The 69,003-nt window shown below is 44.6% G+C and overlaps 6 protein-coding genes across 6 annotated transcripts; 2 read left to right on the top strand and 4 right to left on the bottom strand.

Annotated features, from left to right (window-relative positions):
- Positions 1–16,728: 16,728 nt before the first annotated feature.
- On the bottom strand, positions 16,729–36,013 carry mapk8ip3 (mitogen-activated protein kinase 8 interacting protein 3). The gene is made up of 33 exons (XM_068750441.1): positions 35,708–36,013; positions 31,903–32,023; positions 31,314–31,384; positions 31,092–31,183; positions 30,646–30,669; positions 29,929–29,980; positions 29,129–29,360; positions 28,878–28,980; positions 28,648–28,766; positions 28,185–28,196; positions 27,719–27,736; positions 26,488–26,545; positions 26,227–26,379; positions 25,637–25,694; positions 25,381–25,532; positions 25,070–25,126; positions 24,812–24,982; positions 24,037–24,163; positions 22,599–22,688; positions 22,301–22,450; positions 21,989–22,154; positions 21,574–21,771; positions 21,307–21,484; positions 21,111–21,230; positions 20,930–21,010; positions 20,758–20,825; positions 20,474–20,622; positions 20,187–20,358; positions 19,965–20,078; positions 19,298–19,336; positions 18,789–18,953; positions 18,540–18,686; positions 16,729–17,035 (listed from the first exon to the last, which is right to left on the bottom strand). The coding sequence occupies exons 1-33, from the start codon at positions 36,011–36,013 to the stop codon at positions 16,911–16,913; spliced, it is 3,888 nt and encodes a 1,295-aa protein (XP_068606542.1). The 3' UTR covers positions 16,729–16,910.
- Positions 36,014–37,806: 1,793 nt separating this feature from the next.
- jpt2 (Jupiter microtubule associated homolog 2) lies at positions 37,807–41,437 on the bottom strand. The gene is made up of 5 exons (XM_068749955.1): positions 41,298–41,437; positions 40,541–40,692; positions 39,927–40,078; positions 39,801–39,837; positions 37,807–39,341 (listed from the first exon to the last, which is right to left on the bottom strand). The coding sequence occupies exons 1-5, from the start codon at positions 41,351–41,353 to the stop codon at positions 39,097–39,099; spliced, it is 642 nt and encodes a 213-aa protein (XP_068606056.1). The 5' UTR covers positions 41,354–41,437; the 3' UTR covers positions 37,807–39,096.
- A 2,045-nt stretch (positions 41,438–43,482) lies between these two features.
- On the top strand, positions 43,483–52,999 carry cramp1 (cramped chromatin regulator homolog 1). Its single transcript, XM_068750241.1, has 20 exons — positions 43,483–43,532; positions 43,921–44,261; positions 45,595–45,797; positions 45,939–46,092; positions 46,644–46,727; positions 46,921–46,969; positions 47,122–47,207; positions 47,766–47,889; positions 48,195–48,276; positions 48,507–49,457; positions 49,558–49,735; positions 49,980–50,146; positions 50,243–50,317; positions 50,499–50,580; positions 50,833–50,943; positions 51,589–51,746; positions 51,971–52,154; positions 52,246–52,413; positions 52,620–52,765; positions 52,886–52,999. Exons 1-20 carry the CDS (start codon positions 43,483–43,485, stop codon positions 52,997–52,999), a joined length of 3,507 nt encoding a protein of 1,168 aa, XP_068606342.1.
- Positions 53,000–53,546: 547 nt separating this feature from the next.
- dhrs7b (dehydrogenase/reductase (SDR family) member 7B) lies at positions 53,547–57,843 on the bottom strand. The gene is made up of 7 exons (XM_068749945.1): positions 57,713–57,843; positions 57,062–57,223; positions 56,821–56,939; positions 56,512–56,722; positions 56,155–56,247; positions 55,886–56,038; positions 53,547–55,398 (listed from the first exon to the last, which is right to left on the bottom strand). Exons 2-7 carry the CDS (start codon positions 57,210–57,212, stop codon positions 55,193–55,195), a joined length of 933 nt encoding a protein of 310 aa, XP_068606046.1. The 5' UTR covers positions 57,213–57,223; positions 57,713–57,843; the 3' UTR covers positions 53,547–55,192.
- Positions 57,844–58,088: 245 nt separating this feature from the next.
- ccdc97 (coiled-coil domain containing 97) lies at positions 58,089–60,152 on the top strand. Its single transcript, XM_068749675.1, has 7 exons — positions 58,089–58,611; positions 58,689–58,865; positions 58,935–59,094; positions 59,242–59,330; positions 59,441–59,615; positions 59,695–59,818; positions 59,944–60,152. Exons 1-7 carry the CDS (start codon positions 58,459–58,461, stop codon positions 60,065–60,067), a joined length of 1,002 nt encoding a protein of 333 aa, XP_068605776.1. The 5' UTR covers positions 58,089–58,458; the 3' UTR covers positions 60,068–60,152.
- Positions 60,153–60,855: 703 nt separating this feature from the next.
- On the bottom strand, positions 60,856–66,672 carry znf598 (zinc finger protein 598). The gene is made up of 12 exons (XM_068749674.1): positions 66,470–66,672; positions 65,870–65,982; positions 65,546–65,675; positions 64,825–65,036; positions 64,502–64,719; positions 63,996–64,086; positions 63,421–63,596; positions 63,207–63,279; positions 62,214–63,103; positions 61,669–61,819; positions 61,413–61,560; positions 60,856–61,243 (listed from the first exon to the last, which is right to left on the bottom strand). Exons 1-12 carry the CDS (start codon positions 66,641–66,643, stop codon positions 60,875–60,877), a joined length of 2,745 nt encoding a protein of 914 aa, XP_068605775.1. The 5' UTR covers positions 66,644–66,672; the 3' UTR covers positions 60,856–60,874.
- Positions 66,673–69,003: the final 2,331 nt, after the last annotated feature.

Genomic DNA, 69,003 nt, shown 5'->3' with positions numbered 1-69,003 from the left:
TCTGTTTAAGGTACAAAACCTATCAAATATCTCGACTCAGTTACAATACTGCTCACAAGAAGCACAACTACTGCGCCAGCCTTGGCGTTACACTGTATCTTTGGTATGTTAGCATCCTAGATGCTTCCGCCTGTGTGCAGGGCAAGAGAAGAAGAGTCAGAAACAGATATCTAGCAGGGAGCTGTTTTCCAGAGATAGCAAGAACCAGCCTGTCAAATATTTCCCTGACTCCAGTCAAATGCGTCTCTGGGTCTCCAAACTGCTTACTTAAAGCTGCTGGGGTTTTATCGTACTCTACAAAACTATTTAGCGCGAGCGCCGGGTAACAGCTCGGCGATTTGCTTCGCGTCATGTTTTATTCAGCCAGTTACATGCTCCTGTTTTATTTTGTTTCTGCTTTACCTTGTTACCCACCTAATCATCTTATTTCTAGGCTCCATGCACGCAGTGTGTTCTCCTGCCGCTGAGATCAGCTAACCTGCCCCGATTGTTATCCCATGTGTCTTGTTATCCCCTCCTATCTTTGTACTTCCAAATGGCAAATTCCATTTCTCCCACTTGCCCCTACCCCTCTGTCTTCCCACACAAGGCAGGGTGTCTCGTTTTTTTATGGGCGTCGAGGGGTAGTGGGCATCTAACCCTTGAGTCAGCCTTAAAATGAAGCTTTTTCAGGTGCAGACTCAAAACTAGAAGAAAAATCCCAGAATGCACTGTGATCACTCCTGGTACATCTTGGTACTGGCTCAATCAGCTGATCCAATACAGTTGCTTGTAGTGATTTCTATGATCCATCAGGTGGCGGTATTGTGCGACACGTTACTGACTCAGTATCGATACATTTTGGTGATGTAAAATGATTTCAACCACTACCCCAAGTTGTTCAAAGGACTTGTTCATAATGTATTGCAAAGCATTTGTTCTCTGAGTGGTTTAGTTTTAACGCTGGTTGCTCTTCTTTCATTTGCCCTGAGGTTAATTTCACTGATTTAATTGGTTTGCACAAACACAGAGAACAAAAGCAACAATCTGCTTTAGCACAATTAACTTCCAGCCAGCACCGGTTTTGGCAGTTGTAATAGCTAAACCCATTGGAGGAAAGTAACTAAGTATGATTACTAAACATCATCATCAGAGGCTTGTGAGTTACGATTACCCCGGATTACCCTAAAAGCCTTAACCAAACTCATAACTAATTTATATTTCCACGGTTTAATTTAAATGACTCGTTACTTCGTTTTACTTTTTTGCAAAATAAATACATTTTGAATCTTTTTAGAATTCTGTTTGATTTCTGCCAATAAACTCATCAGTGCTGTCTGACTCCTGGGGGGGGGGGGGGGGTTTGCAACCTTCACTGACGTGCTGCACAGCTTGGAGCTACAGTACTTAAGTATTAGTCCTAATATTTACTACCCTATGACAAGTCAGAGGCAGGTGTTACACTTATTACCCCACTAAATTTAGTTGACAACATTAGCTACAGGTTATTTGCTTCACAACACAAAATGCACTCAACCAATAAATTATTATTGTCATGGATTAAAATCACACTTGACCGATCTTCTTCAGCATTTAATTAAACCATAGGTAGGTTGCTGCTGCTCTCTTATTGATTCAGAGCAAAGGCATTTTTTTTTACTGCGACGAAAAGATGTCGTCTGGAAGCAGGTTTTGCTTCCCCCCCCCCCCCCCCAGCTCCCCTCCTCCACCCACCCACACTAGATTTTGAAGGCTAAACCATTCTGGGACACTGCTCCATATCCCTGACATGTACTAAATGACCCGTTAATCACTCAATTAACTACTCAGAGCATCATCAGACAGCAGTGTTAAAGAAGTGGCCCCCTGACAAAAGGTCACGTATCTTCATGGTGGCCGCGCCGTTTGTGCGCATCACTGAGCATCGAGTGGAGCAGGGCTGAACGGCTGGATGTGGTGTCCGTCAAAATGACTTAGTGGCGGTAGAGCAACTCTGAGATGGCCTTCCTCACCAGCGTCAGCCTCTGACAGGTGACAAAACAGCTGGGGGAACGCCAGGCCGAGGGACCACGTGTGTCCGATTCTGTCAGAGGCGGCAGGATCTGATAGATGCGTGTTTGAGAGCGACCGAGCGTGTGACAGAGACGTAGAGAACGACTGCAGTGAGGAAAGAAACAGCATTCACCGTGGTCCTATCAGGGAGGTTAACTCACACACGTACAAAGCAACAAAGGGTGCACTGCCCTGTGTCTGCATGAAAGGATTCTTAACAGTCGAACATCTTTTATTTCACATCCTAATTTTATTTTCATCATGAAACAGGTTTGCCTTGTGACCTCTCCAAAAACGGAGAAGACAGGACTATCCCACGTTGTGCTTGTATGTTCAGAATAATATGATGAAGTAATTTAAAGACAATAACGGGATTCTGTATTTTAGTATCTGTCGTCTGTACAGAACATATCAAGGGGAAATCCACAAAAACTAGAGCCGCCATTTCTTAATCTGGCAAACGCAACGGGGGCAGAGCGCCTTGACCAGCCACCGTCGCCTGTCATGAGAATAATGAGGGCTGCACAATAGTCCCTGACATGAAAAACATGCCATTTTAAATATACACACACAACAGTTATCGTAAATCCACACCTCACGTGGTGCGGCACACAGTCATCTATAATTGTGATGTTGTGTGATGGGGCGACTCATGCTTGTCAACACAGATTAACTGCAAACAAGTGTGTGTGTGTGTGTGTGTGTGTGGGGGGGGGGGGGGGGGGTAACAATCGTTGCACCTGATCACACTAAATGAAAGCACCTGGATAAAATGTGATACTGTAAGGACACACTTCATTCATGCAGTAATACAAATGGATGTTTTCTCTGTCACAGATTCTTTGTGTTGGGCTAACCGCTAACCGCTATCTGGCCTTCTTTCTGCACTTATTCTATAGCCGGAGTGAAGGAAGGATCGTACACATAGGGTAAAAAAGGTACAGTTTGTTTCAGAATCATTACAAAAAAAGTCTAGCGAGCTAAAAAATTTTTTTTCAAAAACAGGATTGATGATGAGGAGGCAGGAAGAAGCCATAAATCGTGATCGATCTAACTTCAAGTGTGTTTTCATCCATTGCAGTCAAAGACAAGTGGAAAAGGAGAAGGTCGCCTGCTGCTCTTTTATAAGGGCAGGCCCATTAGGGTGCATCCTAATACATGAAACTTTGCATCAGCAGCTGTAATGACACTCAGTAGAGAGCATGTCATCACTAAGCCCCAACAGATCCCTTTAATTCAATTCAACTTCATTCAAAGTCGACTCACAGCCAGCCAACATATTTAAAACTAGAGCCAAACCGGGACAAAATGCCAACTTCTTTGGAGCCACTGGTTTTAATAAAGTCAATTTATTATTGACATATTTATTATTCAAGAAATGAATCCTGAATCCGCCATTTCTTGTGGATCCATACTGAAACGTAACGGAATCTTTATCTGAACGAAGTTCTGTGGAAATCCCTACAGCAGTTTTTGTGTAATTCTGATGAGGAATCAACAAACAAAAAACAGAAACAAGTTCTCATCACAACCCTGCATGCACATTAAAACACTTCCCGCTTCCTGCAGTCGTTCATTCTGCTCCGACTGGTTCAAATTCCTTCTAAACACGTGTCCAGTGGGAAAGAAGGATAGCAAGCACTCATCCATCAAGGTTTGTCTGAAGTTGATGTGGAGCCTATAGCAGTCACAGTTTCCAGTGGAAATCTAACATGCTTTCTATTTCCCCAGGGTTTCTGTACTGTGCTGTGTACAGAAGGAAGCCTGCTGAGCCATCATATTGAGGGGATCTTGAAACAGCCAGTATCAACAGGAGGAATGATTACAGCCATCTTTAACGTACATATGGGAACCTGAATATTATTTTAATACAGATTAGAAATGTAAATCCTGAGCCTGGTTTTTCCCTTGCCGTCTGTAAGGTTTTTGTATTTGGTACAGTGTCAGTGAAGTTTTGATTATTTTTGTATTAATATTTCTGTCTGCAATTTCTGTATTGGCAGTTCTGTTTGTCGATCATCCCAAGACATCAAATACATCCTTGAATAGTTGTACAGTTTTTAGCGCTGGGGTGCTTCTTAGTTTAGTTGTTCGGCTGTCTGTTACAGCTCTGGCTTCTAATAGTTTCCTTAATCTCACAGCAGTAAAACCTTACAGCCTTGCAGCAAAAGAAAACTCACTCTTTATAAGATGTTAATACCATTTTGTATTTCTTTTGCATGTAATTTTCCACCCAGATACACAATCATTGATTTCAGCGCCTGCGGTTTTACCTTTGGCAGTGACACACATTTCCAGGAGAAGGCAGGGAGGGCCTCATTTATGATACTCTAATCTACAAGCAGACCAATAAATTGCTTCTGAATATTGTTTCAAACTACCGGTATTACTTCTTCCAGGACTGCATATCAGTGACGTGTCAAGCTGAAAGCTGTTGAACAACCTTTTTTTGCGACGCAGCTGCGTAAGGTCAGACAATAACGACGCACATCTCTTATCTAATCAGTTTTGTCTGTCATTTTTTTTACTTTCAGACATTTTCCTTTTGCAGGTAATATTTCTCTGTCGTTGGTCTCATCTCTGTGTTTCTCTCTTCTGGCGGCTGTCCCTCCAAACGTCATATTTCCCTTTTGTTCATTTTCTATCATAGAATATCGACGGCCACCGCTGCCAAACCTCTCCCTCCCTCCTTCCCTCCCTTCGTCTGTCTGCTGGTTGCTCTCTCGCCTCCTCTTGCCTTCACAGGAGGCTCTCAGGGCTCAGTGTGTGGCTGCCCTCACCACTCGGTTGTCAAGCATAATAACCAGCAATCACTGCAGATCGGCTCCCATCCCACCTACCATCGCTTCCTTTTCTTTGTTTCAGAACCTATGTTAAGTCCCCACCCTAATCTTTCTCATCTTAGCCAGACAAAAGTTAACGTAGGAAGGGAGGGCAGCAAATATGAACGATGGGGCATCTGGAAGCAAAGGATCACTCATACAGGTCAGAGTTCACTCACAAAACATTGTCTCTTTACCTTATATTGGGCATGCCCTAGAGCATTTATTTATTATAAAGCCTCTTGGGTGACCGCAGCATTAGCAGAACATTTGGCATGGACCAAAGAAAAAAAATTGAAATGGCATGTCTATTCCTTTTCAGCACAGAGCAATGCAGGAGATATGGAGTGACTGAGTTAAAGTTAGTCTGCCCAGATAACAAATTAAATTAAAAGCATATAAAATGATTTATCCGGGTTGGAAAAAGGAAAAATAATAATAATACTGCATTATGCAGTACTTGGTTCTGCAGCATTTCTCCAGCGTACATTTTGTGCACGACACTAATGAGGTTTATATAGTGGCAAATTTCCTCATCGAGAAAATGAGGAGCGAGGCAGTGGGGCTTTCCAGTGAGATCATCACACAGATGTTTCCCCCCCACTTTGCACCAAAGTATTAGAAAATGGAGGTATTTAAAGTTAAATCTGAGCCACGGGTGAGTCTGTGATCTTTGCTTCGGTGCATCAGACGGAATTGTTCTTAATGATATATGTAAAAAGAGTCATCCAGAAACCTGGTGCGTATCAGTGCAGGGAATGTCGGTTCAGCACCATGGACAGCGTCAAAAAAAACTAAATTATAATGTGGTGTTCTGAGTAAAAACATGATTGAATTCATCCTAATCCTGATCAAATGAAGTGATATTTAACACACTCAATACAGACTACAGCTGAGACACAGCAGAAGGGGGGGGGGGGGGGGGGGGGGGGTATAGGTATAGGTGGTGTCATTTTCTGCAAGTTATTTCAACGGCAACTTGTTTTGCAGACATTCACGCTCTTCTCAGACATGCGAAGGTTAAATCCAGCGCATCTGCCTCATCTGTGCGCTTTCTTTCTTGCAGCTTGTCACAACAACGCAACTTGGAAGGAGACGACCTCTCGTGTCAACACAGCAACACACGCGATGGAGACTTAAAGGCCAAACTTACCTCGACTGACATTAAAAAAAAAAAAAGGTGTGTCCAGGGTTTACTGAGCCAAACAGCCGATTGTTCTCCCTCTCTTTGACGCCGGGCCGGTGAACACCATGGAGACTCGGTATCCACTGGTCGTTTACAGCGTCGGTGCAAACGGAGACATTTCAGCAAGAAAAGGCGACAACGTCGTGGAGGTGCTGCGGCGCAAAACCCGGTCCCTCCCGCCCCCCCCGATGGAAATTTGGGTTGTGCGCTGCAGCCTGGGTTCCTCGGTCTGGTGCGCACTGCTCTCCTCTGGACTCACATTTCCAGAAACCGAGAAACGGCAATTCTCATTCCTTTTACTCCCCGAGTTTTATTTAGGGGCTCCAAAACGACAATTACGATGCGTAAAATATCCCATGTTGTAATCAATACTTTGAGTTCCTTTGAAAGGTGCAAGCACAAAGGAATTTGGGAACACTTGTCACGTTGACTGAATCCACTGCAAATCAGGAAATAAGAGAAAATACTTCACCCACGTAGCAGTGTCATTTTTAAGATCCACAAAAAATTGGCACAAAAAAATATTTCACTTCTTAAAAATCCATTTCGACACAAATTGCAGAGCTGAACTTGTTATTCCGATGCGTGCGTGTTTTTAAGCCACACCGCAACAGTTATCCAACCACAGGCAGGGTTTTTTTTTTTTTAATGAGATTATATGAGCTTCACTTCATGACGCGCCGAGACCTTCTCCTCCTGGAATACGAGATGGAATGTAAAACCCAGCCAAAATATCCCGCAAAGATTCAGTCGAACATCACGTCGGACAAACACGGGGGTTAAAATGTCTTTACGCGTCCTCCACACGGACCAATTACAGGACCAGAAAAAAGGGGATGTTTTCCTAATTATTTCCACGCTCCGTGGGTTTATAATTGTCTCCGGCGCGTCAAGCTTTGTCTTGTGGTTGAATTCTCACCGAAGAGTTCTGAGGGGGGAGAAAAAGGAGGAGGGGGGGGGGGTGACTTGGATAAATGCGCATCAATATCCTCCTAAAGAGTAACACAGTGTTGATTATCTGAAACACACGCACTTATTTATCCCGCATTTGAAGTATATGAAAGCAGCGAATCACTCCCACGTTACTAAATCTATAACTGAATTGTGTGCGTGCGCGCGCGTGTGTGCGTGTGTGTGTGTGTGTGTGTGTGTGTGTGAGTGAAAATGGTGCGGCGGATTAAATATTTGATGAGACGTGTGTGTGCTCCTATATATAACCAGTTCACACGCTGTCATTGTGATTTGACACACGCACACACACGCACACAGCATGTACGCGCAAAACTGTGCACTCGCATCTCATGTCTTCATGAGATCGGACAAGCGGACGCACCATCTCAGCGGGAGCGAAAAAGACTCGCGCATGAACAACTTCGATTCGTACACCACGGCGCCTGCACGGCACGCGGACGGGGTGATCTGTGTTTGGTGCACGTGCACGTGTTTAGCGATATGTTGGAAATTGATGAGGTAACATATTGATAAAGTCGAGTCAACTATTGGAAGCTATAGGGAAGGTTTGAGAGTCGCTTCGTGAAGATGCGTGCTGGGAAGGAAGGTAGATCTTTAATCGGGGCATGAGCCCGAACGCGCGCGCGCACACACAAATGCACACACAAACGCACACACACTCACTGCTGTATTTTCTATTTTATTTGGGACAACTGCTTTAATTAACGTCGGGATTCCCTCCATTTATCTGCCTTAACTCTCTTTCATCAGCGCACAGAGTCACAATCTAAACTCCAAAGAGATCCTTCCTTGCGTCATGATGTTCAGTGAATCACTCGTTTTCTTTTCTCTTAATTTTTTTTTTTTTGATGAAGAGATTCAGCCGAGTGGGCATCAAAAGATCTTTGATGTGTCAGTCACACATCAAATACTTCATGAAACAATAAGTTCAGTTAGTTGATCAACGGCCTTTTATTGCTCTTCTTTACTTTACTCCTGCTTTAAAAGTCAGCAGAATGATGATGGTGATACTAAATAACCTGGTTAGCAACTGAGGCTGAAAAAGCCTCTTATTGTTTATTGGTCATCAGAAATAATGCTGAGTCATGCAAGTCAAAGTGAGGCTGCAGAGATTCACATGATGACATTCTTTCACATACCAGGCCAGTCAGATTGAAAGCAGCCAGTTGTATTAGTATTAACTTTAGACTCCTTACACATAATGACAGCAAAATAACTACACAAATGCACTTTTGTGTGCCACACAAGAAAAAGTCTGGATGCATGAAGGTTGTATGTTTTGCCATAGTGAGGTAATGACTAATTCAAGGCACCATGTGCAAAAAATACCCCCCCGCTTGCCATCTTGAGGTAAAGTGCGTTATTCATAAGTTGTGAATAATTGAGGTTTAGGGAGCACTGTTGGAACTTAGGGGGGGGGGGGGGGGGGGGTGTATTTGCTGACTGTGTGCTTTGTCTGGGTTGGTACTTATGAGGAAACACAATACTCGGGTCAGGCAATTAGGAGGCAGAACAAAGAAGCAAGGCAAAACGCTACGTTGTAAAGTAATAATCAAGTGTAAGATTCCCAACAAGGTTTTTTTTTTTAGTTTGGTTATTATTAAAACCTGAAAAGTTGCCAGCTTAGCTGCTAACGTTCAGTGACAACATGCATGTATGAGAGTTTTCCTGTCACATTGCATAGCATCACGTAATGTCACGTCATGTCATGGCATCTCATGTCACATTAAGTTCCGTCACTCCGGGTCACATCACACAAGTCAGCAGCATCACAGCGAAGCGAAGCAAAGACGGCAACACAAGACAGCTATGCATAAAGTCATGATTCCGGTTAACGCTAGTACGTTACTAATACCCGCCAAAGTAAAAGTCAAGTGATTTTATGCAATTTGTATGTTTATGGCACAAAGATTTGGCACCGAGTTATGCAGAATAGTGATTAAATAACCTCCCCGTGTCAATATATTTGCTCTCCTGACTCTCAACTCAGTTAGTGTAGACTTTAATTATTAATTTCCTGTAGCATTTTCCATTTTGCTTGTGTGCCGTGAACTTAAGCAATTTCTCTCCGCAGTGAAGGGGGGGGGGGGGGGGATTGATGACAAGAAAAACGCAGAATTGGGAAAAGGACTGCTTAAATGGCCTCTGGACTTTAAGGGGATTTTAAGGGAACAAAGAGGAAGGGAAGAATGTAGAGGAGTACAAAGAAAGAAAGGATGGGGAGCTGAGAGGTGAGGCGAGGTGAGGGAGGCAACATGGCGTCAAAGAAAACAAAGAAAAGACTGTTTGATTATTTTCAATTGCTCACATTTAACAGGCCTTGGCTGTCAAATCTAAATGCAGCGACACCAAAAGCAATTCACAGAACAACTCCGGTCGCATTCAACTCCAACATGGATTTTGCCCAGTGTGACGGATTGTTTGTTTAGCTGTGTGCTGTTAGCTTTGCGCTTTGGCAGCAAGCACAATGGTTTCAAACCGAAGTGATACAAAACGAAGCAACCTTTCTAATTGGGAAATTTTAATTGCTTCCATTTGGGTTTACACTGCTGTGAATAATTTATTTTTGCGTGTACTGTATATGATATAAACTTTCAAAGTGCTTTTCTGGTATCTTTGTTATCACTACTATTGTTCTAAATAGCAGTGTGTGAAAGTGATTATTATATTAAACATTGCGTGTTGAATGGACCAGTCAAACTCATGTGTTTACCTTTCCTGACTTACGGCTTCAGCCTTTCAGAAAGTTTCACAGAGATCTTGTCAGCGTTTTTCACGCAAACAGAGAACATGTTGAAAAATGTATTCTCTAGAAAGGTTGAAGAAAGTGGAAAGTATTCATGGCTCCATCCAATTATGTCTGTTTCTCTGCATTAAAGCTAAATAAAAAAGCGACCATTGACCAGGAGTAAAAACACAACCTCTTAGCTAAACGTGTTTCAGGGCTTTCCTTTAATGCCCTGATGCTCTGACAGATATTATTTTCGCACAAGAGACATTCTCTGAACATGCTGGGATGTTTGCAGCCAAAATCTTAGATATCCAAAAGCAGAAACTGTCTCACTCCTGCTGTCTGCACTCACACTCACCATGTAAAAATCAATCTCTCTGGCATTGAGACAACAGCAGAGGAAATTAGTCCAATTCCACTTAATTTCAAGTCTATCCTTGTTACCAGCCTTTCACTCGCACGTAAACATGCACACAAACACACGCACACACACACAGTCATGCAGATGAAAACCGTGCTCATTCATCTTATTTCACAGTCTGCTCTTTACCTACCCAGACAACCCCCCCCCCCCCCCCCACACACACACACACACACCCAGAGGGATTTTTTAAATAGAAAGCTAGTTTGTACTTTCCATTAGAGGCTAATTCTATCACACAGCCGGCTCTTATCGATCCAAACATTCAGGGAGGGAGACATGCAAGAAAAGTAGCAACTGGAGCGCTGTGGGCCGCTGTGGTTTGAGCACGGAGCTGAGGAGGGAGGGAAATGGATAGTTATCAATGTTAGCATAAAAACATTGTTTTCAACTTGTAAAAATAGATTACATAATTACATAGTAATTACATTATTATTATGGCTTTTATTGTAGAATCACCAAAATGTCACTACAGTTCAAAACTGGATTAGAAAATGTCTATAAGATATCCATCAGTTAGAAAAGTCATTGACGCATCATCATTTATTATGTACATGTTAAATACCAGTAATAATAGTACCAAAATCCTGTTATTAAATAATTACATTCACTACTGCTATAGGTACAATGTTACTTTTCATATTTTTATTATTAGCATTATTATTGTACTTTTTATTTATGTAATTATTTTCCAAATTCACATTTGCCATAGGTTAGAGGAGTAGAACACATCTACAGAAAGTGAAAATAAACCCTAAGCATGGCTGCCCTAACATTATACCGGTACACAGAGAGGTGCAAAACTGTCTGAGAAACACACTGCAGACACGAACGCGTGCACGTCTATGCACACGCTGGACTGTGAAAGTAAAGTGGCCACAGCACAGCTGGTGGGAGAACCAGGCAGATATGAAAAGGCATATCGGTGGGAGAAACCAGGTCACTGTGTGTCGTATCGTGTAGCGATTGGAGTCTGTTGTTGTTTAACACAGGCGCTGCTTGGAACAAGATATGCTGTCACACCTGAGTTGCTCTGTGTTTGGAGGCCAGTGTGGCTAAATCTGAGGGGGGGGGGGGGGGGAGGAGATCATGGGGAACATTTCAGCAGCAGCGGCATCATCGTGAGACGAACAATGAGAGAGAGGATGGCAGAGAAGAATTGAGTTCAGAGAAAGGTGCGAAGGAGTCCAAGGGGATCAAGTCAGGCACAGAGCAGGGAGAGGGGCGGAAATAATGTCAAAAAATATAATGTAGAACATGAAAAGATACAAGGTAATAATCACTGCCACCTGGAAAAAGAGTGAATTAGCTTTGTCTGTCATGTCAGAAGACACATTCTGACCGGTGCAGACTCAGTGTCCTCAAATTGTTTAAATAGAAATTAAAGTAAAAAAAAAAAAAGTCAAAAGTTGCTTGAATCACTTATTGGAAGGGAAACTTTCAGGCGACCTTTTCATCGCCTGTTTCACAGCAGCACAGGAGACTCTCTTGCTGAGCATCCGTGCTTAAAAGCACGTTAGCGAATGAAGCTCGTTGCGTTACTAAGCGCGAAATAAAAGCTCCTGCTACCGTATGCGTTCAATCTGCTGGAGAAGCCACGCCAACATGGATTACACAGACAGATGGAGACGAGGATGTCAAAAGAAAAGTCGCCTGAGGTTCCGTCTTTCTGTGTCGCTGACAGTGAGAACTACCTGGAGACATTGGCCCCTTGTGCTGATTGGACCCACACACACATTCACACTGTGTTTTTTCCTGTCGGTGTGGTTTTGTACTTTTATTCGGACCACATCTCTTACAATTTAGTCCACAATTAAGTGGTGGTGTGACGCTCTGTTCAATTCATTGATATTAAGTGAGCAGATTCAATGTATTAGCATAATAGCATAGTGACTGTGTACTTTAAGTTTATAGGGACACTAAATACAAATGTTTTAGATCGGCCTGGCATTTAAAGTAGGAGTACAAGCCCATAAAAGTAAATCAATGCCCTGTAATGGAGACTTGGTTTATTGAACCCTTGCATGTGTGCTCTGGTCTCTAACAGAGATTAGATCGGTTCCTGCGGCATTAATGGCAAACACTGTCCAAGAATCTGATAGGAAAACATGTGCATCGACTGAATGAGAGCATATCAGGGGTGTAAGACCGCATGAAGCAAATCCATACTACGTATAGTATAAACCTCCATCGACCGGGAAGAGCGGTTAGATCACTGGGAATAAAGCAGAGTGCTTCCTGACTGGTTGTCAGAGGACAGTCTGGCAGCGAGCCAGTTGGTCTAAATGTTTATGCCGGTATTTAAAAGCCAATGAAATCCCGCAAGCCTCGTTATCGGTCTGTGTCTGCGAGTTGATGAGCTTCGCAGCAGCTCAGGAGACGACTCGACTAAACATTTTGTGTTGTGATGTGAGTGCAGATAAGCTGGGAGGCTGGTGCTGTGTGGCTGTGATGCTGCTCATGGGACTCAAGCAGAGCTGACAGACAGACAGAACTTCATCTAATTCGTTGTAAAAAAAAATTAACATAAGGGTGAATACATGAAGCTTTGTCTGTGATGACAGCGAGGCTTTGTTTGTTTAAGAGCTCCAGGATTTGTAGATTTTTGAAGAAGATTGACCTTCCTCCAAAGGAGTCGTTTTCTGTTAAAGCATTAATAGCTTGTATTTATTATTCTGATTCTGATTCTGATTCTGATTCTGATTCCATTTAATCACTTGTTGCTCATAGAGAGTGTGTCCAAGACCATCACGCACAGCCTCAGACACCAGTGTGCTGCCACAGGGCCATTTTTAAAGTTCATCATCTGTTTGTTCATTTTTCCATCTGTCCTTTCCATGTGAATCAACCCTTCCTCACCAGGGACTTCATACGCAGGTAGAAAGTCTGTGAAATGTGACAATTAAGAGGAGGGAGACCTCAAAGGGGCAGAAGAACCCGAGGCACTCCCGGTGAGTAAATTAGCTATGCCATGATTAGATGAAAACAGTATGATGAAATAACTAATGCTAGTGTCTGTGAAGGAAGATGACTCCCTAAGCCCCTTTCATATTGAAAATGACATTTTAATGTCATGCGCAGTAAAGATGACCCGTCGTTATGTGATAATATGTGTGGGTTGAGAAGCTGCAGCATAAGGAGTACGGAACCCTTCTGATGGAGTCTAGACACTGGTGGTGATTGCTTGATGAAAATGTCTCTTGATCAAATGGGACTTTACTCCATCTGGACCTGGAGGTGAACTGGGCGGAGGAAATATGCACTGAAATGATATCTGACAGCAGCAGAGAGGAGAAATTAGTTAGCATCTGACAGCAGGGATAATATTGGCTGATGGAGACTGAGAGAAATTCTGTCTCCATATAACCTGGATATTTACAGTTGGATTGATTTGTTGTGTGCTAACAGGTCAGGTTTTTCATATGCATGGCTGCACAATGCACACACACACACACACACTTATAGTACGTTGGATCGATGACAGCACACTCTCCAAGTTGTCAGAGCTACTCTGCGGTTTGCCCAGGCAAAAAAAAAAGAAGGAGGAACTTCCCTTGGGCTTTGTTCTCTTTCTCCGCATACCAATGTTCTGTTTTAGTCCTCACACAAAGCAAATACAGACACCAGATGAGCATTTTTTGTATGCTCGCCTTGGCACATAGCTCTCTCCGTATTTAAGTATTTTACAGACATTATAGATTTTATATGATATTCCTCTGCGGGTCGTGATGTGGTTCAGGATCTATATAGTCTCAGTTCAATAAATGATAATTGTAACCATTACTGTCCCAGTAAAATGCTGCAATTACTGGTAAAGAGACGGCACGGATCAGTTCCTCCATCCATCAGCACTTAAAACAAAATAGTCCCATGATAATTTAACCTACCGGTAATATTACTCCTTGATAATTAAAAACTACCCCATTATCTTAAGGTCAGACTCTGATGAGTGGTTGATCTTATAATCCCATTGTGACACTTTTGTCCAAATAATATTGATACTATCCATGAATTTGGAAAATAAAAATCTAATCTCTAGACCCAGATGATAACCAAGATAGCCATCAAAATCTAATGGATTTTTTTTCTTCCTCGGGCTACACCCTGCTGCTGGAAAAAAAAATAGAGACGAGAGCCTGTTCCTAGTTCCTACACAGTTCTCCTGACTAGCCCATCTCTCCTCAATCAACCTCACGCATATTACCCTCTATTACATCAGATTGGATTGTAATACTTCTCACGAGTCTCTCTAACACAACACATGCTCTCAGAATTAATATCTGTTTCAATCAAAGCATAGATATATGTCTTGTTCTCACGTGACCTTTTCATGCCATTTCTCGCTCTCCTGTGTTAACAATTTTCAAAAGAATTATTGAGAGAGAGAGAGGGAGAGAGAGAGAGAGAGAGACTGATTAATTGAAATGGAAATTGTGACATCTACCGGCTAACATGGATGATGATGCATTTACCTTTTATTATCCCGGTCAAGTGGAATAAAAAATGTATAGAAGAAGATGAATGACGGTTAAGTATTGCTGAATCATTGCAAATTTCCAGCCAACTACGTTTAGATTTATTGCTTGATGATGCACGTTTAGTCACGAGGAAATACCTTTATATTAGGGAAATATGAAGGAAAATGCTGGTGCTGTGCATAATAAATACAGAATTATGTATTTATTATGTAATAAATAATTGATGGAGACTTTCAGTGCTGCACATTGTGGCTTTATTGTACAATCTCCACTGAGTCACTGCAGTTTAAAGATAGATTACAAACCAAATATCCATCTGGCAGAAAAAGGAAAATTACTACAATTTATTTAGTCCATCTTTAGTTGGCGTTGCGTGCAATATTAGTATCACGGCAATATTAATAATGCCTTATATTCCTTTGCAGCTGGTAACAATAGAAGAAAACAACCGAAACAGGAAATCTCCCTCGTTATGCATTAATAAATGACCAAAATGAACGGAAGGGAATATAACTCGAATAATAATTTTTATCTTACTGCTAAATAGAACGGTTCTCGCAGGAGGCGAGAACCCAACGAACACACTGCCTTTAGCCTAGAGGAGAAAACTATCATGTCCGGCTTCCCTAACTTTGATACAGCTTGTACCTAATCTAATCAATTGTAGCAATTTGTGATCGTTTCTGATTCACCCAATAACTGTATTAATAATGAACTACTGCAGCGGGAAATCAGTCGCTATGGGAAAATGTGTGTTCTGTGTATCGTGGTGTCATGTTTTAGGTGTAGCCGTGTCTATTTCTGTCTCTGTTCAGGTGTGGGAGGGTTTGGACATCGTCAAGACAGCACGAAAGATGATGGGAGAGACAAACCCTGCCGACTCCGGGCCCGGAACCATCCGAGGAGATTACTGTGTGGAAGTGGGCAGGTGAGGCAACCAGATGGTCAAGTTCTGCACCTGAAGTAAAGTGATCTCCTTACGCAGCAGGCATTATCTAACATTACTAAGAAGACTATGTTAACAATAGCTCTGTTTTGTTCAACAGACGTGCTCGGTCATGACTGTGTGTGTGTGTTTATGGTTAAAAAAAAAAGTCATCCAAAATATGCATTTCTTCTGGGAAAAAAACAAAACAATAACGTGGGTATTTAACAACGTTGCTGCCTTTGACACATTCATGTGATCTTCTGTTTCCTGTGCATTTTTTTTTTATTCAAATCGTAAAACAGATTGCTACATCACTTGGGTAGTATCACTTAAATGTAAGTGATAGTAATAAAATGTGATGCTCAGCTAAAGCATTTGAAGAGGATGTAGCTCTTGACGGGTTTTAATGTAATTCCAGCATCAGTATCTGCTTGGAAATGTGCTGAAAGTTGCTTTAGAGCCATTCAGTCTTTTCTGAAATACTGTGACGCTCAATGAAATTGTATTAAAATTAAAAAAATAAATAAATAATGAATCCCATTTGTAAAAGAGTTTATCCATGACTGTATAGTAACACATACACTTTTCTGCACACAATATGTTTAATATTTAATCCACACAGACAGAGGCCAATGCAAGAGTTTCCACAATGAGCAAAGAGGATGGGCTCCAGTGGAGATTTCCAGTAATCCCAGTACACAATAACACATCACCGTTCACCTGCTTTCGTCCCAACAGTCAGATGAGAGAAACGAGTTTCACACCGAACTGCAACAGGTTCAATAACCTTTTAAGCCTGACGGCAGCGCCGGTCGTCTGTCGCCACACACCGCGTCATTCGTTTTCTCCTCATGGAGGTTTTTTTTTTTAGAATCAGGGTTCAAAATGCCACAAATTGAGACTTCAGGTGGACGTGATGCAAGATTAGATGCTAACTATTATAGGCAACAGCAAAAAGAAAGTCTATGCTGAATTCAACATAATTGTGACCGTATCCTCACTCAATCCAAAACCTTCGTCAGAAATCCTTCTTGCACAAATAGTCTCAACCAATAAACGCAGAGGAGGGAGGTAGTTACAATGCTGGGGCACAAGGCTCATGAAGGTACAATGCCCTGGGGTGTGTGTGTGTGTGTGGGGTCGGGGGAGGGCAGAAACAGTATGACAGGCAGATTACTAGATCAGAAGAGGTAATTACACGGCATTGAAGTTAACAAGGCGACGGGGCAGGAGGGGGTATAATAGTTACAAGGGACAATATACCAGGAGGGATTTTTTTAGATTCAGGGGGAGATTTTACATGAGTGGGGGTAATTACAAAGTCAGGGTCGAAGCCAGGTGTCACTCAGGTATGTAGGACACCTGCCAGACGATGATGTGGCTCCGCTCAGCTTTGCACAGAGCCGGTTTGATCTGAGCAGCTCCAGCACTTTCTGCTTCCTCCGTCTCATCATCCTCTCCATCTCCTGAAGAACACAGATGAACACAGCACGTAAGAGCAGCAGCGCCACAACGGCGACGTAGTACGGCGTGCTGATGTGCAAAAATCTGTTTATTTCATTATTTTTCTTAAATCGTGATTTTCAATGCAGGTATTGCATTTTTTTTCAGAAAAGAAATGACGTTACAAGAATAGTTGAAGCTCGCGGGGCAACTTCAAATGAAAAAATGAAGACTCTTGTAAATGCCGCCTGATGATTTACCAGAAAATGGCACACAACTGGACCCTAATCTGGTCAAATTTTCGCTTGTGCCATTCGACATTCTGTAAAAGTCCCACGTATGGCCAGATTAATTATTTACTGTCTCCATTGAGTTAGAGATCCACTAGAAGCCCCCACTAGGATGCCTGAGGGGCCCCTGGTTTTGTGAAAACCATTGATTTCTACCACATTGGTCATGATTTGTATTAATAAAGATTCTCCTTGCCAAACATTCAGTGTTGTTCCACATGGTCGCCATTAGAGGGCAGTGATATCAATCATTTAATTTTTTTTTTTTCATTTTCTAACCGCTCATTCCATTATCGGGTCGCGGGCCAAGCTGGAGCCAATCCCAGCAGTCAATGGGCGAGAGGCAGGGGACACCCTGAACAAGCCGCCAGTTCATCACAGGGCAACACAGAGACAGACAACCAGCCACACACACACTCACACCTACGGACAATTTAGCATCACCAATCAACCTAGGCTGCATGTCTTTGGTGGTGGGAGGAAGCCGGAGAACCCGGAGAGAACCCACGCAGACACGGGGAGAACATGCAAACTCCTCACAGAATGGCCACAAGCCAGAAACGAACCTGCGACCATCTCGCTGTGAGGCAACAGTGCTTACCACTGCGCCACCGAGCCGCCCCGGATATCAATCATACTGATAGAAATTCAAAAGACAATAAATGAAAATAAATAAATGAATACATAACTTAGTGAAGAGAAATATAATATTCTTTATTCAAATGTTTTTAATTCAAATTCAATTAGCTGTACTCTTCATTTTTAAATGTGTGCTCTTGTTACACTAAATATTCATTCTTTCATTTTCTTCACCTCTTATGCCGAAATCCGGTTCACGGGATCTACTGGAGCCTTTCCCAACAGTCTAGGGGCGCGAGGCGGGGCACACCAAGTTCATCGCAGGGCCACGCGTAAACAATCATTCACGCACACACTCACACCCATAAATACACTATTTAGTGTAACCAGTTCACCTAAGCTGCATGTTTTTTGGAGGTGGGAGGAAGCAGGAGAACCCGGAGAGAACCCACGCAGACACGGGTAGAACATGCAAACTCCTCACAGAAAAGCCTCAAGTTGGTTTTGAAGCTGTGACCTTCTTGTTGTGAGGCTACAGCGCTAACCACTGCGCCACCACATTAAGTACTATATTGCTAATTATATGCATGTACTTGAATGGGTAACAATAATCTGCAGTTACAGGTTTAACAGCAAGAGCGACTGCACGATGGCTCACCTATACGGAAGTCGATGTAGCCCTCGCCTCCACTTAGCACCAGCACATTTTGAACACTCTGGGCCTCTGTCTCTTGGGGCACCGCTGAGCCCTGCCCCTCTGACGGACTGTCTAACACGCTGCCATTCAGCGTCGCCAGGACATTGCCTGTCATATTCACACATGAAAAGATCATAAACAAGGTTAGAGAATAGGGAGTCAAGCTGGTTAATGCCCATCACACCAGCAGACAGACAGATTTGTGAGTACCGGGTACAGAGACGAAGAACTTGACAGCATCACGGTGTCCATGGAAACAAAGCTGGGCCTGTGCCATGGAGCAGTATGGGATGAAGCTGCCGGTGCTCTTCTCCGAGCCATCGTCACCGTACACATGGATGACTCCACTGGATGAGGTGGGAGACACCTTATTGGCTAAGGGACGACAAACACATAAGTCAGAAACTTAGAATCTGGAGTGTTGCTTAGATACGTGATAGCATGATGCGGGGGGGGGGCACAGTAACAAAATCCCTATAATAAATAATAATAAATGTTGTGCTTTTACTCTGACGGTTCCTCAGAGAATTGATGCAATAAAACATAATAATAACCAGCATGCAATACCAAAGACTAAAAGTACCGTCCTGATCGACAGTAAAAAAAAGAAAAAAGAAAATCTGGAGAAAAGACATTGTTTCAGGGAACATAAAGGTGGGAACGGGTGAGAAAAAGCTGATGGCACCAGGAGGCAGGAGGGAGGGGGCAGACCCACTTACCCCTCACACCAAGGAGCTGCCCTCGGTGAAGGACCACCGCTACCGGAGGAGGTGGAGGAGGAGGAAGGCAGAGGAGAAAGAGGACAGTAACAGTTATGATTGTCTGTGAGCGCTGACGGCACAGAGGGGAGGCAGAAAGGTAGAAGTGAAGATGGTGGAGAAACGACGGGGCGGGCCGAAGGAGAACACAGACAAACAGCACCACCCTATGGGAGGCTGCGTCGATAACTGCAAACTTCTGATTGGTCTGTTCAGGCTAAGATCCCTTCATGAAGCTGCTGTTCCTTCCTGCATTATGTGAAAAGTTAACACCCATAAAAATACACAATTAGCAATATTTGAACCTAAGAAAAGCAAAGTAGACAAAAAGTTTAAAAAAGGATTTCCTCTATGCCTCAAACTCAGGCATCCGGGAATAAAACGTCCGCCCAGACTGCAGTTTGGATACATTTTGACATTTTCATCCAGACAGAAAAAATAAACATAAAATTTGAACTGCCTCAAGAGCCGTGGGCAACCAAACAGCTACTTACTACTCACTCATTTTCCAATTAACAAATTTAGATTATTTTTCTTTATTTAAAAAGGTGTCCAATTACATTTTGACTCTTTAATTGAAACAGACATTTTTTTTTTAAACAAAATTTAAGAAAGAAACCCGACTCACTCTCTGTCAGGGGGATGGAGATGATGACGCCATTTCCAGTTCCCACCCAGAGACGATTTCCACCAATCAGAAGCGCCGTGATTCGGACAAAAGAGAAGCCCAGCTTGCCCGTACCTGTGAAGTGGACGTCAGTGGATATCAACTCCAGAAGAAACTGGTGTACATTTCCCTATAAAAACGGAGGGAAAACTATTGATTGATCAAATAATCCCTTATTCTCACCCAGCATCTTACTGACGTATGGCTCAATGTCCACGTCCTGGAGGTGCTGGTGTGTGTGAGCGTGGTACAGACGGAGGGTCGAGTCCAGTCGGATGGACACCCACACCCCATCACCGATCCATGCCAGCTGCCGCACCTGACTCTCCCTGCGAGGATGGGCATCAAAGGACTTCTGCAGAGCAGGGAATCGGCTCATCATCACACTTGGATCACATTTAAAAAATCAGCCGGCGGAAGCTGCTGCCGTATTTGAGACCAGTGGACGCAACAGTGGATTCAAACATCACCTCGATCTGCATGCTCTTGGGCTGGATGACGTGGATCTTGTTCTTGTAGCCGCACCAAACCTTATCGTGGACCACAGCCATGCAGCGGATGGAGTGATGAGGTCGACCGAGGTCCATTAGGTGGTAGTTGGATAAATCCCACTGGCCGTCTGTTTTTAAAACCGCACACATCAACAAAATGTACAGATGAGTATAATGCAGATAAAAATATCAACCTAAAAATAGCAACACTAAAATATGAAGGCTGCTTTGGTGCGCAAATAAATATTCTAAGCTCCATATACCCTCTGATCTGTGAAAAATGGCCAGGGTCCCGTCGGCAAGGGCAACCAACACTCGACCTTTCACATGCCTGAAATCAGTAGAGGAGACCGACTAACACCGATGACAAAGTCTGCACGACACAACATCTGGGTAGGCATTCCTTCACTCGTAGTTTAGTTTAGCATAGCTTACACCAGACTGAGCACAGAGTCCTTGAGCTTGATGGAGTGGAGACACTTCTTCCAGTTTCCAACTGCTGAGTGAACGTAGAGCCTTGAGGGAGGGCAGAGGAGAGATCATCAGAGGTCCGAAGAAGCCCTTCGTGGTAAATACTGCACGTAATATATAATATAATATGTGATGAACACCTCACCAGCCATTCTGGGACCCAAGCCACATAGTGGGGGCCGCACTGATGTAACTTTTGGCTTCTTCGCCTCCATCTTCTAGCTCTGAAGGATGAGACGTTTCTTCTTTGGACTGGCCTGAGCTCCTGCGTGGAGAGATGACAAACGCTTTTATTTTATTCATGATGTTCCTGGTGATCGGCTTCTTAATGGCGGACTTACCTGTCAGAGGCATCGGCTGGACGAGGCTGGGGGTCAGTAAAGACATGCTCGGTAAAAGGCCCCGGAGGTCCCATCTCTGTATGGGCAGCCGTGGGCTCGGGAACCTCGGTGGCCTCGGTGGCCTCCTCGGCCGACTGGGCGGGGTGAATCTTCCCGTTCGTTGGGGGAGCAGTGGGGGCTGAAGCACAACCAGCATGGAAATAGGCAACTTAATGGACACCTTCTATGATAGTAAAAAGATGCAGGCATTGTTTAGGATCCGCCCACCTTGTCCTTTGTCCATTATGGGCGTGTCAGTGCGTGAGGAGCAGTTGCTACGGGCAACACTACAGTTGGTGGCGCATCCGACAAGAGTGATGCCAGCCAGCATGCCCTCCGCGCTGCCGTTGTCCTCGTCTCCACCTGTTCCTCCATCGCCTGCATCCAACACGATCTCTCCTGCTGGATAATCGCTCTCGCTGGCAGCTGGGGACAAACACACACATTGGCATGCACAAACACACACACTCCAGATCCAACGCCGAAAATCTGATGAACATCTCACACGCATACAGCTGTTCATGACAGTCTTAGAGCAGGCAGCAAAGGACAAAGTCCAGAAGTTACACAAAGTCCTTTCCTTCAACACGGCAGGCGAACAAAAACACGACGGGTGGAATTTGACGGGAACGTTCCGTCTCACCCGGCACGCTGGAGATGCAGAGCACGTGGGCGTTACAGACGTTGAACTGGTCGACCAGCGAGCCCGGCTGATTGGCATCGATGATGACCACCTTGCTGGCAGAGTGTGTGCTGGTGAGAATCCACACTCGACTGCTCATGGTGTCCATTTCCTGGAGCTCCTTCGACTGGGACGGGAAGGTGACAGGGTTTGTAATCGCACCGGTGACAAAGCCCCCCTCCATCTTTGCGAGCAGTTTGACGGGCGTGTTCTGCAGCTAAAACGTTTTGCACACGCCCCTGATGTGTGATTCGTCTCTGGAGTGTTGCCTACCTTCTTCTTCTCTGGGGAGCTACTCTTTTTGCTCGATCCATCCTCCTCAGCGTGTAAGGGGTCGCTGCCCCCTGACGATGCTTTCGAGGGTACCGCCTCCTGGTTGCTGGCCCTCCATCCCGTCAGGTCCACCCCAGCGGCGCACCACAGCTACACACAAAATAGCAGTCTCATGCAGATTTAAACACAATTGTATTGCACATTGCCAAATTATTTATGCATTTTCCTTCACAGTGAAGATTTGTGAGATGCGTTTTTGATTGTATATCAAACACCGGTCGTCCCCTGATTGCCTCACCTTTCTGTTGGGGTCCTTCTCCACCAGAGGACGACAGTAGACCGGGACGGGGACATTCTTCATGCGGGTGTCCTCTTTCTCATTAGTGGTCTAGAAGCAGAGGCGGTGCGAAGTCAGAACACAATCAAAGTAGTGATTGACCGTCTGGTTCAAATAAATAACAGTCAGTTCAAATAATAGCCAGTGTGACTGATGACGAATTAAGTGTGTGCGCCATAGAGCTGTACATCCGGAAGGAATACATCCTGAACTGTAACAACCAGTTTCAGTTCAGGATTTCTCCTTAAAGAACTCTAAACTCAAGGCAGAAGTCAACTAAAGATGAAGACATCCACCCATGCTGCGTTTGAGGCACGATGAGACAGACGGAGGTTAGCATCGGCAGGGGGGGGGGGTTGTTAGAGAAATGCGTCTGTGTGTAATATCATGCCATAAATAAAAACGTCATGCTATTCATATATTCAAATCATTCTGTTTGGTCTCTTATTCCGACGAGATCCTTAAAGAGCTCCACGTGGACCTGACTGGGGCATCATTTGGATACGAGTTTCAGTTATTGTTCTTTCTACCCAGGGGGCGGGGCTTTAGGGGAGGTTAGAGGAAAGGGAAGCCACATGCTGCCGCTCTGTCTCTCACTTGCCTGTTGTCTCTTCAGCGGGCTGTCCTGAGCGCTGTCCATCTGACCCGCAGTCTGTGGGAGACCAGAGTTAGAGCCGCCTGCCTGCCAACACTCTCTGGCCTCTTGAGCCTCAGATTCTCCAAGGCATTTTAAAGCATACTTTGACACTATAAAATTATGTTTGGCTCGATAACTGCTTTTCTTATCGGTATTGGTGCATTTTTAAGGGGCAGGACATATTTTAATTACTGGCGATAAATCCCGTATTAACAAAAATGTTTTTTTTTTAATCTAAAACCTGATCTTATTCTTTTGCCATGCAGAATTAAGAATTAAATGGTTGTCTTTACTCATGTTATTGAATATGCAGTTTATTTTATACACCTAAAATACTTTCTAAAGTTCCCATAAAAACTGTTTACTACACTTCTCGGCTGTCAGAAAATTGCTGACACTCCTCTATAATTAATCTAAATTGTTACTTGCTTTAAACCAGTAGCTTTTAACGGTCTAAAATAGGTGGTGGATTATATTTTGAGTTTGGGCTCATGTCCCAAATTATTATTCTTAACCCTAACCTGTTAATTTGTGTTATCGGGTATAAATGCAGGGCGACAATGTGTGACTTCAGTCGTGCATATTGTGGGGGATTTGAGTTCCAAGTGTTCAGACTTTCTACACACAGTAAGTCAAACAAGCGCAAGTTCATTGAACTGAATGTGTCGAGGCCCTAATGGGTCCCTGACCATTGTAGAATGTGCATCTTTATGTGTGTCAATCTGTGTGTTGATCTGTGTGCGTGTGTGTGTGTGTGTGTACCTGTTTGAAACGAGATGGCACGCTCCAGCCACATGCCTGCATAATGCCGTCATCGCGGCGCATATGCTCACGGACCTGCCGGTACTGTTCGCGCCTCTGCTCACGACGAGCCAACAGTGCCGAATCACTGAGGAGAGACGCAACACCGTTACTGGCCAGTCTGGAAGCAATGGGGGGGGGGGGGGGAGAGAGAGAGCGAAGCGTTAGCAGCCTGGCCAGCCAGCAGCAAGAAATGGAGAAGATATGAAGAGGAGAAGGAGGAAAACAAAGCAGCAGCAGTTGTCATTCGAGTAAAACTCTCTTCTAGCTCAAGCCAAGCAATGCTTTCATCGCACTATCTGGAAAGTGTGGAATAATTTAAATACATTTCGTGTTGGGCTTACTAAGAAATAAAAGAGAAGAAAGGATGATTGCATTTTAAAATCTCTAAAAGCTGGGCTATGACAGCAAAACCTTTTGTTGCTGTCATAGCCCAGATTCAGATGACCTAATAAATGATTTCCTTTATTCACTCAAGAAGACGCTGGTTCGAACGGGAAATTAAATACTGGAGAACCGGAGAGATCGGGAGCTGCTTCAAGCCGGCGAGCAGCGAGGCTAGCAGAGTGGGGAAGCACGTAAGGATGGAGATGTTCTAGTGAAGGGATCTAGCTGGGAAATGAACTGGAGACATGTCCTGGGTTCGTCCCGCCTCCAGCTGATAGCCCCCCCACACACACACACACACCCTGCCCTACAGGAAATGGATGGACGGATGCAGCTAGCTGTGGCTCACTCTTCCGGGAAGAACTCCAGCGTGCGGTTGGAGGTAGAGATCTGACACATGGTGTGGCTGCGTCTCTGTGAGAAACCTGCCGGCGAGGGAGACTTGTAGTGAATGTTGACGCTGCAGTACGGCCGCTTGACAGGTGGAGGGCTGGACGATGAGCTGAAGAGACGGGCAAAGCTGGGGGGAGGAGAGGATTTATTTCAACACCAAAACATTTCTTTGAATTATGCTGAAGCTCTGAGTTCAATAAAAGCAGAATCTCACAACTGCCAGATGGTGGACTTCTTTTTCTCTTGGATTTGAGGACTCTCCCGGGACGCCCTGAGACGAAGGAGAGTCGCGAGTCAACAGAAAAAAAGATTCGCTGCACTTTCATAAATTTAGCTGCCATCTCAAGACACAGGCGCAAACGTTTTTTAGTAAAAAATAGTTGTTTTTCGTGACTGTATAAAATGACAATAATCCGCTATATGTGGCTGTTGCGTCTCAGCTGTGTGGTTTCAAGTTTCATGGCTTACATGCTTTGACCCTTCTGCACTCATCTAGCTCACAGCATCATCTCCTTCTTTCCTGACCTGATCATCTCCGTCCACCGGACAGCCTCCTGCAGCTCCATCAGTCGCTCTTTGTACTGATTCCTCTCCATCAGCACTCGGGCCATCTCCACCCGTGTGAACCGCCGCCTCTGAGTCATCGTCATGTCACCGTCCTGCATGGGTGATGAGAACTATAGGCAAGGAGATGGTGATTAGATGTGCCTTATCTTGCATGTTAAGTCTTTGTGCATATCAAACTGACAGAGAGGAGAAGACGGGAGGAGCTTTTACTCACGTCATCGCCTCCTTCGTCCTTGGAGTTCCGAGATGCACCGAGAGCTTCTGCTCTTAACCTACAACCCCCCAAAAAATAAAAAAATCTCTGAAAACTTTTTCTCCTGTTCATTCACTTCAAATTTACTACCATTCTAGTGAAATTAAAGTGAGCTTCACGACGATTTCCCATCTATTTTTTTTAAATGAATAATAAATAGCAGGGGGACAGAGAGTTCCTGGTATCAGCGACTCAGTTCAGCTTCCAGAAAGGTCGGTACAGAAAATTACAGGACCATGAAGGGGCCTATTTGAAGTCATTTTGTCTCTCACACTTGAACGCATCTCCACTTTTCAAGACTATCGCGTTTCTCTTCTTGTGCTGTGTCAACAGGAGACGGTCATTGTTTGTCTTACAGCTCAGTAGACAAATCTATTATGTGGAAGCACATCTGTATTGTCTCCTATGGGATACTATGTATTTCTGTTTATTTATCTCGTATTTGGTGTTTATATTCCAGTCTGTAAATGTGTTTATCAGTATAATATCTGTTTTGTAGACCATCCTGTTCTCTTGCTCATTGTGTTTAAATTAAACGCTTTGAGGTTCACCTCTTGAGCTCCTCTTCCAGCTCCTTCACTCTCGCATCAACCTTGTTCTTGGACTGCCTCACGGCCTCCAGCTCCTCCCTCAGCGCCTCTTGCTCCCCCGACAGCTCGTCCACTTTGGCAATAAGGTCATCTTTCACAATGTTCAGGGCATTTCTATTAAAACAAAAATCAGGAGGAACGGGAAGTCATAAATTGCTGTGAGCTCCAGACAGGAAACAAGGAAATAAGAAAAGAAAAACAAGCACGCTAGTCGTCTCTTACTTGGTCTCTAGAAGCTGTTTGTTCTCTGTCAGCAGATTCTCCACCTCCTTGCCCATCCCTGAAACAGTCCCAGTTGCATCTCTGTTACTCGACAGCCACTAATAAATAAACCCATTAATCAATAACGCAATGAGGGGGCTTTTAGGTCAGCCATGGTTTACAGATTGCCTCCACATAAGATAGTTTATGTGAGAGATATGGACAATTGTGTCTTAAATTATAGCCCTTATAATTTATTTTAATTGTTAAATTTACAGTTAAGAGTGTTAACAGACACTCCACTTTCATTTTTGGTATGTCACTTTGAATATTTTGGAAAACATTGACAATTCCTGTTCGTCTTGAACGCCTCAGTGTTTTTATTTATCAAAATCAATTTTCATGAGCGCGCACACACACACACACACACACACACACACAGATTCCAGCAATGTCCCTGAACCATGGCGGTATTAGCATCAAGTTCATCCAGTTATGTTTGTCATCAAATATTAATTATCTTTAATACTGCACACTGATGTTTTTTTTACATGCAAGCAGCAAGCATTGTGCGACATTAGCCAAGCACACACAGACATTTGAGATCACGTTAAAAATAATAAGAACAATAACAAGGACAAAAACTAAAAGCAAACAGGTCCTTATTTTCCAGATGTTATTTACAAAAAGGGAAGGTTTATATTTTCATATAGAAAATACTTGGTCAGCAGTAGATTATAAAACCCTGTGATCTTTATGTTGAGATATTTGCTCTAACTGCAGAGACAGACAAATAACTAGCATGCCAACTTGGATTATATGGCTAATTGTTTACCTCTACCTAAAACAATTCTCTTTACGGAGATCCCTCATATCTTTGACTTCAAAGTTTGTAAAAAAAAAAAAAAAAAAGAAAAAAGGCAGGCTGATGATTTATTTGTAATGCATATTGTGCTTAAAGTGAATGAAAAACATTTAATCAAAGCTAAGGTTTGACATCGGTTGAGTCCTTTTGAATGAGAGATAAAATCACTATCTCCCATTAACCTTTTCACCATCAACAATAGTGTTTTCCCTCCATTCATTTTAATGTAATGTTCTATAAAAGGTCACGTGAGATGCAAAGATAAAAAATCAAGCCACATAGAAACAAATTGACACAAAGAAGGAACCTGAAGGTTGTGATAGGTTGAAGCCCGAAAATAACAAAGCAAGCAAATTTGACCGTGAGCGCAGGCAAAGCATGCCTTACCGAAGAAATCATCACGAACTGGAGGCAAAAGATGAAGAGTGGAGAGGGAGAAAGGGCGTGGATCAGAGAGAAAAAGAGAGGGACAGGAAGGAGAGAGAGGATGCTGAGCATTTATTAATTTGAAAAAGAGCAGCAGAGATAAAGAACTGAAACACAAAAGCTGTTTTCTGCTCCGGTTGATTTAACACCTTCAGATTGTCGCAGTGAAACAGAATATTTTCTCTATAAAATGATGGCTCACCTGTTTAAACATGGAGGAGGGGATAAAACCAGCTGGGCATTCTGTTTGTCTTATAGTTGATATTAAATTATTTAAAGTTCACTGTGACTTTAATAGAATATTGAGCATATAAAATTATATATTCAAAATAAAAACTGTATTAATGTGCAGTTTCTAGACTTATCTGTGCAAAAGAGAGAGTAGCTAGGAAGATAAAGATGAACTAATGCATGCTCAGATACACACCTGAGAACTCGCCTAGGAGGGGTGGGGGGGGGGGGGGTCACCAGCAGAAGCATATAAAAGGGGAAAAAGAAAATGAGTGAGACATTTAGAGATGGACTAAAACCAAAAGTACTTTCATGTTGGAATAGAACAGAACCTAACAATGAATATTTAACATAAGTAAAAATCAAACCTAGGATATGTAGTAACAATATCACGGCATGGCAAGGCAGCTGGGGGGGGCAGTAGGTCAGGGACCGTATGATGTGGTAAAGAGATGAGCTGCCGGCATTGAGAGCATTGCAACCTCATCCATGCGAGGTAAAAATAAACCGATCGGAGTTTGGAGTCTGGAAAACGCTCCCCGGGACCAAATGTTTCATGCCAAATTTGCTTCTACTTTGCTGCCAATCTTTAGAAGTCAAAGATAAGCATCCTATAAATGATGATTCTACGGGACGTAACAAAAAAGTCCTGTTCGTACCTAGCAGCTCCGCGCCTGCATCTACGTCTCCAATGATGTCCGACTTGGCATCTTTAATCTCGTGGTACAGCGAGTCGGTGTTGATGCCAAAGGCTTCGTTCACTATGCCTTGAGAGGGGCTGAAACACAGGATAGAGTTCATCAGATAACAGCGCTGGAAGAAGAAAAGAATCTTACTCTTCACTCTCTCACAAGGTAAAGAGAGCCTATCTATTGATATGTTACTGCACCTGTTTCCCCCTCCGTACGCGCGGGGGTCCATACACATGTCCAGCTCCGGTGTGGAATCAATGATCTCCTGGAACTCGGACCACTCGTCGCTGCTTCCCATACCTGGAGAAGCATGAGAGGGGTACCGCGGGAGGAGACTCCAGACCATCAAATAAATAAAAGCAGTTGAAACAATATTTTAAGTGCATCTTGAGAGTTGTTTTAGATGCTCCAGGTTTAGTGTGGAGCCTATTTGGTGACATCCTCTCACCAATGCTCACGTTCCTGGTCTCCTGGCACACCTGCACCTCCATATTCCGGCTGAGCCGCTTGGCACTTTTCCTGTTGTTCCCAGCCCGCGTCGCGTCAAACTCAGAGTGTGGGAGGAAGCCCTCGTTGATGGGGGTGACGGTGGCGGATGGGACAGAGGAGGTGGGCGTGTTGGATTTGCTTCCCGTGGTGCTGGGCGTGGCCGCCACGGAGTCTGACTCTGATCCGTCCTCCTTAATGAAACGGCGGTGGCATGGAGAAAAACAGGATTATATGAGCGTTGCGTTGGAGGCAGGGTCGCAATCAAACCTCAAATAGCCGATACAGGGAAATGAGCTGTTTGTATTGGGATCCATTCCTTTTAGGATTGTTTAGGGAAGTTAATATTTTAAATATATAACAATTATTTAATGTGCTCGTTTGAACCTGATTTTATGGATCAGAATGTCCTGCTCTCAGTCATCCGAATATTTGCTACAGTCAGATTTTTTTTAAACCAATTCTCAAAGAAATTCTTGTTTCACTCACATAGTCACCCCCCCAAAAAATTGCCTTCAATGTGAATTAAATAAATGTGCTCATAATGACACAAGCAGGCGTGAGAGGGGCGGTGCTTGGAGTGGGTGTGGCTAGCAGGGCGGGGCGTGGTCAGGCCACTCCCTAGGCTGCGGTTGTGGAGGAGGGCAGGGCCGTTGTCTGGCCCACCTGATAGGTGGAGCAGAAGGCGGACTGGCCGAGCTCGCTGACCTGCCAGATGTCTTTCCCGGGCATCATCCTAGCCCCCCCGAGAACCCCACGTACCATGCCCTCGACGTTGGGGTACAGACTCAATGATGGTGGGCGCTCCGCTTTGCTGCAGGAAGAGGAGACACAGAGATGGGCGGAGACTAAAGTTAGGCTGATAATTAATTAGTAATTGATTATATTTCATCAGTTTGTCTAATCCACAGCTGCAGTCAATGCTTTATAGACGCATGGCTCAAGAAAAAGAAAATCATGCTTGAAAATATGCTAATTTCCTTTTTTTTTAACGGACAGTGTGACAAGAATATTGAGACCAATAGAAAACCTACAGATCGAGCCTGTTAGCTGCCGGCTAAAATATCCTAGCAGGATATGAAAGCAATTGTAGCATTCAAATATGTTCATTTAATGCTGCGCTAAGATAACCAGCTTTATAGAACAGGCAATGAGTGCGGTAGCAATACTCCAGGTAACTCTCAGCCAGAATGTGAATTTTGGTAGGTTAACTTCATTTTTTTTTTTTTTATATCTACGCAGGCATCTTTAGATAGAACCAACACACCTGGTCAGTAGAGTACAGTAGACAAGATAAACAGGAGCAACTCATCAGCGAGGAAAAGCAAAATGGTATATCATTATTGATGCATCGCCAATGCATTCACAATTATTTATAGGTTGCTGCTGCCAGCTCTAAAACGCATATGAAGCCGAAGCAGGCCTGTTCAGATGCCGAGCTGAGAAACAGGACGCGAGGGCAGCTTATGTTGGATTTACCTTTTCCTCCATGTGTGGCGTTGACTGCGCAAACAGCAGCACAGAGAGCAAGCCAGCAAGACAGACAGACAGACAGACAGACACCGATTAGAGAAAGACATGCTGTGACATGTGAAAACACACACACACACACACACACACACTCAGCAACCTTTACAAGTAGATTAGTCAGGTTTAGTGTAGATTAGCACCAAATTCCCGAATGTCTCCCCCCAAAAAATCCCCCAAATGTATTTTTTATATTTATTTCCCATGAGGTTCATAATGGCTGCTAACAAATTCCAGCGTCAACACGATGTCGGTGCATGAAATAAGCTCGACACACTCGGGACAAAACACAAAACGTCAGCAATGAGATGATGGAGGAAATTTAGGGCTCAAATCCACACAGAAAGTTACCCTCTGAGAGATACACCCTTTACACACAAACGCACAACGAGACTCACGTTCGTCCACAGCCGGGGCCTTCTGATTGGCTGTTGCTCCCCGCCTGCTGCATTTTGGTCCGCTCAATGTGCTCTACGTATGTTTGAATCATCTGCGATTCAACGGGACATGGAAAAGAAATACGTGTGAGAAAAGAAGGAAGGTGTGTTAGATTTTGCGGACAATGGGATGGATTTAGGAAATGAACGATCCAGGGAGTCCAGCTGTTTGCCTGATCTTACCTCCGTGTGACGCTGGTGCAGAGCATTGTACTCTTTCTTCATGTCTGATTCTCGCTCCTCCAACCGAGTGACTGAGAGAGAGAGAGAATGTTTCAGTCTAAATTTCACTGAATTCTGGCAACATATCTTTGCAAAAAAACATGAATAGTGTAATATGTGTCAAGAAAACTAAAGACTCAATAAAATACAAGCCGCTCTTCAGTGGGTTGCCAGAGTTTCAGTTTAAAGGGGTTTAAATCTAAATGCATAACGCCCTCCATCGGTGAGTCTACTTGCCTTTCCAGGTCCTCATAGCAACTGCACTGGAAATGTTTTCTTGTGCATTACTTTATACTTCTCTTTTTTTCTTCTTTCATTTCTCAAAAACACATTGAACTGAAAAGAGCTGCAATGAATTGTGAATTGAAGTTCCTCAAATAAGGTTTCATAAACTCACCGCCATCCAGGTAAAGATTCAGCTATCGATTATCAGGTAAACGTTTTCTTTCCTTCTGAAAAGCCTTTTTCAGTTGATTTCAGTTCTGCCATTGAGAGCAGCCTGATGTGCTGCACGTTCAAGTGTATAAAAGCTGCACATTTGTCTACTCACTTTGATCAGAATAGTTCTTTGTCTTGAGCTCCAGCTGTTTCCCCTGCAGCTCCAGAAACTCCACCTGCACCTGCAGGTCCTTCTTCTCGGCTTCCAGCGCATCCTCAAATTCAATGAATTTCTGATGGGAGACGCGCACAAAAACAAATCAGGCCTGAAAATGCATTCAAAAGTGTCACAAAGAACCAGAATGTATTTAGTTTTGGAAGTGCTATATAAGGATTGGATTTAGGGCAATCTCCTCTTAGGAAGAAGTTTGAGTTTGCCAGACTTTAATAAATACCTCTATTATTATTAATAAGGGCATTTTACAAAAGCTGTCGCTTCCCCTCCACATTTCCTGTTGGGGATTTTTTTCTTCTTCTATCTTTTCACAAAGGCAGCCTTTTTTTTTTTAGAGCAACAAGTCCACAAAGTCGTAATACTGTAATCCTCCAACAGCAAAGCCACCACCTTATCTTGTCATGGACATGCGAAAACCAAAAAAAAACAACCAAAGTGGACAAGATAAAGAACATTCCCCGAGTCAATGCCGCGGAAAAGATGTCACTTTCAGGATCAGCACCAGAAAGCTCCATATCCTATATCATATGGTGCTGTCCAGTGCTGATCCTGAGCACCATATGTCGCCGGGGTCAACATGTCAGCACATGCTGGAAAAAACAAAAAAGTTCAAATAACTTTCAATAGTCACCGCCAGCAGATTATTAATCTCCTGACTGCAGCGTGTTGCTATTGTTGTTGCCTTGTTGCTGAATGTTTCCGTTTGATCAGTTCACTACTTAAGTTACAAACATTGCATATTCAATTGTATAGTTGTAAAAATATATGGATAGATTATTGCTGTTATTATAACATACGTCCTTTCAATTGATCAGGTTAAGAAAACCACACTACTCCATCGATCAATAATCAAACTTATTCTATTAAATATTAAAGAAAGAAAAGTAGCATCCAACACAAGTTATGGTATTAATTTTGTTCAAAACTCTTTTGCCGCAGTTGAGAGGGGCAGAACTGCAGAACAACCAACAAATGTGGGCTGTTAAGAACATGTGTGACAGATGCAGCATTTTACAAAAACAAATGTCTGCACACAAATGTCTCGGGGGGCCTTGAGTTTGACACATGTGCTCTAACGGCTCATCCAGCGTGAGAAGCTGCCTAGCCCAGCTGACTTTTTGTGTGAGGCGGCGTACAACATAGAAAAACCAGTTCACAGGTCAACACGCCGAAAGACAAACAACCGATCACACCTACTGGCACTTTGGCGTCACCTGAATCGCAGAGTGTGTGCATAGTGGTGCATGTGATGTGTGTTAATATAACAGATTTTGTGAATGTGTGGGCTGGAAAATCACGTTTTCTGTCCAATATAAATGAGTAAACCATAGTTTCAAACATTCTATGCTTCCTTATCAGACAGTGAACTAACAGTAACAGAATAAAAATAATAATTTCTTTGAGACTATAGCATGAAAACCTTGCGGCTATTGAGAACATGTTGAATCGACGAGACGAGGTCGTAGGTGCTGCAGCCGGTGAGTTAAACTGGTTTCACGACTTGAGCTTCTAAAAATCGAGACAGAAAGCAAAGATGATAACTTTGCTGAGTTGGAGATACAAAGCGAAGGACAGTTCTATAGCTGGAGGCCTTTAGATGGGTAAAAATGGCTGCCGTTGTTAGGTCGCTTTATCAGCTGTAATCCTGGATATCTCAGGGAGGGCTGCAGGACCAGACAGGGAGTTGTGGCTTTCTCTTCCATTAGTGTGAACATAGAACCTTGTGCTCTGAGCTGCAGCTTTCTCAATGTTGTCATCTTTGTTGTTGGTTAGGGTTAGGGTTAGGTTGTTGCATCTCCACACACACTCAAATCAGGTTACAATGCCAGACTGTGCTCTGTGCACTATTGATTTCCCTGTGACCCCCCCCCCCCCGGCACGTCATACAACCCCCATCACACGCCTCTGAAGTCAGACTAAGCTTCCTATTTATCTAGTCTGATAAATTGCAATACAATACAAGATACTGTCATTTTAAGATCCTGCCACGCACCTGATATAAAGATAGAAGCATAATAGAAGGGAAAAATATATATTAAAATGTCCATAATAAATGCAAAAAAAATTAAACAAGCCATCAGGCCAAAGTGATTTTTTTTTTACTGTTTACAGAAATTACACTTAAACCGGAAAGAGGCAACATGGATTAATTCCTTATCAAGAAATATATGTTGCTATTATGTAACTTCTGAGTGCATGAAATCCACACAATAAGTCAATAACATCATCATCATCGATGAGTATTACACAAACGATAATTGGATTAGTCTGAATTGGATAAATCTCTACTAAGGACAGTCATTTATGCATAAATAGGACTCTAACATAGGATGTATTAGATGTGAGACTGCTGCTAAAAACAATGTTTTTAAAGTAAGTAAAAGATTACAACTATGTGCTTATTGAAACTGAATAAGAGTGTGAGGAGATGTACGCTCATTGTGACATTTTCCTACTTTCCCTCCACCAGCAAGTCAACATACTAAAACTCCAAGTTTACCTTTTGGTGTATAAATGTAACCTAAAAATGTGACTGGTCCAGTCGTATTTCCATTAAAACAACGGTCTCAGCATCTCCTGTTACCTGCAGCTCTTGTTTGAGCATTTAGGACTGACAATGCTTGCTGCATTTTCACAGTGAAGGATTTTTTTGTTTTCACGGCACGAACGGGAAGCTTGAAAACAGCAATGCTGAAACATAATATGACCCAGCAGCTTCTGTGTCGAACAACGGCTGAAAGTGAAAACGCATTAACACACCCGCACCCGCTGGAAACAGTGGAGGGAGAACAGATGATTCCAGCAGGTCTGTCGGTGATGTGCTGAGGCCTCTTTGGATGAATTAAGTTGTGATAAAAACCCTCTGGAGGCGGAGCTTCTTGGACAGTATATAACGTAATAGCTCCACTTCTGTTGTTTGTGTCCAGGGTCTCTCTGTTTCAGAGTAATCGCCGACTGACAGTCCTGCTCGCATCCTGCACTGTCAAGGTTTTGCTGACTGCCCCTTTATCACCATATAGCATGCATGTGCACAATTTCATGTCCCTATTCTGTATTTGCATGTGAGACTTCAGCCTTGCTCTGCAATTTAGGTATAATAAGCAAAATCTTTAAAAAAAAATGATACACATGATATCTTAGTCATAAGATAAATTAGCATGGGTAGTTATTAGTATTAAAATGCTTTATGATATTATACATATAAATGTACTGCTGTGACTTTTCTAAGTAGTACTTAATGTGTTTTACCTTTGAGTACTAATAGGAATGTTTTATATACAAAAATTTGATCTCACTGGTCTTTGAGTGGCCTTGGAAGCTATTTCAGGTGAAGAAACGTAATCGCTGAATTATGAGATTCTTATGGAGTCTTTATGCTTTCAGGGGACTTCAAGTCTGGCTCCCATGTCTTGTTTGGACTTAAAATGTTAAAATTGTGAAAGGTTTTAAATATTTGCAAGGACATTTGTTTTTTGTCTAATGATTTATTTATTTTTATGCAAGGGTATTATCATTAGTAATGCAATTGGGCAAAATTAAAACCAGAGTTTGAGCAACTTTAGGTCAACAGGATAATTTGAAAGCACTTCTGAGATTTAAAAAAAAATAACAACAAAACGGTATGAGTCATGAGTGCATTAAGATTGAAAAAAAAAGAGAGAGGGGGGGGGTAATCTCAACATTCTTATGGATTTGATGATGGTCAGAGGCCCCAACCGAGCCGGGGGGGGGAGAGACTCACCTCCTCCGCCTGCTTGCGCAGCGCCTTCTCCCGCTCGTACTGGGTGATCAGCTGCTCGTTGTCCTCCTTCAGCAGCTCCAGCTCCACTTCGTGCTCCTGGTTCTCCGTCAGCACCGCGTCCAGGTTCTCCAGGACGTTCACCACCAGCGGCATCAGCTCCTTCACCACCTCCTCGTCGTAGCTGCGGATCAGCCGCTCGAACTCCCGGTAGATGCTGCTGGCCAAGCCCGACACCCGCTCCGACATCACGGAGCCGGAGCCGTAGTCGTCCTGGTAGACCACCTCGTCAATCTGCAGCTCCATCATCTTGGCAGGCCGGAGGTCTGCTTTTCGAAGATGAGGAAGAGGAAGAGGAAGACGCGTGAAGCGGCTCAGCAGGCCCGTAAAAGCGAGGGATGCGACCGAGGTCGGCTCCGATCAGGAAGGGGGTGACATTCAATCAGACTATTCTCAAATCGGGGAGAGCTGTGCCATTTGCAACAGAACCGGTTCTAAAAAAAAAAACTGCCTGTTGTTGTATAACCTTGAGCTCAGTCCGTAAAATAGTCCGCCTTCCTCCCGCTGCGGCGCCTCCAGCCGCGGCCCGGCTAGTGCATCCGATCCGGGAAACAGCGGCTATGCAGCTGGGCGGCCTGCGGATCGGCCTGCGGATCGGCCCTCGCTGGGTCCATGCCGAGGTACGAAGGGCTCCGTCGAGTCAGATGCACCTGCCTCTCAGCAGCCGCAGCGATGGACCTCGGCCATGATGCGCACGGGAAATAAATAAATACATAAATAAATAAATATGTTGAATAAATAATCCGGAGTACCCGAATCCCCGCCGACGCCCGACCCGCCTCTATGATATCGTTCCCCCCATCCAGCGTGCGTCCTGCTCGGGCGTTGTTGCTGATGACTCCCGATGGGAGAGGCTCTTCCGTCCTCCCTCCCTCCCTCCTCGCTGTTGGATGGAGCAGCCAGCTGACCCACCGGGGCTGACGTCACGTCGTCTGCATGAGGCGACAGGCTCCGTACGTCAAGTCAGACCGACGTACCGGAAATGTCCGCAATGATTTCAAAATAATGTTACAAATTCTAAAGACACGACAGCGACAGCGATGAATGGATTGAAGTCAGCAAATATGTTTTTACATTTACTTGGGCGTGAATGTTGCTTTGAAATGTGACCCCCCCCCCCCCCCCCCACACACACACACACCACCTTTTTTGTCCACTTACATTGCACATATTATGTGTCTTTTTAATTTATTGTTATTTTGCATCTGTGGTTTAATGCATTTTTATTTTATTGGTATTGTTAAATGTCAATGATTTATGTACTAAGAAGGACTTTCAACGGAAACAAGACCGCAAGGGCTTTTTCTAAATGCTCTTCTTAGACAGGATGTTTGACTGTACTTGTACTGTAATACATGCTACTGTTTGACTAATTGTACTCTAACATCCTATCGAATAAATATATTCATCATCAAATAGCAATTTCTGTATTCAATTATCTTTTTTAAATTAGTGACAAAAATGTTGTAATGGCGCCAAATATATATATAAGAATTGAGTCATTGCCTCAACAAGTTCATTCTGAATCAATGGCAACTCATTTGAACCCACAACTGGAAGCACAGAAGGATCTGTAGTATTAATTTTTAAAGCCATCATGAACATGTATACTGTATACTTATATCTACATATCTGTGTGTGTGTATGATTTTACGGATTATTCATAGCCAGGCCTACCTGAAATCTCTGGCTTTTGGATGCTGAACCATCGCACATTCCTTTCAATATTTACCAACATGTAAACACAAGATGAGGGGAATATACTTTTATACAAGTAGCCCCACTTACACTACATTTTTAGATAGTTGCTTGAAGGAGAAAATGAAAAACAGAACCACAGATTCCACAGCATAGTTGCAAAACTAATAACTCATTTGTTTCCCCCCTGAGGCACAATGTGTCCATTTTGTGTTCTGAACAAGTAGCTTCCACAGAGTGCTACAAAAGGGCCACTCCAGACAAAAGCATCAGCGTCAGTGACTCAAGAATTAGCTACAAATGCGGAGCAGATCAGAATTAGAGTTTGTAAGCCATGTTCACACCGACACAAACGCTTAGCAAATCTTGCACAGCATTTCCTTTTTTCTAAAAAAAACCCCACAAATTACTCACACATTCCTTGAAATTTTATATTATAGTCTCAGATGGTGACAGTTCTGTTTTCTGATAGTTAAAAAAAAAAGACCATACTCTGCAAAACAAGTTTTATTGCAGTACACAGGTTGACTTTCTTGAGCTGTGCTCACTGCCTACCAGACACATGGACGCATGGGGGGGGGAGGCTGGCACCACAAATACCACAAGTGTGTGCCATGAAGCGGGAGAGAAGGTGATCGTCAATGAGCCGACCCGGACCCAAGTGAGCCACACATTTGTCCAGATTTCACTTGTGTTTAGCCGTTTTAATTTAAAACATAAACCAAGGCCTTACCCAAGCAAAAAAAAATAAAAAATTACTAAAGAGGAGAAAGGAGACACGTTCTCAGGCGAGGCAAGCGACGAGCAAAACACAGAAAAGTACCTGCACAATACAGTCACACAAAATCAAAATGGAATACGTTGGAGGCAAAAACATTCAGGAGCAAACAATGGCATTCATCTGTTTCAAAGTCGCTATTTGGCATTAGTGAATAAAAAAAAGCACGAAGAAATAATGAAGCCAAAGATTTAGAAAGAAAAAAGAAGAATGCTGAGATGATATAAGGCTTCTGATTATACCGTCTAATTGTTGCCCAACACGTGACCAAAAAGACATCCAATAAGAACCGGCACTAGTGGAACTCCCTGAATCACTTTACACATCTCATCTTTGAGGACATTCATTCAACCTTCCTGATTGATCGACCACACTTGAAGATTTGAGACAATCACCCTGATATCGCCCGTACATTCCTATGCCATGTTTTTAGGGATATCAACTTCACCGAATCAAAGACTGTTTGAATATCAACATTATAAAGGCACTCCTAAGTCCAATCATTCTGGAGATGGGAAAAAAAAAATAAAAAAAAAATATCATCTACAACGAAACTGTAAAAACAGTAACTGCTATACTGACACTGCACATTCAGAGTGGTCAAATATTTATCACTTGGCGATTGAACGATTGTATTTTTCCATTGTAAGATAAGAAAAACTGGAAAGAAGGGCTGGGAGCCAGAAATAGAGCTAAAAGTGCAAGAAGTTAAGGACAACATATGTGACCAGGAATCTGGTGTGAAGAACAAGTAAATCCTGGTCTGTGTGTAGGTGCACAGGCGGAATGAGAGCGCGGAGCAGACAGGGAGAGTACAGTACGGACACAGACAGGGAGGAGTGGTGTGTTCAACCCATCAGTAAAAGATCACGCTAGACTTTCCTCCAGGAGGGTTCAGGACCCTGTTATGAGAGCGAGGCCGCGGTCCCAGATGAGGCTCGTGATTCTTCGGCTCGGGAGACCGATTCCTCTCTACCGGAGGCGAGGATGTGGGAGGAGGCGACTCAGGCTCTGGGGGAGCTGGGACAGGAGTAGGCTCTACCTTAGCTGGAGGGGCGACTTCCTCCTTGACCTCAGGCTGGCTGACCTTGGCCTGGGGTGCTTGGAGAGGGGGAAAAAAGGAAATGTTACACCAGAACAAAATAATATCCTAACTGGAAAGTTTGTCTCAAATGACACAGATTGTGCCGCTTCTGGAAAATCCTATTGAGAGCAATGAGAAATCAGTTACGGGATGCACACCTGAGTTTATTTTTTAGGATGTTGCTATTACAACATCATCATGATAGCATCAGCTTTTTTTTTTTTTTATCTGTGGTTTGCTCCAAACAGGTTTTTTTTTTTTTTTTTTAAGCAATACACAATTCTAGCAGTCTTTTGCTGCTCTTGTTTCAACTTGCAAAAAGCCTTCAGAAAGATCAGACCTCCTCCAACGCTTATCTAGAACGCTCTCCATAATCAATTCTGTGTCAAAAAGCATCAACAGCCCAGCAGAGAGAAGTAATCTGCTTTGCAGATATTCCATAATACATGTAGCACTTCCTTGTGTGAGATACTCACCTGGTAATTCAGGTTCAGGTACTACGCATAGCTTGTCCTGTAAAACAATTCAAGACATTTTTTTTTAGTTATGTTTTATTGTTATACATCATTCCCCTGACACATAACACATAGGTCATGGCGTACCTTTGGTTTATTTGGGTGGTTTCGACTTGGACTTTGGACAGGAGAACTTTCTGCAGCCCCAAATATATTGTTGCTTGGCCCACCTGGCGGCATGGTTCTCTGTGCGTGAGGTGAAGATTCGGATGCCCCAAATATTCCGCTACTCTTCCCACCTACATTAAGTATTAGAAACATGACATGTTAATCTCTGTCAGCATTTACTTTCAATGGGGCCGCTTTGGCCTACTGTGTGGTACAACAGATTTTTTGACACCGTGGCAACCTCCTGAATGAAAAAGAAAAGACATGTGAATTGAACTTCACGCCTACTCACCCATTCAGCATCGGACATATGCAATGAAAGAAAATGCCTGTCATATACTAACCATTCTGAGGATACTAAAGCCAAAATAGCTATTTTCCCCGATGAAAATTATTTTTCAACAGTAGAATGGACTGAAATCATAAAGGCCAACAAAATCAGGATGTGGATTACATTCAGATATGAACAAGAGTGAAAGTGGTTCAACAAGAATCACCCCATTATAAAGCATAAAGCATTTTGACACCCTAATAGATGCTTCCACTGGCCTGCCTGGCCTAGACAATGATTAGCACCGACATGCAGCTCTGACCTGGGGGGTTTGAGCGCCTGGCTACATTCTGAGCCTGCTCTGGAGGAGAAAAGATCTTCGAGGCCATCTTATCAGGTCTTCTTGGTAATGCGACGTCTTCTTTATAGCCACCAAACAAGTCACTGGAGCCACCTCCAGGAGGATGCATCACCCTGCAGAAGACAACCATAGATCACTTTTATAAGATCCCGTTGGACAAGGATCACAAGGATGGATCGCGGGTTAAAGTCTGGCTTTAGATAGAAAAAGACAGATCTTTAATGCTTTCCTTTGTCTTGGGTTTACAACAATATTATACTGCATAGACTTAGATCATTTATGAACACTGAACTGTATCGGAAGAAGTCAATTGTAGCCCAATAAAAAACGATTACAATATTTTGAGTTGACTCAGTATCTTGCACTTTATCGTCAAATCACTGACACTACTTAAAGCGAGGACAATGGCAGTACAAAGAAAAGCAGCCTCACACACTTCCGCAGGCTCGGCGGACAACGCCTGGCTCGCTAGCTGGAAAGGCTAATTCTCGATTTGCTAACGAAAAGTCAACTAAAACAGTGACGAATACTGGGATATGTTAGATGAACACATGTATTAAAACACCAGGGCAGACAGTATTACGTTCGAAGTCGACATCAGACAAAGTGATGATGCAAGAAAGCTTCGAGCAGCTCTCGGTTCGTTTGAGATAACTTACTAGCTGATCGACAGACTATCGCACGCTACGAGACGTTTACAGGCCGCATCTTTTCGCACCTTGAACTCGGTTTGGCACGCGGATCCAAGCCTTGAAACATGTTCGTCGAAGACATGGCGGATTTGTTTTAAACCCTCAAGTTTCCGAAGACAACTTTGCCAACTGGGGTGCCCCCGGGTAAAGAATTTCAGTCCGCCCAACTATGACACAGAGGAACGTCGGCGGTCCACTGCCAAGTTGTTGACGGGAGTACGGGGTGCGTTCGATTCACCCTCCGAGGACGACACACTAACACTGAAGCGACAAGTCTCGTTTTAAAGCGTACTTCTAACTTCTACAGATGCTGGTAATGACATAGCAACTAAAATTAAAAAATGTCCTTATATCCAAACCATTTCCAGTCTCTACCCGATGCGTTGCAGTCAGGTTTTAGTCAATGTTAACCCGCTCGCAGTAAACGTGGATTTGACTGGGAGAATAATTTCGGTGTACGCCGGGAAGGAATTTGAGCGCACCTCCTAAATTCCACTTAATAATTGGATCTACTAAACGTCAATCACATACTGGGCGGGGCTTATGTTTAGCGTGCCAAAAACCTCCATTCACTTGATGACGTTTGTTGAAATTATACGTAATTGCCGAATAAATTAGTAGATTATAGAGGAAGCGAATGTGATTCAGATTTATGAAAATGTATTTTGAGGAAATTTATACAGTAATCCAGGAATAGAAAGGCAATTGGCCTTCCTCGTGACTTTTCTCCCAAACAATTGGCGGAGCTTTCTGTCAATCATATTTAATCCATCGTCCTCGTGTCTTTCTAAACCAATCATGCGGTTTGTTTACGAGTTGGTGGGCGTGACTAAACGCGTGGCCACTCCAACCCCAGGAACTGTCATTGGAGGTAAACCGGCAGCTAGCAATGCTAGCTTGTGCCACGACTGGGAATATCACCGACAGGTTTCTAGCACAGGTAATTTATCAACTTTGATACTGTTATCCACCTACTCACATGCTTTATGCTTCAGATAAAATAAACAGAAATACTTTATATCATTTTTTTTGCTTGTTAGACTAGAATGGAGTTGACGTTAACGCTAGCTAGCCAGCATCCACGCTAGTAAAGTTTCCACGTTCGGAATTGAAGTGAATCTTGTGTACATATAGTACAATACATGTAGCCTGCTGTACAAATGATAATATGGGGTTCATCAATTATTACCACCTTCGAATTAACGTCAACACTCTTGTGTTTATACTGATCGAACCGCAGATCAGTGGTTCGATCAGTGTAAACACAAAGGAGCTGTAATGATGCGGAGGAAATATATCATTCTACCCTGACATGGATTTAATTGTGTTCGGATTTTAGTTTAATTTGAAGTTGTGCTGCATTTAGAGGCTGTATTTTAGTTAAAGTTGCATCCATCTGTTTACATTGCCGTTACATAAAGTTGAAGAATTACAGGGGGCGAACATTAAAATAAGATCTGGGCTCTCAATACACTCTGATCATCTGCATCGATGTGCGCCGTTGCGTTTTACACGAATGAGCTTTTGGATGAGAAAACATGAATGTAAGGTCGTGTCACAGTGTGAAACTGGGACATTACTCCTTCCCCAGACTCAAACGATTCAAGACCAATTCAACATTCTTTGTTGAGCTTTATTTGTTTCTACAATCCCTGTGATTAGTGAGAAAATAACTGAGTAAAATGGTGCTAAAAAATGTGGGAGTTATCTTTTATGTTTACACAAAATATCACTGCTTTGTAAATATCCTGCACAGAACAAGGTCCCGCTGGGCTATAAAACCTCATCTTGATTTTGACTTATTTGAGACTATACTCATGTAAGCAAATAGTGCATTGTCATAAACCCAGTTATAGGTTTTATATAAAATAATTTGTTCTACATGCGTAATTTCTACGGGCGATGGTGACGTAGTGACAAAATCCACTTGCACACAGGTTAATAAAACTAAGGATATACTTTCAGATTCGCGCACCTCGCAAAGGTTGTAGATAATTCTCCGTCTGCAGCGCTCGCATGAAATATGTTATTAGTGAGTGTTTTTTATACTTTGTATTTATTTTTCACTGAGTAATGTTGCTGATAGAAAAACATTTGAACTGCGCAGAGTTCAGCTCAGGCGAGCAAGGAGAGGGCAGAAAGCGGAGCGCTCGGTCGAGCTTTTATTATGCTCCATTTGGTCGCTTTTCGCCCGTCTAACCGCTCGGACTCATGGTGAAGAGAAAGAAGACGTCCCCGACTACCGAAGAGCACGAAAACGGGTAAAATCGCGTCGGAAATAAACACTTTATGGAGAGGTCGAGTGCGCCGAGGGCTTTCGTTGTCGTTTCTGCAGGGCGCTAAACCGAAAAAGCGCCTCGCATTTCAGTTTAGTTGAAATGCGACGCGAAATATCGCAAATCCGAGCCGAAAGATGTCCGGCTAAACGCCGCGGGCAGCTGGTAAACTGTTTATACTGTTGGAAATATCTCATCTCAAGGCGTTAAATGCGTATATTTCGGTGTTGTTTTGTCGGGACTGGAGAGAAGGATTTGAAACAAACAGCGGCGGCCATGTTGGAGAGACAGTGAACGTCGTCTTTTAGAAGTTAATTTTGCACACACTATCTCTTCTAATGTGACATATTTCATTTGAATGGGGTTCTGGCAGCATGACACCGGGCTCCAGGGAGGGGATCGGTGTCGGTGACGGGAGGAATCCATCCAGAAAGCCCGAGGAGGAGAGCGGAGAGCTGGCGAGCGAGGAGCGCAGCACAAAGGGAGACGGCGGAGAGGAAATCCTTAATCCATCTGCCACGGTTCTCCCCGCTTCTCCCACGAACCGAGCCGTGCTGGGGTCCAACCAGCACCCACAGACCTCCGTGGAGCCCACCCTTCCGTGTCACGACCAGCATCATTTTCTCCGATCGAGCGTTCGACCTCCGAGCAAACGGATCCGGAAGGATTCAATCGGCTCGGCCATCAACGGACACGGCGGGGCGAAATCCAAAGGTGCTTCAGGTGAGGGGGGTCCGAACAGGTGGGAGAGTTAGCAGCGGGGCGAGGCGCACCCCTCGGCGTGTTTGTGTGTTTGTTTGTGTTTGTTTGTGTTGACGTGAACGCTCCCCGGACTTCTGCCTCCTCTCAAGCCCAGATGCAACTCGGTCCTCTGAACTGGGGCTGATTTAATCTGAGGTGCCTTTCAACAATGATCAGTAACACTCTCAAGGAATCTTCTCATGCTGATTTTAGAATAGGGGTTGTTTATAAAGTGTGCGTGTAAGGAAAAAAACAATTCCTGGCATAAGACGTTTCTATTTCTGGCAATCGGAACAGGAAATGATGGCGACTTTTATTTTCCAGGGTTATTGTGAATGTTTTTTCGCCCTTTGCCAGTTTGATTGACACGTTAAGCGAATCAATGGAAAGATAAACATTTTGTATTTTCTTTTAAAGAAAAATGTAATGATTCGTACTTTCCCTTATAATGGTGCAACGTTCAACTTGCCTCAGGTGAAGTCTTGTTTTAACATTTGTTGAGTTGGAAGTTGTAGCTATGAAAACACATTTCTGAATCTTAATTCATGATTTATTCCTCATGTTTATTGAAGAATGGCTGATTTGTGTCAGTGTATGACACTGCTGCACTGCCGTGAGAGTAAATTATTTTCTTTATTTAAAATGCCTCTTATAAACGCATTACACAGAAATAAACATGATGTAGTATTGATGAATTAATTGACTCCCATAGGTATGATTGGATTTCCATTCCATTCCATAGAAAGGGGAATGGACTGATTTTCAAATTCATATTTAGATGCCATATTCGCCCACACCTCCTTTTTAAAAGAGACACTTCTAGGTTAGTGCCTATCAGACTCAAAGATTTGCATAAATTATTACCCTTTTTGCCTGAAAATCTATGGCGGTCCGAACATGAAGCAGCGCAGCAATCGCCAGTTTCTGGGTGCTTGTGTAGAGGCCTCCTGGCATTGTGCGCCGCGTTGGGGTAAAGTTGGCCCTCGGAACCCTTCGCTAGTTGAATTTGGACCGTGTGCTGTGGACCTGGCTCGAGCATCTGATTGCTTTCCTGCATCTCTGCCAGAGCTGAGCCACAAAGGGAGACGCTCTTTGGGTTTTCCACTGTAATAGCAGGAGGTGTTTTTATGTGTGTGTGTATTTTAACATGTCTTAAAACCACGTTTCTCACAACTTCTTGTATTTTTTTTCTATGTCGTGAACAAAATAACTCATTTTCAGCTTCTTTTTTTTTTGCTGTGATATTCAAGTTGTGTGTTTCCCCCCCCTCTGAATTTTTCATGATTCGTGGATATTTGGTCACCAGGGGCAGAGAATGTCTCTTCCTCCCAGGGGGCAGTTGGGCAGTCTGGGCCAGTGGCCGGTTCCACCGGAGGAGTGTCCAAGGCATCCAAGGGGCAAGGGCCTGCTGAGAAGGAGGAGCAAGCTGGCAACCAGAAGAGGGCTCGTCGGCAGTGGGAGTCTTGGAGCGCAGAGGACAAAAATAGCTTTTTTGAGGGGATCTATGAGGTAAAAAAATATGGAATCTTCTAGCTTACAAATTTAACCTATTTTAAGGGACAAAAACGACATTTTTAAGTCATGAATGCTGTTGTGTATTAAGCATCATAATCTACTTCAAACCTTCATCTTTACTACTTTTATCTCCAGCATGGGAAGGATTTTGAAGCTATCCAGAACAACATTGCAATGAAGTACAAAAAAAGATGCAAGCCAGCCAACATGGTGAAGAACAAGGAGCAGGTCCGCCACTTTTACTACCGGACCTGGCATAAGATCTCCAAACACATTGACTTTGCCAACGGTGAGCTGCCTTTAATCTTGTGAAAGTAGGATGGAGGAAAAGTATCATTTTTGAGAGTTGGAAGCCTGAGATAAAGTTTTATTTTTACAATAATATTCAACTTAATGCTTTTATTCCCACTTTTCCTTTAATATCCGTTTGAGTTTTCAGAATGGTTGTCATTGCGGTCATTTTCTCTGGTGGATAAAAGTTGCCTATTATTCCCTACACTTGCGGTTTCTTGTTTTAACATTTAATAGAAGAGATTCTGGATTTGTTCGTGTTGGACTAGTGCTGTCCTCGTATGTATTTATTTTATCCGTTCCTTTAAATGCCATGGCAAGAAACGATTAGTTGCCAAATAACGAATGGTGTTAGGAGTTTCCTTTCCGTTGTATATATTCCAAGCCCTCCTTTTCAAACTCTTCCTTCACTGATGTTTAAATTGGACTTTGTTGAACAGAGAAGCTTCGGCCCAAACCATGTGTTAAAATCCTCTCCGTTATCTTTATACAGCTTAGAGGTCATCTGCGTTGTTGCTTACGGCCTTGTTGTGTGTTGTTCCTCCTCAGTGTACACCAGAGTGCTGAAGAAATCCTCGCAAGAACTCTACGGTCTGATTTGCTATGCTGAGCTCCGCAAAAAAGTTGGAGGATGTAAGTGAAGGCTGTCAACGTCTCAAACGAAATGCTTTTTTGAAGGTGTGTGTGTGTGTGTGAGAGAGAGAGAGAGAGAGTATGTTTTTCTGTTGGCTGGGGACACAAGGGATGTGATTAGACAACGCACGCACCCAGCCATGCGGGACAGTGTCGTAAACACCGCTCTGCCTCTGCCTTTTGTGCTCGACAGTAATGGATGACAAGAACGCGGCAAAGCTCAACGAACTCATCCAACAAGGGTAAGTCTGGATGGGTTGATATGTTAAGTATTTAGGTTTGTTAAGTATTGAGTGTGATTTATAAAATATGGCACTATTGAGAGATCTTCCTGAAGATGATGATGATGATGAAGAAGAGTTCCCTGTGCTTGTCTGTCTGTCTGTCTGACCAGGGCCACGACTGTCCGTTCCAAAGGGAGGAACTTGCGAATAAAAGCGCCCATGTGCCGTGCGCTGAAGAAACTCTGCGACCCAGATGGTGAGTGTGAAGCGCTTCTTAGATGCCCGGCAAGCACTGTTGCTGCACTGTAAACAAAGACCCCTCCTGAAAGTCCAAACGGAGGTGGTGGTGAGGCGCCGGCTTTCTGTGGGCGGGGCTTTGGCAATAACAGCGACGGCATGTGGGCTTATGGTGTTTCCATGGTAACTCCGTGGGAGCAAAACGAAGAGGAGGACCAGCAGTGAGATGATGTAGGCATCTGATCAGATGGGCTGTGATCAAATTTGGAGAAAACTTTGCTTTGACCAAATAAAGGAAATTGAAATCCCCGTTGCGTGAATCCGCCGTCTTGGAGTTGTTGAAGTGTTGCATTTACTCTTCGGTGGCGTTGTTAATCTAGTAAGCATGAACTTTTGTAAGAGAGCACACGTAACTTTTCAGAATTGCACCCTCAGCGGTTTTGCAAGCGAGTCGCTGCAGTTTTAGATTTTCCGTGATTGCATGTACTGTCTCTCTCCTAGAACACTCCTGCGGCTTCTTAGAGGTCTTTTATTGATTTTATTCATTCTGTCCCGCTGCGTCTTTTTGCCCCTGCAGGGGTGAGTGACGAGGAGGACCAAAAACCAGTGCGCCTCCCCTTGAAGGTGGCGGTGGAGCTCCAACCACGTAGTAACCACTCCTGGGCTCGCGTCCAGTGTCTGGCCCACAACCCTCGCCTCAGGTCGGGCACAACCCTTCAACATTTAGTCTACATGATGCGTTATATTTAGTGTCAAGTGGACTATTTAAGACCATTTAGTAAAAATAAATGTCCCATTTTATTATTAAATGTCAGCAGGCTGTTTGGTTACTAAATTTCGACAGAATAAATCCCTGCCCAGATCAATGGCCCCTTCAATTCATATGTTTACTTTTTTTTAACATTAGACCATGTTGAGCTATGCGTATAAGGAGCAGATGCTGAATTGTACCTCCTTAAAACAGCGGCTTATATATGAATCTCTTTTTGTGTCTTTCCCATCCCAGGATGGTTGTTGAGCTCCACAGGAAAGTCTCCAGCCTCATCGAGTACCTGAGACAGAAGTGGACGTATCACGACCAGCGGATTGTATCCTTGGAAACGTCGCGTGGCTTTTGCTTGCATCGAGCCGCAAGAGTTCGTTGTCGAGCCATTTTGTCAGTAACATTTGGAATAGATAATAAACAAAGCAAAGTTTTTCATTGCTGCATCTATGATATGCAGCCAGCTTTAACCGGCTGCAGTGTGCTGCATAGTCCAGTATTGTTGTCGACTTCTTTTGTCTGTCGGCCTTTGTGGAATCTTTAACTGTGATTCAGCTGAAGAGTCTCATCGAGCGGGAGGCTGTAGAGGGAGGCCAGTCCAGCGCGTCGCCTCCCAGCAAATCCCAGCAGGAGGAGCTCTTCCTTTACCCAGCTGAGAGCAGCACCTTGACCACGCTGCCCGGCGTGGCACGCGTCGTTCATTCCAAGGCCTCCTGCACCGTGCACTGGCTAGAGAGTGGTAAGAATAGGCCAAGCACAAAGGAATTGCCGGCTGCCCAGATTCTGGGTATTCACTCGGCTCCGCCGCTTCGGATCGGCACCAAGTCCGGACGTGGAGGCCCAGCGGCTGCTGTTGCCGGGGGCTCGTCGGTGACATTACTGGGTGATGGTCGTCGAACTGAGCCCCTTATCCCAGAGACTTTTCAAGACAGTTCAACAAAACTAGATGAGAAGAGACCCCAGGATGTTTCTGCCCCTGCCTTTAACCATCAGACCGTTTCCCACGGAGACGAGGGATCTGTGCTTTCTGAGGAGACAAAGGCTAATGCAAGCGTGGAGGCCAGTGGTGGTTTAGCAGTAAACAAGAGCACGGAGAAGTTGTGCAGTGGTACAGAAACCCCTCCTGAGCAGTGCAAAGATGATCAGAGCACCAGCACCTCTGCTCCAGAGGTGAACCAGACTCCTCCAGCTAAACCTGCAGTGGCTGGGTCAGAGGAAGGAGTTCTGCAGGGTCCCGGACCAACGACCAAAGAACGCGCTGTTGACCAGATCAGAGAGGAGGGCTGGAACGCCCGGGACGCGGAGAACGTCACCCTGGCTGAGCTCTACCTGATGTTTGGGAAGCCTGGCAAGCTGCAGCTGGAGTACGAGTGGCAACCTGTTCTCGTTCCATCAAGCACCCACGAGAATGGACAAACCTCGGTCCAGCCAAAGGCCAGCAGGACACAACGTGTTTTGCGCTGCCTGCTCAAGCTGGTTGCCACCGAGGTCAATCCTAAACCTTTGGTAGGGATCAAGTGTTGCTTCACCGATTGTTGTTGCATGTTTTATTTGTTGACCTCTGAACCTCATGACTTGTTTTTTGTTTCTATTTTCTCTTCTTCAGGCTCCGGAGCTGTGCTCGACTGCGACATCGCCACTCAAATCCCACCAGGAGGAACAAAACCAAGCCTTCACACCTCCAGGGAAAGGCCCCATCGCAGGCGTCCGCAGCCCCGGCTGTGGGCGGCAGCAGGCCGCTGTCCGAGGGGCCAGGCTGCACCAGCAAATCACCGGAGCGTCCGGTAACTAGAGGACGCCCCACACACTCCGAAACACCAGATCAGTGTAGCCGATGTCCTTGAGCACTGCAGCTTAAGAATCATAAATCAGCTTTGTTCTCCGACGTACCGCTAGTTAAGTCTGTTAGTGTAACTGATGGGCAGAGAGTTTAAGGATCAAAAGAGTCCGCCTGAAAACGAGGGTCCTATCCTAGTGAATGATCGTCATCCTCCCATGACGCATCTCTCTTGTGTCTTTGTTCTTCAGGGGGACGCAACCTCCCACGCTCTCTGCTGGGGTCGTGCAGCGAATCAGAAGGCGGCGTGTTTGCAGTGCCCACTACGTTTCCCCCCAACAGCTCACGACACAACAGAATGTTTTCCCCCAACAAGGAAGCAGAGCTAGCCTTCAGGCAGCAGCTCGACTCCATCGGCGTAAGCCAGAGAAACGTTTATGTCAAATGTACAAACGGCGAATCTATACTCCATCAACGGGAATCATCACTAATGTTTTTACGGCCTTCGTTACAGATGCAGTCCGATCTTTTCCTTTCGAGACAGAGAAAGCCTCGAAACAGACAACTCCGGAAACCACTTGTCGTTCAGGTGAGAGAACGGAAGGGTGCTGGGAGAATTGTCTTTGTGTGAAATGCTGATATTCAGTTTTAGGGAATTGGTTGAATGTTGCAGGTCGTTATTAATTGTGTGTGTGTGTGTGCGTGCGTGCTACGACGGACCTAAAAGGTAAACATTGCGTTCATTTCAGTGTCTTCTGTTTTATCCGTAGCGAACACTCCTTCCCCGAACTACTGGGGATACTCCTCAGCACGTCTGCTCCTTCTCCATCCTCTCCAACTCCTCTGCCACAGGTACTCTGCAGACACCCAGATCCTGAAGTACAATCCAGTGTCACCAAAGGATGGAAGGGACTGCCTGCAATAGTGCATCTGTCCAATGCTATTGTTGGAGGCTTTCTTGAATTTCATTCTAATTGTACCCATGAGACAGTTTTGTGCCAACAATGGTCATTGCCTTTCTGTTTTGCTCTTTGTACACGCAGATAAATGTGGGTTCTCCTTTTCAAATATCTGGCATCATCACTTCCTGTTTTCTCTCATCAGGAACCGGATCCTTCCGGCCGATCCATACTCGCCTGGCTCCTTCCTCCCGTCCCCCACTGTCCAAAACGTCCCCCTCTGCAGCCAGCGCTCCAGCAGCCAGCCAGCTCTCCAGTATGTCATCAATTTATTCTTCCTATTTTCTCTATATATTAAAAATCTGAAATTCTTGTCGGGGTATAATTTATATTGTACACTTGACGTTTTTAATTTGTCTCGGGCTCAGCAGTTAATCAAAATATCTGAAAGTCGGCGTTTAAGATCTCTCGCTGTAATCTGTCTGGTTTTGGTTGATTCACGGAAGACTTTTCCCTGTTACTGTGTTCATGAACTACGTCACGCTCAGTCCCACGCCTCCCCTCCTATCCAAACAATCTCTCAAAATGGAGGTGGAGACAAAACGGCATGGACGACGGCAGCACAGACATTCACTCATTTATCCAGACTCTGCATCCGCCGACGTGTTCTGTACTTAAAGTCTTCCTTCACCAAAGGTTGCCCACGTATTAACCATAAGAAGTAGTCCTGCCTTTGGGGCTTTTCTGAATGGTGATCATCTTCTCCATCCACATATCGTAAATATTTTACTCTCTGTTCACCGAAGGCACGGAGGATGCGTCACCCTCAGATTCCCTTTTGTGTATTCCGATTCCTGCTTTCATTGACAGAGTTCTAGCCTCGGGTCGCTGGAAATGCTGATCGGTTAGGCCAGGCGTGTCCCAGACACCTTGTGTCTCTAAGCTGTTGCTGCTCTTTCAGGCGCCATTGACCTGGCGGCTAAGTCTGCAGGTATCATCCCCGGCAGCCCCTGTCGGGAGCTGAATCCTCCCAGCGACGACGGCGCCGCCCTGCTCACCGCCGCGCCCGTCGTCGATGCAGAACCAGACCCTGAGCTCCTCCAACACAACGCGCCGGAGGTTAGCGGTACACACCAAAACACACACACAAAGTACTTACTCAAAGTGAAATTTGACCGACTCTTTGTACTTGTTTAATTGGAATAATCTTCGTGTTAATCGGTTGTTTACGTCGCTTTGATTACTCAAATCATGTCAATAGTGTCCTTAGGAAAGGGATGGAGAACAGCGTCTTTACTTCGGGGGGGGTGAGTTGAGCTTTAATGTTTGACTTGTTTTCACAGAACGGCGTTCCTCCGCCATCTCCTGGCGTGACTGGTGGAGAGTCTCTCCTCTCCCCGCCCAGTGTAGCCTCCCTCCTGGATATCTCTCTTCCTGGCCCCCCAGAAGAAGCTCTGGCCCCCGGAGAACCTCAGACACACATCAGCGACTCGATCATCGAGCTCGCCATCAACTCTGCCCACTATGGTGTGTGTTTCGGTTTTGCACTGGATGGGGGCTTTTAATCAGGCTGTATTCATGACTTCATGATCTTTATGCAACTGGCCAATGGCTACAGGTGAGGAGGCTGCGCTTTCCCCAGCCAAACTGAGCAACAGCGACGGCTCCAAACTGCTGACCTCGTCTCCCTCGGTCAGCCCGTCCAGAGGCTGGATCCCGTCACCCAGCCACGACCCCCAGTGGTACCCCAGCGACTCGTCGGACTCCACGCTGGGATGCCTCCTCTGTAAGTATTTCCTCTTAAATAAAGATAAATATATATACGCAACACGTTCAGAAGTTGCGTATATATATTTTTCCAACTTTTATCATTTATTGTTGCTTTAATTAATGCCCTGTGTGCTTTTCAGTCAAAATAAATTCTCTGAACAGTGGCATAGCTAACTCTAGTCTTCCATTCGCTCTTTCTCTGTGACCGTCTTTTCATTCCAGCCAGCATGGTCTCCCCTGATAAGGGCAGGCGGACCAGCCTAACCCCCTCTGGCCCCTCCAGTGGCACGGCTTTGCTTGGCCCTAGCCTCCTGGACTGCAACTCCCATGATTCCTTTCAGTCCCGTGGTCTTCCTGATGTCGCGGAAGTAAGTCCAGCCCGTATCATATCTAGTTTATTTGGTTTGTAAAAAAGCTCCCATGCTGTTTGTTTTTTTAAGCTGCTGTCGCTCTTCTTCACCGAAAGCTCTCTGGTATTTGTTTTGCAGATGGACTCCCACCTTGCTTGTATGATGAGTGAGAGCAGTGTGGACTACATCGCCTGCTTCAATGACTTTGCTCAGGAGCTGGCTGTGACGGAGCCCTCCATCCCGCCACCCTGAGGAAGGGAGGCTCCGCCCATTTAAGGTCTGCTGGAGGGGCTCAGTCTCTACACTGTCCCTTCTTTCTTCGAGACAAAAACGGCTGTGGAGAAAGACCCAACCCCCCCTAAAGCCATCCCTGCCCTGTTTGTAAAAGTGCAATAATCATGGTGAACCTTGACCAATGTTCAAACTGCGTTTGAAATGAGTAGGTTTCACCGAAAATGCCCTTTAAAAACACTTTAGAAAATCAAATGTGTTTACAAAACACAACCTCATGTACAGGAAAATACTATGCCATAATTGAACAAAAATATTTTCACTCTTGTCTCTCCCTGCTCCGGGTGTGCAGTAATTATAACCTTTTCTCAGATTCTGCCTCAAATTGTGTAAATTTGCAACGATGTGCAGAAAGTCGGGGCCAATTCGTTGCTTTAGCGTGATTTTTCAAAGGTATGTCTTTGACAGAGGGAGTCAAAGTGCTGCCATTTTTATTTTACCCCCAAATTTCTATTCTCTTGTGACTGCAGCCTCTGTCGTTCAAGTAAAGCACAACACAGCAGGGCAGGTAGGAGGCGTTTGATGCTGCCCTCCATTTAATGTGTTGAGCATTTCAGGTTTTAATAACAGCATTTTAAGAACATGTGTGTCTGGAATCAGGTTCTTTTTTGGGGGGGGGGGGGCACATGTAAAGTGGCAGCTTTTGTTTGGTAGACTGTGATTGGTAGATCCTGAGCGTCTGCAGCCGCCGCCCTGGTACTGAAACCATAATAGTTACCATTTTCATCCGCTTCATGCCATTTATATCACTGGTTGGGTTGTTAACAGTTCAGAAGTAGCACAGATGCTTCCATTTTTCACTTTGTTTTCTTTTTTACATTAGTTACGCACCCAAATATTTACTTTTGAATAACTTTGCCTCAGCGGTTGGGACCCTGTTAACCACCACAGCAAACGTTATCACTCACTTCTGTTCACCATTTTGCTAGCATCTTGCACTACAAAGAGGCTGAATCCCATAATGTGATGAGCTACATACTATTTTTTTTTTAATGTGAAACAGTTCCGAGGTGTTACACTCCATTTAAACTCATGAAAGGGAGAAGTTAGTGGAAGCGTGTTAAAAAATCAAACACTAAAGCCATAGCCGAAACTCCTTATATTTATGTTTTTAAGCCGTTTCCTCATTCTTTAGTACTGAACAAAATAACCTGATTGGTTGGTCTTGTTATATATTTACCCATGGGGCACTGCGTGCACTGGATGCTATCAAAGCACTGTGGCTTGTCACGATTGGCTTCTGAACGTTCAACCATTGCGTTCTACTTCTATTCACTGCAAACAGAAGTCCAGATGTGATCCAGTGATTTCTGCATTTCATTTCATTAGCACCATAAACATTTTGTCACGTGCAACTTCATCTTAGTGTCACTTATTAAGTAGAAGTCATTCCAAAAGTTATTCTAAAAATGTCCTAAAGCATTTATGACTGCAGTAGAAAGGTTCTTGACATTTTACCGTTGCAACGAAAAGACTTTATGAAAACAATGAAGCTAATTCTTGAAAAGGAAATAACAGCAGGCATTGTCTTTAAATCTGGCGTATCGTTTCTGTTGTAAAAAGTATTCACTGTGCTTTTTTAACAATGTAAATTGTTATTTATTTATTAACATTTCTGGGGGAAGAGTTTAACTTAAAATTAAGAAAACATCTAGAATGGGGGGGGGGGAAAAAATTGAAATTCTTCAGTTTGTTGATTTTGTGCATAAAGAGGTTTTTGTTTTTAAAACGTGTCTGTAATTTGTCTTCATTTTGTTCTGTATTTATTTATATTACCGTATATACTTATCTGACTGTTAGTTTTTCCTTCTGGACTACCGGACTGATTTCTCTTTGCCATATTATCCTTGGCTCTCCGAGCAAATCTAAATAGGACTGAGATTCACTGTAACGGTGATAAATCAAGTCTATGCGATTAGTTATGAAATTCTCATTTAAACACTCAACTATTTGCTTGAAGATGTGAAACAATGAAGTCAGGTGACCGTCTTGTCAGTGAAAGACGAGTACATTTTCTTTTTACAACATACAGGCAGAGAGTTACAGAACTTCGCGCTGCAGTCCATTTGACGACAGGGTGAAACGGTTCCTCTCATGTCTTGGTCCGTTTGCCGCTGATGACTGCGAGGCTCCTGATCTCTCCTGCAAGCTTCATCACTCGTCTTTAGGTTTCTGATCCTTGCGAGCGCGGGAAGACATGAGTTTGAAGAAGAGCGCCGGCCACAGCGTTCGGAGGTAAATGGCCAGCGTGGGGAGGGGTCCTGCTAAAACCACATCTTTGCTCCTCTGACAGACAGCCCTCAGAACAGCCTGGGCCGCAACCCGGGGGTCCTGACCCGCTGCAGTGGTTTTATCTACAACTGAAAGCAGGTCACAAACAAGAAACTTGCTGCATCAAGGCTGCGAGTAGGTCAACGAAAACAGGAAGCTGTTACATGGTTTGGATTGTGTTACTTCCTGTTTCATCATTTACAATTTATTTATAATCTAATGCACCAACGGATTCATGCAACGTCCAAAAAATTTATATTTAGAAGGATTTAATATGTATAAACATGCAGTTCTGTATGATTAGTTGTTTTTAAATGAGATTTAGCTCATTATAAATGTTTATATTTGCTGCAGGTTGTTAACGGATTATTTCTAGGCCCTCTTCCTCTTTGCGGTTGAACTTATCCTCAAACAGACGACAAAAGAAAATCCAGACAGCGGCTTCACTGGAAAGTCATCAGTTTTCTAACTTTTACTCCAGAATAATTAAGTATTGCTTGAAATGAAGCAGCACATTTGTGTGTTTAATGAACAGTTGTCGCAGCGATTGGTCGCACACGTCGCTCACTGCCTCACCTCCGTACTTGGAGCCGTCTCCCGTGACGGCGTTGATTGACAGGTTAGTCTGGATGTACCCCGGACTGATCACCGTCACCGGAATCCCCCGATGCTCAATCTCAGCCCGTAAACAGTCGAAGTACGCCTGGGTGGCGTGTTTCGAGGCCGCGTCTGGCCACAGGTTGCACCAAGCAGAGAGTGCAGCTTCAGTTCGAGTCGACCGCACGCATTGAGAAACCGCCTGCAAATTCATCAGCTTCCGAATCCAATGTCGAAAGAGCACTTACAAGCCGATCTGTGAGGAATAGCGATCTTGCCCTGGACACTGCTGATGACGACGATGTGGCCGCTGTGCCGACGAACCATAGACGGAAGCAGCGCTGCGAGGGGTGGAAAAAGCACTGAATGCAGAAACTGAAAAATATTAACGCTACCAATCCAGACAAATCCGACACGAGAGCGAAGACTCAGCCACAGAATGACGACTCGGATTCATCTTAGATTTCATTTCAAGACGGTTTGAAGTTTCAGTGGTGCGGCTCCCGCATATATTTGTGACTTTCACCCACATGCAGTACTCTCCTCAGCTCTGGCATCAAAAACCTTTAAAACATTTCACAGTCCAAGCTGCTCGACTCACCAACCTTGAGTGAGAGCGATTGGCCCAAAGTAATTTGCTTCCATAACGTCTCGCTGAACTGAAACGCGCGTGTCCAGGATGCTGCCACGGTAACTGATTCCAGCATTGTTGATCAGGACGTCCACTTGTCCATAACACTTCAGGATCTCCTCTGCAGCTCCGTCCACCTTGCTTCTGTCCGTCAGGTCGAAGACGACAGTGCTGGGCGTGTAGGTCTGAACGAGACGGAGTAGAACAGTCATTTTGTGCATGTTGTAGCTGCTTCTATGAGACGACATCATCGACCGATGCCAGTCATCAGCGGTCTTCTCACCCGTCGCTGTGAGCCTGTTGAACCTGCTGCAAGCTCCTGGACCACCTGCTGTAGGCGGGCTGCATCTCGCCCACACAGCACGAGTCGAGCGCCTGCAGCATGGAAGACCCTTGCACACTCTGCAAACAAACAAAAACACATTTACATTTTTACTGTATACTACAACTGCTAGAATGCAACTTATGCATGTGAGCTGAAAGCAGGGTTGAGCGAGTAAGGGGGAGGGGAGGGGGGGGGCGACCTTTCCCCAGTCCAGAGCTGGCTCCTGTTATGACCACTACAGCGTCCTGCAGAGCGGCTCCTGGTCGGAGGCGGACAAGCACACGATAAAGCAGCAAGATCCCGGCACTCGCCAAGGCCAGCGGAAGCGCTGCTCCCAAAACACGCTCCATGGCAAAGCTACCTGCAGACAGACGCCACAAGTTTAGCTTGGAACATGGCAGCCAATGCACCCATTGGTTTCGTATAGAAAAGCCACCCTACGAAGGGCAAAATATTCACCCTGCATCGCTCGTTCAGATCATGTGTTTCTTTATTTATACGGATTCCATTTGCTACCACTAGTTAATATGTTACAGATAGTTAAGCCTCTTAAACTTATTCCAAAGAAGTGCCATCATTTATCTGTCTCTCACACACACATTCCTGCTTTATCCACTCAACAAGTATTATTAACTGATGGTTATTGATCACCAAGGTAAAAAAAAAAAAAGGGACACTTTCGAATAGCCCTATGCATGACGAGTATTACTATCATTTTAGCTTGTTTTCTTTCCTTTTGTGGCTGTTCTCGCAGCTGTGCGTATTAATAATCGTAAGTACAATGACTCCAGCAAAACGTAGTAGCTGAGGTGAGGATGCTAATGCTAGTGCTAGTTAGCAGCACCATTACCTGCGTGACAGTCAAACACGGCAGCGTGAGCAGATGGTACGAGATCTGTCAAGATGCACCCAAGATGGCGAACTGACACGCCCTATTTTACTTTCAAAATCTTTCTTTACCTTCATCACCGAGGCCATAGAGACGCATACTTTATATCTGAGATATTCTAATAAGAGGAACGACTTGTCTGTGAGCAGCCATTGCGGCCGCTGGTTGAGTTTAGACACGAGAAGTAGGATTGGCTAGAATTAGTACGACAAATTCAGAATGAACCAATAGGAAGCATCGTATGGGCGGAAAACCTCCAACCAGTGTTTCGACTTAGACTACCGGACGTGTCGTATATTCACGGCCATATTGTATCCAGTAAATTAAATCTCAAGATTTGTTTTTAGCACTACAAATAGCAAGAAACGATAACGAGGGTCATATGAGTGGGACGCGCTTACGACGTGCACTTCTACACAGAAACCACTCGAGGGCGACACCTTCAACAACACCGGGCGGAACTATTCTTTTCGTGTGTAGAAAAGGGGGAGCGTTTTACGCGACGGACCAACATGTAAACAAGAGGGAATAACATTGGCGTATCTAGATAATGCTAAACGAGTCAAGCGGGGTTCCATGCGTATACTTAACCTGTGTTTTGATTTTTAATGTGAAAATGTTCACGTTAGCTAGCTCACCGTAGGCTAAGCGTAGCTTTCTGTTGAGATACGCCGGGAAAACGTTAGTGAATTTCTCAAGAGAGAGTCATGTGGGGTGAAATTGAGGCTCCCGTTAAAATACAACCGGATTTGTGTGATATTGAAGAAAAGAGCAAGTTGCCGGAAGAAGTGGTGACACTTTCTCCGAGATGTTACCTCAAGAGCATCGCATATACCCAACAGCCGCGACGAGACGCCCCGGTGAGATCCGTGAATCCGTTCATTCACCTCTTGTTCGTTACGTTCACGCATCCATTGTGTCTTGCTGTGCGGTGCAGGGCGTGAGCAAAGCTGAGTCTGCTTGTGTGAATAACATGGTGGAAGCCATTGCCGTGAGCGCCGGCCCAGTTCGGAGCCAGCAGATCGGAGACCCGGAGATGACCGTGGAGGAGCGCAGAGAGGAGCTGCTGCAGCAGTACAGCAGCAGACCGCTGGTGTTCCTGGAGCGCTACTACGTATGCGCACAGAGTATTATCACGTTTAAACAAGCATAGCTGCCATTATTTGTGTATATATATTTTTAGGCCTGGATCAAACCCCGGGACCTGTCGGCATTCGCTCATGTCTGCTCAGATCCGCGGACTCAGCACTACAGCAACGTGATCCAGAGACGAGCTGCAGCGTGCACCAACAGGATCAGGGTTCGAAACCAGCGCTACGCCGCCCTCAGGGCGCTGCAGAAAGGTTGTGGGTTCTATTCCCGTCGGCGAAGTTCTGTAACTTCCTAATTGACTTAGCTTTACTGTCGCTCTGTAAATGACATTGAACGGCTCAGCATTTCTTTGAACCTACTCCTGTTGTCCTGTTCTTCGGCCCTGAATCCTTTTCCAGAGGGCCAGTATTTCAGCGAGGAGCAGATGAGGACGAGGGAGCCGCTGCTCTATGAACAATACATCGGCCAGTATTTAACCGATGAGGAGGTGAGTTCATGTTGTTGTGGTGACACATAAAATATTGGACTAACTGTTCAGTTTTTAAAAGTCTTGCCGTTTGCTTTTTTTTTTTATTATTATTAATTTCCCAAACGCAGGTGTTGGAGCGTTCCCAGGAGGCCAATGCAGCGGGGGCAACCGATGCTGGCACGGGGGGGCTCGCCGGCCTCCTCCTCAACACCTACCAGGAGCATCTCATTCAGAATCGCCTACAAGCCGAGCAGGAGAGAGAGGAAGGCGCACAGGAGGAAGATGAGGATGAAGAAAAGGACGGTAAGAGAAGTTTGCTGGGTGGATTGAGTGTGTGCTGCTTTTTCTTTGACTCTTCGGCACATCTCCCGTTCTACCGTAGCGCGTTCGGTGCAGCAGCAGGAGGCGGCGCCCACCGCGGAGGAGAAGGCTCTGCTCAGGGAGGAGTTCATCAGTCAGATGCACCAGCGCTTCCTCGATGGGAAAGACACAGATTTCAACTACAGGTCAGTGACGGCGTTACCCAATGGGCTTCCCGCACAGAAAGTAGTAGCGAGAAACCGTGAAATGAAATGTTCTCTTCAGAGAAACTCCACGTGTTGCATTCAAAGCGTTTGTGCGTCCATTGCAGCGACGTGGACGAGAACCCGGACTATGACAACTTGGACATCGTCAGCAGAGACGCAGAGGAAAAATACTTTGATGAAGACGATGAAGAAGGGGGAAATGATGTGGAAGAAAACATGACTGAGTAGTAGTACCGTTACTCAGTCATGTGTGTTTGATGTTCACTGCTTTGATTAAACTGTCAATACAAATGTCCAAAATAAGGGTGTGTGGGTTTTTCTCTTCAAACCTAACAGATTAATGGAGCGTTTTGATTCAAAAGGTTTATTGTAAGTCCCGTGATGCTTGTATGTTGAGATATACAGCACTGTGTGTTTGTGAAGGACGGCGGTGGAGACATTAGAAAGGAAAATCAAATCATCAGTGCCTTGTTTTATTATTGCCGCATTATGAAGACACTTTGCTTTTTTTTTTTAACAATTCTGCTAGTGAACAAAATTGAAATGAAAATACTTGAAACAATTTGTTCCCAAAACTTGCTCACCGTTTCCTTTCAATCTCTCCAGCATAATTTAAATATGACCCTTTAATTCTGAACCAAACATGATTGTATTCATTTTGTGATCTAAACAATTATGCATATTTTGCCCTAAAAGTCATTTTAATGTGAAAACAAAAAAAAATCGAAATCAGGACTATTTGTACAAAAGGAGTAATGTGTCCAGACAAAGCCTCAGAGCTCGTCTCTCCTCTTAAATAAATTCTGGGTTATGGTTGGACCAGAGCCAGCTGGATACATCCTAAAGTGGTATGAGAAATGGGAACGTAAAGATAGAGCATTTTAACATTCTAATTTGTCTTAAGATGTTATCCCTGATCTCCAAACTGGGATGCGCTCCCACATTAAACGGTGTTTACTTTACTGCTGCTGGAGGGCAACTGAACATCTGTCCCACGACAGCTAACACATAACGGAACACGGGAACAGCATGGGGCTAGCTGATTATACGGCTAATCGACTGTAGGGAAGGGAATTCGTCACTCTGCCCAATGTGCAATGTCTTGTGGGAGTTGAAGTCTTTGCAGGCCAGTACCTGTCTGCACATGGGGCACACCTGGCAGTCCAGCTCCGCTGCAGCGTGAGCATCGGTGGCTGGCGTCTGCCAGACATTCTTCTTGTTCTTCTTTCCCCCTCCGGCGCCCGACTGCTTCGCTACGGCCTTGCTGTCTTTGTGGGCAGTCAGGAGCTCCTGCTGCTTGCCGGTGTCCGGTAAGAGCGCCAGCAGCTCGTTGAAGATGCGGTTGAAGTTTTCTCCGAGCAGGTCCTTGCAGCTGCCGTGGTACTGGGCTGCTGATATCACACTCTGGGGAAACAAGAGATTGTCAGAAGATAGTTCAGTCAGAACTATGACAACTTGCTTAAACTTAAACACTTCCAACACAGCATTGTGCTATAATTATTAATGTAGTCTCCTCTAGTAGTGTGAAACCAACCGCTCAGGGTCACACTTCTGATTATTACATGGCGAGTACCTGTCTGAACTGCGCAGAGTAGTTTTTAAACTCGTTGAACCGTGGCTCGTCGTCGTCAAGGTATCTTCTAATAGACCGTATCAGCTCAAAGTTCCTCTTATTGAAGTCATCTGGCACCAAATATGTGTTCCTGGACACCTCGGGCGGGCTGGGAAATCGGGTGGGTGGGGAAAAGCAAAAAAAAACATTCACTTGGTGTCGGACAAACACATCCATGCGAGGACGTCAAGCGATCCTGAAAAGGAGAGCGTCTCACAGGTCGACTGCAGGAGGGGCAGGCTCCACCACATTGCTGTTTAGAGGGATCCCCGTGAATCCGGGGGGAGGTTTAGGAGCGGCTGAAAAGCCCAAGCCGGGCGGAGGCGGAGGCCGTGAGGAGGCCTTCGCTGGGAAGGGGCTCTTAAAGCCTGAGGGACAAACACAAACAAAACAGAGCTCCCAAGTCAGCAACAACAATAACCGGGAACAATCTAAAATCCAGGAAGGAAACGCGTTCAAACTTTGGAATTTCTTTTTAGGTAGACCAGCTGGAAATTCAGCAGCCGCCCTCACATGCAGGCACTGTGGTGAACCGTAATACTGACAAAAATATCAATGATCAAGTCTATAAATAGGTTTAACAATAACACAAAAGAGAAAAACCAGCAAGGACAACGAGGACACGCATTTAAAAACATTCCTTCTTGCAGTGCGGAGACAGCGCTAACCACTACGCCGCCGTGCCGCCCTCCTGGACTTATTTGATCATGATATTCACTCTATTAAAACACTGATGGAATGATATTAAAGGGACTGGTGTACCTGGAGGTGGCATCTTGGTCTGGAGAGCAGGGAACTCTTCCTCCTGTTCAAGAGGAGCGTCTGCGTTTGGATGGGGCGCCACGGCAACCGTCTCCTTAACAAGAGGAGAAGACTTCTCAGAGTAACCATTTGCTAATCCAGACGTCAGCGCTACGGCCGCAGCGCCAGCCACGGTGTTGTTCCAAGTCTTAGCCGGAACGTTCTCCTTCTGCGCCGCCGTCTCCGCCAAGGTTGCGCTCGCACTTTGCACCGTCCCGAGAACCGAAGACGTGGACGGAGACGCCGCAGCCGTGCTCTTCTGCCGTTTGTTCTTCTTGCTGGCTTTGGAGGCCAGAGGTTGAGGGTTGGGGGTCTGGTGGGGAACGTTGGCGGCTACGGGAGCCGTTTTGCTGCCGCCTCCTTTGACGGTGAGCAGAGAGGAGATATCCAACATGGTGGGCACCGAGCGGAACTCCTGCTGCGTCAGCCCTCCGCTCTCATCATCGGACGGAGGCGGCGGGGGAGACCGGGTCGAAGTTGCCCTCCCGTTCTCCCCGACTTTGTTTTTCCTCCGTGAAGACATACGGCCTGAGGATGAGAGGGCCATCGGGACAGAGGTCACAGACGAGGGAGGAGGGGCTTGTTTGGAGGACGGCGGCGGCTGGGAGGGCGGCTTAGCTACAGCGGCGTTGTTGGCCCAAGCAGAGTTGATGCGAGGCGTCGTTCTCAGAGGCCGCATTTTTGATACAAGAGCAGGGAAATCCTCTTCTTTGACAGCGGCCGTTGTCTTCGGTTGGGCGGAGTAAGCCGGGGTCATGAGCGACGGAACAGCAGCGTCCGAGAGGCTGGGGAAGTCGTCTTCCTTCAGGGTCGTAAGGGACGCCGTCACCGCCATGGAAGCCGGTTTTATACTGGAGGATGGCAACAAAAACAAGAGAAATCAAACCGGGGGGGGGGGGGGGGGGACATGACCCGCGTTAAGGGTCTTAGTTTGAGCCGTGTTCGAGGCGTTACATGGATGTGGCAGCCGTCGCCCCTGAAGCTGGGGGGTCATCTTGGTCTGGATCAGGGCTCTTCACTGTTCTTACTGCAGAAACGGAGGCAACAGGAGAACGTCAGCACGGAAACTCCTGCTTTGTGTCGTTACTCCAAGTCGCCATGAAACGAGGACGACCCGTAATGACAACACAACAAATACCAAGCAACTTTTCTTTTTTTGTTTTCTCACCTGGAGGTCTGACCAGCCCAACCCCATTCCTGGATTCTTCTGGATCTGGTCTCTCCACCCTGTCCTCTCGGCCTCTCGGTTTGGGGACACTCCTCTCTGGCACCGCCCGCCTCTCCTGTCTGTACACAGCCATGGAGGCCCTCATAGCAGCCGCGACCTCTCTCTCCTCGTCCTCTCTGTGCGGACAGTTGTTCAAGTGAGTGACAACTTCGATAATTGATTCATCAGTTCACGAGAATAAATATTCATTTATTCATCTTCACGCTGGAGCCTATCCCAGGAGTCAACGGGCGACACCCTGGACAAGCCGCCAGTTCATCGCAGGGCCAGACAATCATTCACTACGGGTAATTTAGTGTAACCAATTCACCTAATTTGCATGGTTTTGGTGGTGGGAGGAAGCCGGAGTACCCGGAGAGAACCCACACAGACACGGGGAGAACATGCTCACTGAAAGGCTGCACGTCGGATTCGAACCCGTGACCTTCTTACTGTGGGGCAACATTGGTCACCATTGGGCCACCATGCTGCCCAAGAAGAAGAACAAATACAACAAAAAGAACTCGTCGTCTCACCGGGAGTACCTCCAGCTCTTCTGGGCCCTCTGAGTCCTCCCTCCTCTTACTGAGCGACTCATTTCCTCGTATTCCTCACCCGTCATCAGACCTAAAGACGCACAGACACACAGTTTGTTGCCATTTTTACATTTTGTTCTCAAATAGCTGCAGTAAATGTTTCCTAATTTCATCTTAATTACAACAAGACGTAACAGAATAATCGCGATATGAACAAGCAGGTTTTGGGAGGACGGGTGATCCACAGTCACACCGACATTCTCTAAGGCTGTGAACACTCTGCACATTATTAAACCATGCATTATGAACACATACACCAGTACCTCCTTATGATTGCTGTGATGAAATACGTAGATTTTTAATCCTAAATTTAGTTCTTCCTCATTCAGTCAACTGAAAGTTTTTTTTTGTTTTTTTTTTAAATGCTTTGTTCATATTTTTCATTTCAGCTCTTCTTGACACAAAAAAACTCGACACAAACACGGAATGACGAGATTCTCCCCAACCTTCATTTCTTCCCTGTTGCCTCGGGGCGTAGTTAAAGTGGAGCTCGATTTGGCGGTTGTGTCGAGCCTCTGCCCGGTTCTTGCTGTGTGCTGCAACCTTGTGGGCCTTGAAGTCGATCTCGGAGCGGAACGCATGCGTGAACTGTTCTGTAGCGCAGCTGGCTTCCTCACACAGATAGTGACTCTCTCTGAAGTGCTGTCTCAGGCACTGATAATCACTGCAAAGATGTAAAAAAAAAAAAAAATCCTTCAGAAAACCTGAAATTATCTTTAAGCAGTTAGAAAACTGATCCATGATTGTAATTCGAAATGGTGACACGCACCTGTAGTATTCCTGAGAACCATCTGCGTCACAGAAATGGCAGAAGAAGTGGTCCCTACGCAGATGTTTCAGCAGCTCGTCGTTATCCAGGTAACGGTCGTCACAGAACTTGCAGAGCGGGTGTCCTCGGTGACTGGTGTCATCCGGGTCTCCGTACGCTCGGTGGCGTGCGAGTTCCTTACGGTCATACCACTTCCGCTCATTGGAAAAGATCTGGTTGGAATAAGAAGAATAACGAATACGCCACTGAACACTCGATGGTACAGACCACCGAGGGGTGCGACCGTAATAGTCACAAATTAGAACTGTTTGTATTGAAAGAGCGCTATGTCACCATAAAGTACGCTTAAAATATTCTAATAAAACGTAACATGTATATGGAGGACTCTGGGTTGTATATTTCATTTAAAGGGGCAGAAACATAACATTACCTCATAGTATTATTTACAAACAAACAAGTTCATTGAGAATTAATTCTCTTGTTCCAATAATGCCCTGGACCTAAGTTGCTTGTTTTTGGTGGTGAGAGGAAGCCGGAGAAGCCACGGAGACAACATCCAAACTCGTCACAGAAAGGCTACGAGTCGGATTTGAACCTGCTTGCTGTGAGGCAATGGTGCCCAAACTATTTATGACTAAACTATGATAACTATCCTTTCAGTGTGACCTTTGAACCGCTCTCTGGAGGGACGACGGGCATGCTAATTGAGCAACTGGGTAACCTTGAGATGCATGGTGCAGAGCTTGCAAGAGAAGAGCTTGTGCTGCCTCCTCATGTGTTGCTGCAGATCATCAAACTTGGAGAAGACCTTGAACTCTGAACAATGGAGGCACTCCGACATCAGCAGACGCCTGATGACAGACACACAAGGACAATTATTAACCAAAAAATGGATAGTAAAGAGCCATACACTTTAAAAGATGTCAGGTTTCCTTAACTTATTATGGCTCCTTAATCCTCAGGTCTTGTAAGCGTTGCCGTTATTTAACAATAAATGAACAACACAAATATGACGACTGGATAATCGAACAGAACAGAACTGTACCTGTACTGGGAATAAATCTTCTCGTTACTAAAGAAGATATCATGATTCCTCTCACAATGGAACTGTTGGTATGGCAGACCTGAGAAGGTCACTCGTTTCTCCACAAACACCACCTGAGAACATTAAATCTGGATGTAAGACAATGCATTTTGTGATATTCTGGGTTAAGCGAGTAAATAAATAAACAAACAGCGCTTGGAGATGACAGATGGTGATTTACAAACATAAACACACTTATCATTGATTAAATGAGTAACGGCAAAGAGGATAATGCCTATTTGATTAGCACAGTCAGCTGCTACGTCAACCTGTTAGCTAAATCTACCTGACTTCAGGCTAAGCTGATAGACTTGCTAACGCTGCCGGAGCTAGTTTGGCTAACGACGGGGGGGAGAAACAAGAAATATAGTAGAGTTTGTAGACACCGTTATACGATAAGCTTTACTTAAAATCACTGTTTTTCATTCGACACGAAGCCCTATAAAGTTTCGCCATTTAAATATATCAGCTTGTTATCCATTACAGAGCTAAAAGAATGGTGCGGCCTAGCTAGCACCATCGCGAGCCATCCACGGGCCACAGTGCCGATGGAACGCGCACCTTATCGAGCTCCTCCCGGCAGACAGCGCAGTACTTCTGGTCGCACAACACCCTCATCTTGGTGGAGCACCTGTAACAAACCGGGTGGTCACATTTTCCTACGGCGAAAATGTCGACTTCTTCACAGCATAGGACACAGTGCTTGTCGGTTTCCTTGGTGATCGTTGAAGCCATGGTGTTCAAAAGGCACAAATTAACTAACTTTGATACTATTTATTGAGGCGATCCCAACGCTGCCAGTGCGCTTACGTAATTGTCAAAGTGAGCTGCAGTCACGTCATCGCGTCACGCTTTCAGAATCACGCATGGATTAAAACCAAAGCCAGAATTAATTTTTAAACGCGCATTTTTTTTACTATTATTCCAGGGCTTTTAATCTTAGTTATTAGTTATACTTATTTGAAAGATATGGATCCTTGTGTGGCATCTTGAACGTGATGCATCGCAAACCAACAAATCAATCAATTAAAATGCTTTTTGGGTCAAATATTTTCAAAGAACAAATGTACAGAACAACGAACATCTGTAAATAGAATAAAATAATATCTATATTTACATATATCAGTTTGGCATCATCTTATTGGAAAAAAATTAAGGCCTTACTTGAAAAATATTTTGTCTACTTAGCCTATGCTGTGCCAAACCTGTATATTTATCATTCAGCATTAATGTAGCTTCATAAATGTGCAGGTCACGCATATTATGCGCATTCGAGTACCGCCATACCAGACACATAAACACCACCCCATCACAGAAGTTGTATACAGTAATGTATTGCAGGCATCAAATTCAAGATGAGCGTACAACTTTGAAAAAATGATGAAATGTCTCTTTTTTGTGTGTCTTTGTCATCATTCTGCTGTAGGGGTTGAAGATAAACAGAGTCTTTATCTTCACATGAACCTGAGAGCAAAGAATGAGGAAGCATTTGGTTTTCATTTCATTTCAAATGAGTCTTGCACTGCATTCTTCACAAATCACTTTCTTGTTTTTTAGAGAAAGCCAGACGGTGTCTTGAGACCAGTAAATAACTAGAAGTGGATTATGAAATTACGTAATTTATACATGTTGTACAAGCTTTCCTAGCAGCTAGCGTCTCTTGCAGTGTTGGATGCTCAATCCCATGACCCTGAAGGTGCAGCTGGCAATCTTCTCATAGAGCAGGAACATGAGGGCAGCTGTCAGCACAACAGTTAGGCAACAACTTTGGCAACAGCACCCATGATGAAGACCTCAACAGATGACGGCTTGGACGGAAAAAAGAAGAAAATGTTACACTTTTGTGATCACGGGGAAGTATGCTGGTGCGGAGGATTTAAAACTCACAGGTTATCCTCCTCTACGTCTGATCAACCGGCCTTGAATGGCGGAACTCCTCTCAGCTGCCTCTTCATACCCACTGCTCATTCTATCCTTTCTATCCTCTCCTTTTAGATCGCCACATTCTCAACCCCATCTCTCCTCTCCTCCCTCAAAATCGGATTTCTCCTCCTCCTGCTCCTTTTCAAAATTATCTATTGCGATGCAAACGCATTAGAGCGGAGAGGGAATGACATCATCTTCACGGGCTGCGAGTCCAATGCCGACAAGGAACTCCATGGTACGATATTGGCGTGTGCCATTTTTGTGTTGACGCTTGATTAAGCATGTTCATGTTTATCCGTTCCAAAAAAGAAAACAATGCACGAGTTACAGATGCAAACATGTGGATTGTATGTGTTGCTGCACTGTGTGCGCCCTGAGAGGAAGCTGTGCGGCGCTGTGCTGCAGGCACTGAGCAGAGTGGGGTAATGTGCTGCCACTGCAGTAAATGAGGGAAAAAAGGGAAGAGGAGGGAAAAGAAGTGCTGCAAAAGTTGCTGAGCCACACAAAAGAGAGGAGAGACAGAGTCTCTTATCCTTAATTAGACTTTCAGCATCTCCCTCCTCTGTCACAGAACCAAAGCATGAACCCACTCCCCCCCCCCTCTCTCTCTTCATTGTCTTTTTAAAACGTTTTCTGTGCATGTTGAGCCTCTTAGGTTCATTTCGACTCCAACTTCCACTCCTTTCTTGTCGTCCCTCTGTCTTCTGTCTGTTGCCAAAATGTGTCTGTCAAATGGACAGAGGAGAAAAGCAGCAAACTAACTGCTATTTTCCATTTAGTTTTGTACACAACCTTAAAAAAAAAAAGATACGTTTTTCTATGCGAAATCATCGGTGGAAAGCCAACATGCACACGCACTCAAACACCCGTCATGGCAGTGACAGGTGTTCTACAGCCCAGCTCTTGTCTGTGCAGCGAGGCAGCCGATGGGCTCATTATGTTGGGGTTATATACGGGATCCTACACCTCATCCAGATTAACCTTGACAGAGTTGAGCTTTATTGTATTTTATTCTTAAATTCTTCATGCAGTGCTGCACCTGTCAAACATCACTCATGCAAACCATACACAGACACACGTGGATACGTTAATGTGTGTGTGTGTGTGGGGGGGGGGGGGGGGCGCACACACACACAAAAGACGAGGACAGAGACAGAGAGGGGGTCTGA

This window comes from Brachionichthys hirsutus, chromosome 16, assembly GCF_040956055.1.
Source record: "Brachionichthys hirsutus isolate HB-005 chromosome 16, CSIRO-AGI_Bhir_v1, whole genome shotgun sequence".
NCBI classification, from domain to species: domain Eukaryota; kingdom Metazoa; phylum Chordata; class Actinopteri; order Lophiiformes; family Brachionichthyidae; genus Brachionichthys; species Brachionichthys hirsutus.
This window is presented reverse-complemented; position numbering and strand designations above follow the sequence as displayed.

Excerpts from the sequence above, each read along its gene's own strand:
- znf598 (XM_068749674.1), bottom strand. The coding sequence starts at position 66,643 with ATGGCTTCAACGATCACCAAGGAAACCGACAAGCACTGTGTCCTATGC. Across the intron at positions 65,676-65,869 it reads AAGATTTATTCCCAGTACAG|GCGTCTGCTGATGTCGGAGT; the intron begins GTACAGTTCTGT and ends GTCTGTCATCAG. Across the intron at positions 61,244-61,412 it reads ACTCTGCGCAGTTCAGACAG|AGTGTGATATCAGCAGCCCA; the intron begins GTACTCGCCATG and ends TTGTTTCCCCAG.
- dhrs7b (XM_068749945.1), bottom strand. The coding sequence starts at position 57,212 with ATGGAGCGTGTTTTGGGAGCAGCGCTTCCGCTGGCCTTGGCGAGTGCC. Across the intron at positions 56,940-57,061 it reads CAGCTCTGGACTGGGGAAAG|AGTGTGCAAGGGTCTTCCAT; the intron begins GTCGCCCCCCCC and ends GTTTGTTTGCAG. Across the intron at positions 56,248-56,511 it reads GCCAATCGCTCTCACTCAAG|CGCTGCTTCCGTCTATGGTT; the intron begins GTTGGTGAGTCG and ends CACCCCTCGCAG.
- ccdc97 (XM_068749675.1), top strand. The coding sequence starts at position 58,459 with ATGTGGGGTGAAATTGAGGCTCCCGTTAAAATACAACCGGATTTGTGT. Across the intron at positions 58,866-58,934 it reads TGTTCCTGGAGCGCTACTAC|GCCTGGATCAAACCCCGGGA; the intron begins GTATGCGCACAG and ends ATATATTTTTAG. Across the intron at positions 59,095-59,241 it reads CCTCAGGGCGCTGCAGAAAG|AGGGCCAGTATTTCAGCGAG; the intron begins GTTGTGGGTTCT and ends ATCCTTTTCCAG.
- cramp1 (XM_068750241.1), top strand. The coding sequence starts at position 43,483 with ATGGTGAAGAGAAAGAAGACGTCCCCGACTACCGAAGAGCACGAAAAC. Across the intron at positions 47,208-47,765 it reads GAAACTCTGCGACCCAGATG|GGGTGAGTGACGAGGAGGAC; the intron begins GTGAGTGTGAAG and ends TTGCCCCTGCAG. Across the intron at positions 47,890-48,194 it reads GCCCACAACCCTCGCCTCAG|GATGGTTGTTGAGCTCCACA; the intron begins GTCGGGCACAAC and ends TTCCCATCCCAG.
- mapk8ip3 (XM_068750441.1), bottom strand. The coding sequence starts at position 36,013 with ATGATGGAGCTGCAGATTGACGAGGTGGTCTACCAGGACGACTACGGC. Across the intron at positions 32,024-35,707 it reads TGCGCAAGCAGGCGGAGGAG|AAATTCATTGAATTTGAGGA; the intron begins GTGAGTCTCTCC and ends GTCTCCCATCAG. Across the intron at positions 25,695-26,226 it reads CTGGAAGAGGAGCTCAAGAG|GTTAAGAGCAGAAGCTCTCG; the intron begins GTGAACCTCAAA and ends GGGGGGTTGTAG.
- jpt2 (XM_068749955.1), bottom strand. The coding sequence starts at position 41,353 with ATGTCTTCGACGAACATGTTTCAAGGCTTGGATCCGCGTGCCAAACCG. Across the intron at positions 40,693-41,297 it reads CGTGCCAAACCGAGTTCAAG|GGTGATGCATCCTCCTGGAG; the intron begins GTGCGAAAAGAT and ends TGTCTTCTGCAG. Across the intron at positions 39,838-39,926 it reads ACCACCCAAATAAACCAAAG|GACAAGCTATGCGTAGTACC; the intron begins GTACGCCATGAC and ends ATTGTTTTACAG.